This window comes from Trichosurus vulpecula, chromosome 1, assembly GCF_011100635.1.
Source record: "Trichosurus vulpecula isolate mTriVul1 chromosome 1, mTriVul1.pri, whole genome shotgun sequence".
Lineage (NCBI taxonomy): Eukaryota > Metazoa > Chordata > Mammalia > Diprotodontia > Phalangeridae > Trichosurus > Trichosurus vulpecula.
Genome location: NC_050573.1, coordinates 294,873,201 through 294,945,289, shown reverse-complemented (window position 1 = coordinate 294,945,289; position 72,089 = coordinate 294,873,201). Strand labels below are relative to the sequence as shown.

General features: G+C 37.3%; 1 protein-coding gene across 5 annotated transcripts; it reads left to right on the top strand.

Annotated features, from left to right (window-relative positions):
- The first annotated feature begins 27,028 nt into the window (after positions 1-27,028).
- PEX2 (peroxisomal biogenesis factor 2) lies at positions 27,029-60,229 on the top strand. 5 transcript variants are annotated; one of them, XM_036758471.1, is made up of 3 exons: positions 27,029-27,069; positions 56,553-56,677; positions 57,594-60,229. In XM_036758471.1, the coding sequence occupies exon 3, from the start codon at positions 57,614-57,616 to the stop codon at positions 58,529-58,531; it is 918 nt and encodes a 305-aa protein (XP_036614366.1). In that variant the 5' UTR covers positions 27,029-27,069; positions 56,553-56,677; positions 57,594-57,613; the 3' UTR covers positions 58,532-60,229. The 5 variants fall into 5 exon arrangements, with proteins under 5 accessions (XP_036614366.1, XP_036614346.1, XP_036614355.1 ...); XM_036758451.1 differs by lacking the exon at positions 27,029-27,069 and adding an exon at positions 33,896-34,060; XM_036758460.1 differs by lacking the exon at positions 27,029-27,069 and adding an exon at positions 34,077-34,411.
- The last annotated feature ends 11,860 nt before the right edge of the window (positions 60,230-72,089 follow it).

The window sequence follows — 72,089 nt, the reverse complement described above, 5'->3', positions numbered from 1 at the left end:
TTTGATTTGCTGTACTGAATAGTTTGACTCACAATAGCAATAAGCCATCTATTTCTGAATCATTTCGCCAGGTTTGCATGCATACAAACACATGCAATGTTGCTAAAGTCATTATAATGCCTTCTGAAGCATGGGAACTATGGGTTCGTGAAGGTTATGTGAAGGATAAGCTCCCAATTTACTTTTTTAAGATCAACAATGTAGCAATTATTCATTTGCCATATCCCTTTATGACTGGAAATTTTAATAATGCTTATGTCATACTGTTTTAGTGCTCACTAAACACAACTTGTATAAAAATGTTTTGTTTCTTTATTCTCTCCATCCTGTTATCCAAAGAGCTAGTCAAGGAAAACTCCATAAACAGCATACAAGATAGAATTTAGACAGTTGTCAGCAGGACTTGTTATATAAAACCAGGAAGATTTGCAAATGAAAATATTCTCATAATCCATTTTGTTTACACAACAATAGCAGTTAGAAGTCTGTAATGCTTTATTTAAATATGTATAACTGATTTGGCTCTGCCTGGCTGAATTATCCCATCAGTCTTTTATAAACAAGGTAATTAACATGAGGCTCCAAATTGGTGCCAGTTCTAATAATCTGAGGTATTTATTTTAAAAAATTATTCTTGATACACAAAATCCAAATATAATTTCAATTTTTCAAATATTTATTTTTCATTTTAATCACTTTGCTATACCTAGGACAATTATTCCTTTTACCAAAATGATATATTTCCTCATTCTTCATGTAAAATAAAAATTCAGACCAATTAAAAAACATCTATTATAGAATTTAGGTAGAAGGAGTCATCCTTGTACAGAGATTTTATTTGCAGTGTCTCATACCAATAGGTACTCAACCAGTCACATCTTTTAAAGGCATTTGCAACAGGTAAGCTTCTCTACTCCCCTAGTTTGGCCCCATAACCTTTCTTCATTGAATCTCTGCATCCTAGATGCAGTAGCTAACATCACATAGTATTTGAAAGTTTGCAAAGCAAAGTAACATGTAGAAGTTGAGGGGGGGATGCAAGGAAAAGCTAGGCACCATAAAAACAAAACATCGATAAAAATACATTTTTTGCCAAAAGCTAGACATTGAGTCCTCAGAAGGAAACTTCTATTGCGACAATGTTTTTAATTATACTATTTATGGCTTTTCCAGGAACTTAATGTGTCACAAGTGCAAGGAATGCTTTATATAATTGTACTAAAGCAATGAGTTTCTATTTGAAACTTAATGAAAGACAGGTATCTAGTTAAATGCTTCAAATTAAAGGTGGATGATACTGTTGATGAAACCCTACTCTTTATAACTGTGAATTCCATAATGAACTGTGAATTCACACATTCTTGTAGTTTTCTCCCAAAACTGAGTATATATGCACTTAATGAAATTTATTCATTCACAGTACAATGTCGCACCCACCACTAAACCACATAGATCTGACTCGTCGTAACAGGCTATATGTGCAGAAATGTTCAATTTTCCCTTATATCAGAAATATATCATACCAATTGCCATAATTAGCAGGGTTTTTTTCTGAGTAGAGGGCCACTACACCATACCATAGATTTTAGTAGGGTTTTTGCATATGCATAATTTTTTAAGTACTGATCTGCCTTCTCCAAGCTAGCAGAGTCCATAATTTCCTAACTCTTTTCTATAAATTTCTCAAAATATAGATCTCAGACCTTGGACTCCAGTTCCACTTACATGTTGTTTCCCTGTAAATATTTGACTAGTTGATAGCAGGTCTGTTGTAGTTCATAATTGCAGTCAATAGAGCTGTTTATGTTTTATATATTCAGATTGGCACTATGTTTTGTCAAGGTCTAGAATCTATGAACATTCATTTGAATGATAAATTTCCAAAGGAAAATATTCATGTCTCTTCCACAGATTTTTCTATGTAAAAACAGATTCCATTATATAATGCCTAGGAAAATCCCTGGTATCTCTGTCCATCTGAGAACACCAAAAAAGAAATGGACCATGTATTATCATTTTGACAACTGAGTAGAAACTAGGAAGAAAGACCTGAGCTGATTTCTTGGTACTAAAAGCAAGTGTCAGGGCTTCCTCCCTAGAGTTAAGAGAAACCTTGATAGATGTAAAGTCTTTTTTTTTCTTTGGACATAAACTACAGGAAAGCTAAAATGTAATAGATTATATTATAAATGTCAAAATCATCATAACATGAGATTAAAGAATATAGACACAGTGGAATTTCACTTTAACACTATATATTAGTGAGTAGAATGTAGACAAAAGATAGTACATCTTAGAACCCAATTCAAATAAACAACTAAAATGACATGTAATGAAGGTGATTTTTGATTTGTTTTTAAGTGCATAGTTTATTACTACCTCTATTTTAGAGAGGCAGAAGCATTGGTATAGATACCCTAAGTCTAAGTTCCTGTAGTCTAGGATAGATTAACATTTTGGGCAAAGCCCCTCAACTCCTAATACAGCAGATTAACCCCTAGACTTTGTCAGTGGATTCAAAAAACAATGTTCATAGAGTGGAATTAAACATAGACTCTATTCTTAAAATCTCAGATTCTTCAACTTCTGCACAAAATGGTTACATGAAGAGAAAGCAAAACACTCAGCACCACAATGTCTTCTCCAGAAAAACACTGAAGTTCTCACCAGAATAATGATCAAGAAATCCATTGATAAACTATAGTAAGTGATTTCTCTCCCCATCCCCCGGAAATGCCTAAGAGGTCAGTCGGAAACCCATGGACAATAGAAAAGGGAGAGAGACAACACTACCAGAGATGAGACACATGTAGTCTTCAAGGCTCTATGTCTCAAGGTATCAGGAATTGAGGGATCTCTTGAAAAAGCCCCAGGGTGGGGATTACGGAAGCCCCCCAAAGTAGCAGCCAGCAGAAACTGCTCGCCAGTAAAATATCCCAGTGCTCAGACCTCATAAGGGACAACAAGGCCCAGGAGATCTTAAGTACCTTATGCTTTGCCCTGAGATGCCAACGAGGATGCTGAAGGTTGAGTGCTCTGTTTGTAACGGGTTTTGTGGAAATGGAGGGAGAGAAGGCTGATTTTGCTGATTGAAAAAAATAACATTTTATTAAAAAGCAAAACAAAACAAAAAACCCTGAAAGAACCATAAAAGTCCAAGGAATGTCAAAGACAAAATCTAGAGCTTTCCTGTAAAAAAAAAAATACTGTAGTCTAAGCTTCCATAAAGAAGTAGTTCAAGTAACAAAAATTCCTGTCAGGATTACAAAATGCTCAGAAGCTTCTCCTAAAAATGAGAGAAGATGTTGGAATGCAATAGTGCAAAAGGCAAAAGATATAGGCTTACTTGACAACATAATTGGAGTGACCTCATCTCATGCCCCCTAAATGTAACTACCTTTAATGTGTGCTACAATTTGCTCTAATCACAAAGAGAAGTATGAATACCCTTGCTGTCACACTTGGGGCCTCTCACCGAGAAGTGTATCACACTCAACTTCTTTCCGGGATTGACTTGCTTACTCCAACCCGCTCTCTGTAAATTCCTAGAGAAATACCACCCTTACACATTTGCACTCAAACTCTCTCGGGGTTCTACAGATAACCTTCTTGAAGGAAAATGCACTTCCCCTCCTTACCACTCTTGAGCCCATCCAATGTGTTTTCTATTTATGCAATCAGTCATTCAAAAGTAATATATCCACATAGTATATGATATTTATGTAACTAGCCACTCACAATAATATATTTTAGATCTTAAATATAACCATTTATTTAATAAATCAAAATAAAAATGTCACAGATGCTGCTATAATAAAGCAAATACACAAATAATGAAATATATCACTTACCAGAGGCAAATTAGGAGAGCATGAAATAGTTTACCTGTCAGATCTATGGATAAGGGAAGAATTTAGGACCAAAAAGATAAAATAAAATAGGGAGAATTTAAAAAGTATGAAGTAGATAATTTTGATTATATAAAAAGTTTTTGCATAAACAAAACCAATGTAACCAAAATTATAAGGAGAGCAGAAAATTGGGGAGGAAAATTTTAAAGCAAATATCTCTGATAAAGGCCTCATGTCTCAAATATATAGAAAACTGAGTCAAATTTATAAGAACACAAGTCATTCCCCAATTGATGAATGGTCAAAGGATACGAAAAGGCAGTTTTCAGACAAAGTAATCAAAGCTATCTATAGGCATATTAAAATGCTCTAAATCACTACTTATTAGAGAAATACAAAGTAAAACAACTCTGAGGTACCACCTCACATCCATCAGATTGGCTAACATGAAAGGAAAGGAAAATGATAAATGTTGGAGGGGATGTGGGAAAACTGGGACACTAATGCACTATTAGTAGAGTTGTGAACTGATCCAATGATTCTGGAGAGCAATTTGGAACTATGTCTGAAGGGCTACAAAACTGTGCATACCATTTAATAAAGGAATACCCCTATATCCCAAAGAGATTTTTTTAAAGGGAAAAGATCCTATTTGTACAGAAATATTTATAGCAGCTCTTTTGTGGTGGCTGAGTCAGAAATTGAGAGGATGCCCATCAATTGGGGGATGGCTAAACAAGTTGTGATACAGGATTGTAATGGAACTATTGTGCTATTAAGAAAGGGCAAGCAAAACAATTGAAAAACCTGGAAAGACTTAGACGAACTGATACAAAGTGAAGTAAGTAGAACCAAAACATCACACAGTCACAGCAATATTGTTTGATGAAGAATTGTGAATGACTTATCTATTTTCAGCAATGCAATGATCCAAGAAAATCCCAAAGGGCTAATGATGAAAAATGTTATCTGCCTCCAGAGAAAGAACTAATGTCATCTGAATACAGAGTAAAGATACTATTTTTCACTTTCTTTCTTTTTTGAGTCTTCCTTCACAAAATGACTAATATGGAAATGTTTTGCATGATTGCATGTGTGTAATCTATATCAGATTCCTTATTGTCTCAGGAAGGAAGGGAAGAAAAAGAAAGGACAGATAGAATTTGGAACTCAAAAATTTTTTTTAATACCATTAAAAATTGTTCTTATATGTAGTTGGGGGAAAATAAAATATTATTTAAAAAATATAGCACAACATACGTACAAATTCATATTACAATTTCCCACCAATGAACTGAATAGCTATGGTGAAGAGTGGGCACATATTTACAGGACTCACAACTCTAGACTGCAAGCTTCAAGGTTTTTGGTTCATTTAGTTACATTTTGCACCACAAAAAAACAAAAACAAAAACAAAAAAAACCACTTCTCCAATTTCAATTGTAAAATTTCCATTTCTTTCAACTACCATTCACCCTCAAAAGGATGTTTAGAAAGTGTTAGCTCGTGAAGAAAAGTGTGAATAAGAGTCCTTTTTAAGCCAGACTATTGCCAAGTTCATCAAACTGGCCCTTTCTGGGCCAAAAAGACCAGACCGGCCAGTTAGTCTCTCACCCAAATGCTTCACTGTCCAATCAGAGCAATCCAGCGACCTTCATCAGAATACCAAAGCAGCTACAAAGCTCCTCTGCTTTTCCTTTTCAAGTCAGAGGGAGAGCAGCACAAAGAAAAAGCCATTTACGTAAAGCCTCACCTTTCTCCAATTCTAGGGGGTGCTAGAAAGGCAACAGCTGTCACTGTAGCTCTTGGCCAACAACTCTCTCCTATCAATCAGGAGTCACTCAGATGAAGCTGGCAGTGGAGCAGCTCTTCATTACTCCCTATTGTATCTTCAACTCTTTTCATGTGCCTCTTCCTCTCCTGCTACTGGGCTTGTTCTTGCTTCTGTACTTCTTTTTTATTTGTTTATTTTATTTCTAGTTTATGAAATAAAATAAACATTTTCATAACAGAATTTTTAAAAAGATGACTGCACATGAAACTGCAAATCCATTACATACAACTTTTTCTTCCTTTTAAATATGTCATAAAGTTATCATGTAACTTTCTTTTCCCCCCTTCCTCCGCCACCTAGAGATGGCTACTGTTAGACACAAATATGTATGTATGTATGTGTATGTACACACACACACACACACACACTCATTCACACACACATACATCTATATGTAAAATCAAATCATTCTATACATAATTCTATTTATCAGTTCTTTCTCTGGATGTAGATAGTATCTTCCTTCACAGATCCTTTGTAGCCAGTTTAGGTATTTATAAAAGTCAAAATGGCTTAGTCACTTAAAGTTGTTCTTAAAATAATATTGCTGTTACTGTATACAACAATCTCTTGGTTCTGCTCATTTCACTCTTCATTATTTTGTGCAAGTCTATCCATGTTGGGCATTTTCCCCCCTAAAATCAATAATAGAAGCTTCTGCCCTTCTGGTTATTGTCCTTTGTTCTCCAAGAGGACCAAAATGACATCACTATGCTAGAGTAAAGTTTCACTGTGTCCAACTGTGGCTGATCAGACCAATATGAGCTCGGAATGTTCTACCACAGGTCAGGCACAAATAGTCCATATGAATATTTGGGGTGTATTAAATAACTTAAAAGGCTGCTCAGACACCCAGTGCTGCTTCCAGTGAGAAGATGACCCTGTGGCCTAGGCCACCCATGTGCAGGATTGTTACCACAACTCCCAGTATATCTGTATCTTGCTTCAGCACTCACCTGTCACCACAGGACTCTGAGATAGGTAAAATGATAAAGTGGTATGGGTGATGGCTTTTCATTCATGTATAAATTGGATTTAACTGAGGCAGAATTGCATGAAGTTATCAGACTCACTGCCTCCTCTGGAGTCATCGCAGTCCAGTGTCAGGTCAGAATCAAAATGACTGGTTATATGACTCACAATGCAGTGGATGAACTTGGCATCTTCAATATCTAACCAAGCTCTAAGAGCTCCACAGTGCCTGCTTCAGCTGCCTGCATAGTCATTGGAACTAATTGGTCTCATCTGCCCATTACACCAGGGGAAGTCTTCACATGCTTGGGGTAGACACCCCCCTACTTCACCAATGGGTTTGAGACTCCTCAGTTACCCTCAACCTTGTTTAGGCTGTCTGCTGAAATGGTTTACTGGGGTGTCACTTCTGCTCATGCTACAGCTTCTTGGAGCCACAGATGAGAGTTAGGTGGAACAGGTAGACACCAAAGGTAGAAAGCAGCCCTGAAAAGGGTTCAGCAGCCTTTACACCAGAGGTACTAGTCTTCCCTGAATGCACCCTACACCCCTCTACCCTTCTGATGAATGCCTGAAATGAGAGCTACCTGACTCTCAGTGACTCATCTTTCACTTAAAGAGTCATAATTCCCCAAATGTCCCCCATGAAATTGACGGTCCTTATTAAATCATACTTATGTATCCAAATGTTTATATGATTTCTCATTTTCAGTTTTACTCCCTTTGGTCATAAAACATGCATACGAATGTTAGGAGAGATAGTCATCATGCTTTAGTTCTTAAGTCTCCAACAAGACAATGTGTCTCTTTGGTGCCCTTGAAATTATGTTTCTTTAGAATCATATTTTCTAGTTTTTAATAATAAGAGCTCTATCTATTTCTTTATAACAGTAAACTGTTTCTACATAAGCAAGGCATCACTCCACCCAGTTAAGAAAGAGAACTGAGTCCTCAAATCTGCACCACAAATCATGTTATCTCCAAAACTGGCCAAAATCATATTTGAAAGCTGGTTCTTCATTGACATATTTTAACAATATATGTTAAAACCAAGCTCGGGGGCAGCTAGGTGGCGCAGTGAATAGAGCACCAACCCCAGAGTCAGGAAGAGCCGAGTTCAAATACGGCCTTGGACACTTGACACACTTATTAGTTGTGTGACCTTGGGCAAGTTACTTAACCCCAATTGCCCTGCTTCCTCACCTCAAAAAAAAAAAATAAAGTTCTTTTTCCACTCGTATCAGACATCAAAATTTCAATTGGTAACAGCAAGCAATATTCCACATCTTTTGGGAATCCACAAATCTCTTCCTTAATAAAAAAAAAAACAACACTTTTTTTCCTGCCCTTTTGATCATTAACTTCTACATATGAAAAGATCTTTAAAGATATAGCACACTTTACACTTACAATAAAGTATTATTTACTCTGCAAAGCTGAGTACAATTCTGCAGAAGAAGAAAATATTAACCTTAATGGAATGAGGACTCTCAATCATTTCTGATGAAAAGACCAGAGCTGGGTAGGAACTTTGAAATAGAAAGAGTCTCTAAACAAGAGTCTAGAGAAACCTAGAAAGATAAATGTATTTAAGCAAATGGGAAGGAGCTATAGGATTATTTAGGACTAGCAATCTAATAAGGGGAGAAGAAACACGTGTCTCTTCAGTACTTTAATGTCTTTAAAAGGTAGAGTTAAAGAAGAAAAAAAGAGGTCTTTGGGGTGCATTGGCTCTTTTCAAATGGTTTTAAGAGAGAAAAAAGAAAAAAGGGTAATAGGAAAAATAAACTAGTGTAGAAAGGAAGGGAAAGGGGATGAAACTTGCTATTTTTCCATAACTGGGGTGCATGAGAAGAATATTCAAGAATGGAGGACAGGGTGAAGGAAGTGGGCATCAGAAGACTCTCAGTTTTATCTGAAACAAGGAGGGATGAGCATGTACACACACACACACAATCACAAAGAGTTTGGTGTAGAAGTATATTAAACTCAAAAAGGAAACAAGTGGGGATGGGGGGAGGGCATTAAGAAGGAGGATAATACTGTGGAAGGAATAATGAGAAGCAAAACATACCCCCTGATACTGAAGGAAGTATTATATGAGGCAAGAAAGGAGAAAAAACAAACCTGGAACCTAAAGGGGTTGATTCTTTAGGTTTCCTTTTAGAATATTAGGTAACAGCTGAATAAATTGTGGCATATGACTGTCACCTGATATAATTGTGCCATAAAAGATGACAGATAATTTCAGAGAATGCTCAGGAGCATAAACTGACATAGAAGGAAATGAGCAGAACCAAGAGTACAACCTATAAAAGATAGGGAAATAGCACAGAAAAACAACTTTGAAAGACTGAAGAACTTTGATCAATGAAATGATCAGCAAGGTCTCCAGAGGACCTATGATGAAGCATGTTATCCAGCTCTTGAAAGAGAAGAAATGAGCACGAGGTGCAGAGTCATACATTTTTGGACACGATGACCATGTGGTTTTGATTTTGCTCACTATGATTATTTGTTATAAGATTTTTTTTTTTTACTTTTCCCACTCGGTTTTTAATTGAGGGGGAGAGAGATTAATACTAATGCCAAAAGCAGGAGCAAAGGGGGGATTGTAACATGTTTTAAATATGCTGAAGTAAATTCAGAAAAAACAAGATAATTTGGAAGGTATCATGTCAAATTTATTCTACATATATATGTACACACACATATATATATATTTTAAAGCAGGCAGTATAACTTAGAGATTCATACGTTCATATCGAATCCTCTTCTTGAGCTCTGCTGTGTGTATGGAAATTATCTTTTTTTGATGATAAAGTTCAAAATAAAAAAAACTAAACATCAGGTATTTCTCTCAATTTCAGAGCCTAATGTAATTTCAAGAAAAGGGAAATTCCTAATATCCTGTCTCCTTCCAAATGTGTATTAGTTAATAATGTAACTAGTCCATTAGTTTTCAAAAATATTTTAACCTATAATTCCAATAATTACACATATTAACTGTAATTGTATGCTTTTTGAAGTCTGGAATGCCAAGATTTGAATTTGCATGTAGGCAAAAGAAATTCTCATTTAAATGTGTACAAATGGATTTTATGCAATCTTTTTGTGTCCTTTTATTAAATCTTCGTTAGATAATAATGAGCTCAAGAAATTGAAACTTAAAAAATATGCTTGTTTTATGTGTTTAAAAAAAACCGCAGGAAAAATCAGATATCCATTTTTCACCTGTAGAAGCCTACAGTAGTAAAAAGTATCTATAGAATCTTGGAATAAAATTGTTGTTGTTCAGTCGTGACTGACTCAGCATTACCCAGTTTGGGGTTTTCTTGGCAAAGACACTGAAATGGTTTGCCATTTTCTTCTCCAGATCATTTTACAAATGAGGAAACTGAGAAAAACAGGGTTAAGTAACTTGCCTAGGGTCAGACTGCTATCTTGAGGCCAGATTTGAATTCAGGAAAATGAGTCTTTTTGATTCCATGCCCAACACTCTATCCACTGCACCACAAGGTGCCCAGGTATAAGATATCCTGTTAGTACAAACAAATCTACGGAAATGAGAAAATGACAAATTGTCTATTCTTTTAACGTTTAAATCACCAAGGAAGTGCTGTAAGATTTAAAATAGCAATCAATACTTTTTGAGGAAAAAAGGTGAACAGGTCCTTATAATCAATACCAACAGTCACTAGTGGGGTTTCTGAGCACCTTCAAAAACATATAATACTATATTTAATGCTGTGAATGTAAGGAAGGAATTAGATAAAACAGAGAGATGGGAGAGAGAGAGAGAGAGACAGAGACAGAGACAGAGACAGAGAGACAGAGAAAGAGAGAGAGAGAATATCCTAAAGGAAGACAAAATCAAATTACAGTCCAAACACAAATAAAGTACAAACCAATTTTAAAGATGTATCAAGTGCTCATCTACGTTGTGTTACATAAATCGCATAAAACTTGACGTTGCTTTCTTTGCATTTAAAATTATTTTTAAAAACATATATGTGGTATAACTATAAAATAAAGGGAATGATTCCTTTCATAGCCTAACTTGGGAATTAACGTCTTTACTTTATAGGCACACTATATCTGTTACAGGAAAATTATTTCTAGACTTCTATTCCCCAAAGTAATTGTTTAAGTAAAACTACTTTGCTTAACACTCCTAAGTAAATGTTAACTTAGTTCTTGAAGTGTTGTGAAATTCAAATGTTCATTTAAATATTTTCATTATCCCTATGGGGAAAGGATGTGAAAAATACAAATACACAGGATCATGGATTTTGATCAAGAAGGGATCTTAGAGGTCACCTAGTTCAACCCATCATTTTACAGATGAGGAAAACAAGGCCAAGAGAGGTTAATGCCACCTAATGCCTAATGTCACACCTAATGCCACACAGGTAGTAAATGGCAGGGCCAGAATTTTTTTTATTTTTATTTTTTTTTTGCTTTTTGGCAGGGCAATTGGGGTTAAGTGACTTGCCCAAGGTCACACAGCTAGTACATGTGTCAAGTGTCTGAGGCCGGATTTGAACTCAGGTTCTCCTGACTCCAGGGCCGGTGCTCTACTGACTGCGCCACCTAGTTGCCCCAACAGGGCCAGAATTTAAAACCCAGGTCTTCAGACTCTAAATCCAGCACACTCTCTACTATACCACATATACCACACAAATGGTCCAATATCATCAGCTTCCTATTGGATATTTCAAACTGGATATTCCATAGGTATCTCCAACTCAACATACTCCAGGTAGCACTTATTTGCTTTGTCCACAAACCCACCCCTTTCCCAAACTTCCCTGATTCTGCCTCAGAACATCAGCATTATCCTCAATTCCTCACTCTCCCTCACCCCATACAGCTAATCAGTTTCTACCACCACAACATATCTCCTATTCAATCTTTTCTCATTAATCATACCACTACCACATTAGTTCAGGCCCTAACTACCTCTCACTTAGGCTAGTTGTTCATTGTTCTTCATTCTCAGAGAGTACCAAAATGACATCACCATGTCAAGTCACCATGTGTCCAATGGCAGCTCATCAAACCAACACAAGCTTAGAATGCTATACTACAGGTCGGGCACAAATAGTCCATGGCAACCTTTTGGGGTAGAGTCTCTAAATTTGTGCATTTTTTGTTTCTTTTGAGCTACTTCAATTCTGCTTTGCTCATAGAGCACAGCACCTTCTCTGATGAGAGCATGCCATGCTGAACCCTCCCGTGGCAGTGTCTCCCATGTCACACAATCAATTCCAAAGTTCTTAAGAGAGACGTTGAAAGTGTCCTTATATCGCTTCTAATGACTACTGCCATAGCCAGCTAATTGATCTTTCTACCTAGTCTTTCCCCTCTCCAATCCGTTCTCCATATAGCTCCAAAGTAGGTGTTTTTTTAAGCACATCTCTGACCATATCACTTCCCTACCCTTTAAACTCTAGTAATTCCCAATTGCCTCTCACATAAAATATAGATTGCTCTTTGTGACATTATATCCTTCTGCAACCTGACCAAAACCTATCCTTCCTGCCATATTATATATTATTACACTTTCTACACTGTATGATACAGTCAAATCAACATTCTTGCTGTTCGTTACATTTGGCACTCCAGACCTAATCTCTGTGCCACTAAATCCTTAGCTCGGGATGGCACAGGCCAATCCTTATAACTGGAATGCATGAATGCATTCCTTCCTTACCTCTGCCTCTTAGAATCCCTTTTTCCTTTAAGATTTCATCTCCAGAATCACTTTCTACATGAAGCCTTTCATAAACTTACCACGTACCAGTGCCTTTCCTCCTAAAACTACCTTGTATTTTATAGTTCTTCCATATATTTATATATCTGCAAAGATCTATATGAATTTTCTCACACAATCAAATAAAGTGTTTTATCTTGGTATCCCCAGAAGCTAGCATAATGCCAAGCACATAATAATTGCTTAATAAAGGCTTGGTGATGATTGACTGATTGACAAAGGCTCTTTCTAGACTACGCTCTTGGGTTGTGCCCTGGTTGGAAGCTAGATTAGGGCCAATCTACAACTCAATTTCTTCACTTCAATCAAAATACCTCATACTTTTTATGGAAAAGAGCCCTCTTAGAGCTAAAAGATAGTCATCCAATAGTCTTAAACCCAGCCATGTTAGTGGTATATTTGAGGATGTCCTCAGCCTTATGCCCACTCTCCACAATTATACCAGTTGCATTCACCATGTAACTGTCATTGGAGAGTCTGACCCTAGCTCCTTCTCTACATTTATGTTTGTTACAACGAATGTCACTTTAGTGCTTTAGTACTAATATGAACAAATGGTGGTAGGGAGGGACAGAGAGAGAATTATGTGCAATAGGGCATTGAAGAAATAAATTAAATGAATGAATAATAGTAGCTAGCATGGCTATTGCACTTTGAGGTTTGCAAAATACCTTACAAATGTTATCTCAAAGAAGCCAAGATGGTGACATAGAGGTAGCACACAACTGAATTCTCCCAACATTCCCCTCCAAAAAACTTCAAAATAACCCCTCAAATCAAATTCTGCAGTAGCCAAGCCAACAAAAGGTCTAAGTGAGATATTTCTCTAGTCTAAGACAATTTAGAAGGCTGGCAAGAGAGGTATATGACTCAGAGCAGGGGAAGTGAGGGGGTGGGGGTAGGCAGGAGCAGAAAGCTGGCCCAGAGCAAGGCAGGAGCACCAACAGTGGGCCTTGGAGGTGGCTGTGACTGTGGAGGAAGCAGCGGCCTCCAGAACTCTCCCTTTCAGTAAGGATGTCAGACAACTGATCAGAAAGAGAATATAGGGAACCACTTACTGGCACTGGATGCAGTTGGGGCTAATTGCTATCTCTGTTGCGCATAAGCAGTTCTGGGTTGCAGCTACAGGGCAAAAATGACTTTGTGGTTGGTCACAAGGAAGCAAGAGCCCAGGTCACAGTTCCAAGGCAGAAAGAAACATTAACATGATGCAGGAAAGCAGGAAACATAGTCATAATTCAAGGGCCAAGAGGGACACTAGTGCTTGAGGCTACAGGGAAGCAGGGATACTTCCTGGATAGAGACAAGATCACAGACCATGAAAGCCTTGATCACACCTCTTCCTGGATCACACCACCTTGGAAAAAACTAAAAATTTGCAGACCCTCCCCACCAGACTATCTCTGAAAATAGCAGCAAAGAAAGCCTGAAGTTTGGGACAGTGCCTCCCCGCCCCAAAGTGAATGGGGCCCAACTTGAACAAAAAATTCAAAATCAAGAAATAAGCTGGAAAAATGACCAAACAACAACAACAAAAACTTGACTATAAAAACTCCTAGAATGGCAAGGAAGACCAAGACATAAACTTGGAAGACAACAATGTGAAAACAGCTACAAGCAAAGCCTCAAAGAAAAATAGTAATTGTATGCAAATCCAAAAAGAATTCCTGCAATAATTAAGGAAAGAGATAAAAATAGTAGAGGAAAATTGATGAACTACCTGAAAGTCACAATCAACAAAAGAGCCTAGACATCAAATTTTAAGAAATTATAAAAGAAGACCAGAGAGAAAAATAGAAATTGAAAGAATCCATCAATCACCTCCTGAAAAAGATCCCCAAATGAAAACTCCCAGGACTACTATAGACAAATTTCAGAGCTCCCAGGTCAAGGAAAAAGTATAGCAAGCAGCCAGAAAGAAAAAAAAATTCAGATATCATGGAGCCATAGTCAGGATCACAAAAGATTCAGCAGCTTCCATGTTAAAGGATGAGAGGATTTGGAATATGATATTCAAGAAGGCAAAGGAGCTGGTTTCTCAACGATACTGTTAAGTTGATCACCCGAAATCTTATCACCATGATGATTGACTTAGTTTTTGATACTCAAGTTTGACAGTTGCTTCTCCCTCAGATGGGAGAACTGGAGCTATAAACTCCCAAAGCCTTCCTTTATAGAAGACTCAGAACTTTCAAAACTTTCCATTTAACTCTCCATTTTCCATAAGTAGCTCTGCATGGTTTTCATTTCATGGAACATCATGCCCCCATTCCAGGTACCCCTTTGTCTCCCTCTCCCCTTCCCTTTCAGTTTCCTTTTATGAATAGTTTTCTCCCGTTAGATTATCAGCTCCTGAAGGACAGGACCTGCATTTCTTTTTTCTTTTGTTTTTTAATCTGTATCCCCAGTGCTTGGTACAGTGCCTGTCACACAGCAGACAATAAATATTCATTGAATTGAATTTAACTGAAATATAATTTTTTCTCTGAAGTTTCTTAATAAAACTGCTTTTCATTGTTTCTCGAGATAAAATTTTTCACTGTCTTTGGTCATCTTCCTTTAAAATAGAGGTAACTAGTTGGTGCAGTGGATATACAGCACTAGACCAGTAAGATGAGTTCAAATCTGGCATTAGACATTTCCTATCTGTGATCTTGGGTACTGGGAATCTCTATCTGCCTCAGTTTCCTCAAATGCAAAATAGGGATAATAATAGTAACTACCATGCAGATTTATTGTTTGGATCAAGTAAGGTAATATTTTCATAGTGCCTGGAACATAATAGGAAAACTTAATCAATACTTGTTTTCTTCTTCCTAAAATATTATATTCTGTTACCAAACCTCTCCCATTTGCAAGGAGATTTAAGTCTTTGTAGGGTAAGGTAGTTTCTGGCCTCTTTTAGACTCCTCCTCATGTCTACCATTTTGCATTTTATTACATTTCCATAAAAAAAGATTTTTTAAAGTTAATATCTATTTTTACTAATTTTCATTTTTCAGAGTAAGTAAGTTGTTTAATGGGTTGAATTGGAGCTACTATAACCGCATCGTCTTCTTATTTTGATCCTTTCTTCCTCCTTTGTAATCCTAAATCAGTTGATAACCTGACTGTACACAAACAGCTTATTCTAAAATACTGTAAGTCTACTACTGGTCATTTCTTGCCTATTACAATTTAATCCATTTCATTTAAAAAATTATTTGATGTTTACTATGCCAAATACCTTCCAACTCTGTCCTTCCAGAAAGCTGTCATGATTTTCAGGCATCAGGTATCTAAGTGGTCTATATTAAGTCTATAACTACTTTCATTTCCTAAGTCTTGACAACATTCTCCAACAGTTTTCAATGTCCTCCCCTATTCACAGATTTTATTGAGGTCACTGAATATTAAGGTATATATTGACTTAAATTGGAAAACCTTGTCTAATTCCCCAATGTCTCAAACACATTCTCTCCAAAACTCTGCCATCTAAGAATCCTTTGCACTTTCAAGTCTAAGCTCCAGTTCCTTTCTTAATCTCCCTTCTTATTAGTTCTCTCTCCCTCTTATAATTATCTTGTATGTACTTATCTATAGTAACTTGTTTTGTGTTCCTAGAAGAACTTAAGTTCTTTGAGGTCAGGGGTCATTTTAAAAATTTTGTCTTCATATCCCCCAGAACCCAGTTCAGTGGGCACTTAATAAATGCTTGGTGAATTGAACTGAATTTATTCTTAACAATGTGTGTAAGCTACAATCAGTCTTTTTATTACACTCATCTGAGTATCAACTGCTAGGTGAACTTAACCATGTGTTTTTGACAGATATTTTCTCCTTTCTTTGGGTGTACATATGTACATAAAGGAAACATAGATCAATTAATAGTAATTCTCAAATTAAAACCACTGCTATTCAAGCTCACGTTGAATACTCTTTATTTTAGATTTTTATAAACAGCCAATGGAAAAGGAGGTCCAAAGGAGAAAAACAGAGTAAAAATAGTTAACTAAACCTTAAAAACAAAGACTGAAGATAAGGTAATTATGTGGATTTCAAAAAGAAATAGAGTCTCCCGGATAGAATTTGTCTTGGAGTTTGAATAGAATTTGTTCATGTAGTTATATAATATTCTGATGGCCAGCAATTATCCTGCATCAATATGAGTGACAAATCAAACTTAAGCTTACATTGCAGCTGAAAAGATTTAGACAGAACTTCAACATTTCCTGAGTGTGAATCCTACTGGAATAAATTAACCAAAAAACATTGTTGAATTCATATGTCTGAAGCATTTGGCTGAAAATCTCACTAAATACAATAGGATTTAACATCTAAAAGATTCTTAAATGTGCACTTGGGTGGGGGAAAAATTCATATCACCCCTAACAAGTTGCAAGAAGCTCAAAATCTCATCACTGCTTTTTAGAGTTCATACCACCTTTTATTAATCACTAAATATGGTCCTAGTCATAGACTGTATGTCTATTATCTGAAAAACAGCCTAATTAGGTACAGAAGGGCTTATAACCAATAGACTTCACACTAAGTGATGAATTCTCTGGCCAAGGCAACCTATGAAACAAAGAAAAATACACAATTTTGTTCAGTCCTGCACAGTCCTTTTATGCTCCTTTAGTAATGGTACAGAATGGAAGAAAAGGTGATAAAGGGTCTACGAATAATAGATTTAAATAATCAAGTAATAAATTAATTCAAATATTTTATATATAAGAATTTCTCTTCTTAGGAGGCATGACAAAAAACACAGCAAGGAGAGAGGGTAGAAACTGTTAAAGGAATAAGAGTAGCTTTTGTAATAAGGCACAGATTGGGTGTTTGGTGGTCTATTTCAATGCTCCTATAACATAAAGAGAGGTAAAGGGTGATACGGAAGGAAACAATCGACTCTCACATTGCACAGGGCTGGGGTCTTGCACCTCTCACCTAAGTGTGTAAAACAACCCACTTTGCTCTGGGTTTGGTTTGCTGTACCAAACTGTTCTCACACTAGCAGGTCTAAATTCCCAGACATAGAAGACTGCCATAGAATCACATCCCAAATCTCTGAAGATTTAGGTAACCCAGGTGGGGAGAAATAGGTGCAAGCATACCTCTTTTTACTGTACTTCTCTTTATTGCACTTGGCAGATATTGCGTTTTTTACAGATTGAAGGTTTGTGGCAACCCTGTGTCTCTCAGCACTATTTTTCCAATGGCATGTGCTCGTATTGTGTCTCTGGGTCACATTTTGGAAATTTTCTTTCAAACTCATTTATTATTATTATATCTGTTATGGTGATCTATTATTATTGTAATTGTTTTGGGGTACCACAAACTGTGCCCACACAAAACGGTAAGTTTAACTGATAAATGTTTGTGTGTTCTTTTGACTGCTCCACCAACTGGCCATTCCTGTCTCTCTCACCACTTAGGCCTCCCTATTCCCTGAGACACAACCATATTAAAATCGGGCCAATGAACCAGGAGAACATGATCATTGTCTTATTTTAAGACATTGCCACAGCTGCCTCAACCTTCAGCAAGCACCACCCTGATCAGTAAGCAGCCATCAACATCGAGGCAAGACCTTCTACCAGCAAAAAGATTTATGACTCTCTGAAGGCCCAGATGATGGTTAGTATTTTTTACCAATAAAATATTTTTAAATTAAGTTATATATGTTGGATTTTTTTAGACATAATACTATTGTCTTGTTATGTTGGCTTTTGGGGGGAACATTGTAAAATGTTCCCTATTTTGTAAATCTGCAAAACTTTGCATTTGGAGATAATTGTGATTTTCTCTGTACATGCGAGATTGAATATAACATAACATTGACTGTTTTGAGACTACTATATGGCACTGGAGAAGTAAGTGAAAGGACATTAATTATGTCTCCTCAGAGACCATAGAAAACTATTCTGAAGTTGGGACAAGGATGGTGTCTAAAAAAAAAAAAAAATTGCATCCCTGCACATTTTTCAGGTACAGCAAATTTCAAACGGGAAATGTGTAACGTAGGCAGGTCCAGGCATGCCCAATTCACCTTACATGGAGATGCCCTTCAGGGATCTTTGGAGCATGTCCAGGTTGCCCAATATGAAGGCCTCTGGGTTGGTACCTCTTTGATGAGCTGACTGGGACCTTAAAATTAGTAACACAAAGTCCCTCCCTCTCTCTGTTCCTGCTAATCTTTTTCTGTTCCTTTCTTTTTATCCACTTATATGCTGTGTCCAGAGGGTGAAGATCCCAGTTCAACCACAGCATGGGCACCATGAACCAGACCCATGAGAGAACTTGCTTTCCCTACTCTCTCTCTCTTTTACACTGGCTTCAACAAAGGGCCCTTGGGGTTTGAGTCCCAGGTATCCTGGTTTCTCAGGGCTTCCACGCCACACCTGGCTGGCTGCGCCACCCTGCCTGCAATCTTTGGAGTCCCAGGAACATTGTGAACTTAGAACTGGGACTGACCTGAAGGGGAACCTAGCTAAGCTATGAACCTAATCCCCTTCTTCGATTCAATTCAATAAATGTTTACTAAGTGTCCAGTCTACAGACGAGAAAGACAGTTCCTGCCCTGTAGGAGCTTACAACATAGTAGGAAAAGACAACACACAAAAAGTTGGAAAGGGCAGAGCAGGGGATGAACAACAGGGGATACCTGGCACAGGGGCATCGTGTCTTTGTTCTGTGGAGTTCAAACCAAACGGGCTGCAGACAGAAAGTGGAGAGACCTTGTCCTCACCAGAGACTGAAGTAGTGTAGTTGGAGGGCAGAAGGTGAGGATTATGATTCCCACCTGTTAGTGAAGTTTAAACCTTTTGAAGAAAAATTTCTATGTAAAAGTTAATCTGATCGTAGGTGGCTAATGGAACCAAGGTGCAGGTGACCTCCCTCTACAATTGCGGGAATGCATGGGGTGCAGGTGGGGGGGTGGTTTACAGCCTATAGCAGAGAGCCTAGATCTCCCAATTCCCTTAAAAGTATCAGAGAATTCCCTGGGGTTCTTTGCAGATCAGTAATGGCCAGATAGGCTAGAGAAACCTAACTTCCAGTCACTGGTGGACAGCCTTATATCAATTTTATCCTCTTTAGTAAAAAAACAATTACATGAAGTTTAATTGACTTACCATTATGCTTTGCAGCTATGTAGTTCTCATCATAGTAGTCTCCCTGTAACTCTTGAAACTCTTCAAACTCACATTTCACTAGTTTTCAACAAGTAAAGTATTTTTCTCTGAGTTGGACTGCTAAGTTATTGCAGTGTATGCAGTGCTGGGCCTGGAGACCTGCATTCAAATTCAGCTTCAGACACTTATTAGTGAGAGAAATGATGATTAATAACCAATGATTTGGGGAGATCCAGTTTTCCCCTTTTTCTAAAATCCTCATTTCAAGACTCAATCTCTGAAAGACAGGATGTAGTAGATAGGATTAACATTCCCCTCATTCTAGGTTTATTACTCCACTCAGTCTTATAAGGAATTTAATCTAAGGTGAAACTCTGGTCCATTGTGTTCTACTCAGGTTTGGGTGGAGGATATAGAACCTTTATCTGGGTGATTTGGAAGTAAATGACATAATCAAAGTCAAGTCCCCTAGCTACTCATTAGAATAGGTCCACCTCTCATTATATTATTGATTCTCTCTCATTACTTATTAACCAGTCCAGAGTCTATGGCCACCCTTGGGAACACCCACCCTTCCAAGGGCATATAAGCATTGAGTGGCTTCCATGAGGGATCTTTGGCATTCAAGAGTGTCACTGATCCTTTCATTAATGCTAGTATTATTAATAAAATGATTAATTACCCCAAAACTAGGTCTCTTTAACTTTTTAAACAGCACAGTAGCTGAGTGACCTTGGGTGAGTCATTTAACTTCTGTCTGACTCAGCTATCTCAATTGTAAAATGAGAATAATACTAGAACCTACCTCCCAGGGTTACTGCAAGGACCAAATGAAATAATATTTGTAAAGCACTTATCATGGTGCTTGGGATATAAGTAGGTGGTCCAAGTTCTCAAATCTATACCACGCATCATTTTTTTCCCTCCAAAACTATCCAAATTCCACCTGAATAATACTGGTTCTTCAGACACATAGTTTGGCAGTTATATTAGGGAAAGTTCTTTTTCTATTCATATTTGGTACCAACTTTTTTATCCATAACAATGACAATAACCAATAACCTTTGGCAATTAATATAAATTTCTTCTTTTCCACAAAAATCACTTTTTCTGAGCTTTTCATCATTAACTTCCATATGAAAAAGGCCTTAAAGGAACAGTATATCTAACAATTCATTTTGGGACATAAAATAACAGTATGATTTATACTTATTTCTGCCACAGCAGCAGCTGTTACTATCTTCCTGCCTATACATTAACCCACCAACCAACTTGATTATGACCAAGTATGACCAAAGCCTGGCTGTCAGGTGAAGATTTTTATTTAAAAAAAAAAAAGAAAAAGCTTTCCACATTGTTATATTTGCTAATCTGGTTGGCTAGATAATACGCATGGTTCCTTAGTTTATGTTTCCTTTCCTCCAGCTTCCATAACCCTCCACCCCTCTGACCTTCTTCACTATTCCCTTAGTGAAATCATATCTCCTAGGCTTTCTTTTTCAGCCTAGAATCAAGGTTGGGATCAGTGACTGGAAACATAACAAAAGAGTGGACAGAAAAGAGTAAAGGAGTTGGGGAACATGGCTTCAGCTTGTCATCCCTAGGCCAGATTTTGGATGCTAAGACATAAATTTCTGTTCCCCAACTGTTCGTAACAGCCTGACCATATGCCAAGTTTAAAGAAGAAGATAAGCCATGAAAGTATCTTGAATAAGAATAACCACAATGCTGAAGAATCTTTATATCTTTCTGTTTCAGAACAGTACTTATACCTCTTTTGCTGTAAACATATACCCACTGAATGGAACCTTTGCTGATCTGGATTTTTAAGGGTGTTGAACATTGAAATTCTTGGCATATAATTATTCTTCAACTTTGTAAGTCACAATATATTAGTGATGGAGCTTATTTGCCTTTGACAACAAAGGACAGTTAAGCTATATCTATTATTTTCTTCCTTTTCTGATTGAGGAGACAAGTTGTGATAGGGCTTTGGTTTAGTTCAAGCCATAGAAAAGGTTTATTTTTCTGAATCTCAATTGTCTAAGCGCTACAAAGATTTATATCCACAGGACTTGCTTTTAAATTTTGGGAAGAAACAAAACTTGGTAAATTGTAGGTCAAAAGCAACTGCTTAGTGGAAATTATGAGCAGTTTTAAAATAGGATATTGTAGCAACTCGTGTTCTGCTGCCAACAGTTCTGCTTAATTCTTCACTTAAGGTTTCATGGATAAAAATATAACAATCCTCTCAGAAGTATCCAACAGGGTATAAAATCAAACTGAGACATTTTGCCAGCCTTATAAACATTTGTGCTGCTAGATTTTGGGCTAGTTGAAAGAAACAAGACAGCCTGTTAGGTATCTGAATATAGGGTATATTGGAATTACACCATATGCTGTTCCAAAGAAACATCTGACGTAGTTAAGAACATGCTTTTGATTTATTAGTTGACTTCTGTGCAGATGTGTGATTTCTTGATTCTTTCATTTGTGTCATACTTTTGATGCAATCAACCCTCATGTTCTCTCCCCTTCTTCAGTTCCTAGAAGAAAATACAATCAATCACCAGGGAAATCTATTGGGGTAACAGCACTTTTTATAGCATAATTTTTTTCTCCTTTATTCTGTCGTTTTTTAAAAAAAAATTTTTAAAGGGTAAAGAAATGAGGTGGTTCAATGGCAATCTACTTCTTTACACATCCTCTAATTTTCAGTAAATTATTTGGCCAATCTTAGTTTTGAAAGTTTATGAAAAACAAAACTGACACCTCCTTAATGGTAATTATGAAATTACCCAATCATAGGATCATAGGATTTATAGTGGAAGACATGTTAGAGATAATATAATGCAACCCCTTCATTTTATGGATGAAGAAACTGAACTCAGAGTGTTGTAAGTAAAATGTCAAAGATCACATAAATGAGTAGCAGATGCCAAAGTTGAACCCAGGATCCGTTGTTTTTTCTACTTTCTGACATGAATAACTAGAGAAGTAACGTGATTGAAGACAATTCTGCTAGGTCCAGGTAGCCAATAAAAGACCTTGAATGGTATTTAGTCCAGCTACTCATTTCATAGATGAGGAAAATGAGGCCCCCAACAACTTTAATGGCTTGGCCAAGGTCACACAACAAGTTAATTGAAGAACCAAAGCTAGAATTGAGGTTCTGGATGAAAAGAGCTCCTTACATGCAGTGTATTTCTTTTATCATCAGTGATATGAAGACATCTTGCCCTATTTTTTTCCACAAACGAAGGACTGTGGGTATGGAACACTGCATATAATATCAATCTATTTTTGATAAATTAGTTATTTTCACTGACATTTTTTATCTCTTCTTTATTCTCTGTTATAAATGTGGGTATCTGCAGTGAGAACAGGAAAGGCATATATTGGGAAATCTAGGTTATGTAGAAACAAATAGTATCAACAAAAGTTTACTTTTTTAAAAGTATAGTACATTTTTTCCTAAAATTGTTCCTAAAAAATTCTAATTTCCCATTTCTGGTTGAATTTCAGCTTATAGAATTTGAGTGAATTAGAAGGTAGTCATTTTAGATGTAGCACCTGTGTTGTTGGTGTTGCTAAAAAGATGTCATACTCTTGAAATAGCTAGGGCAAACCCCAAAGATTCTTCTCATAATTTGTCAATTTTAGTGACATGGAAACTTACTAAAGGAGAGAATTCTGGAAAAAAGAAAGAGCATCTATCTAATGGGCCACTCCAGGGAGCAGGTCCACTAGGCAAAAGTGTGGCACAGAAGCATGACACTCCTTGTTGTGGGCAATGATGACCAGAAGCTGAGTAAAGAACCTTCATCCATCTGATAAACAGGTGTGGCATGCAGATGAGACTGAGAAGCAGAAGCAGGCAGAGGGAACTTTGTTCCCCCTTGCTCAGCACCTTAAAAAAGACTTCACTAAAAGCTAAAGGGAAGAAAATGATTCTGTTCCCCCTAAAGGCTACGTAAGCAGCTCTTTTTCAAAAAAAATATTTTTTCCTCAATTGTTTGTCATAATTGTAGTAGATAACATTTATATATCTTTTTAAGGTTTGCAAAATATTTTAGATATGATAACCCATTTGATCCTTACAACAACCCTGTGACGTAGGTGCTATTATTTTCCCCATCTTACAGATGAAGAAACTAACTGAGAGAAGTTCAGTGACAGGCCCAAGTTCACTCAGCTAGCAAGTGTCTATACCAACTCTCTGACGTTTATTTTTATTACTTATCTGTTTCCTCTTCCCCTTAATAAAAATAAAAATCAAGACATTACTAAATCTTTGTCTCGTATGACCCATAATGCTCAAGGGTAGAAATGAGAGAAGTTCCATTTGTCTTTAAAGAGACAGAGACATAGTTGTTCTTCAGAGAGAGTTGCTGGGGAACAATGAAGGAGACCCTTTCATTTCCCACCGGAGTTAGAGATAATGAACAGACCAAAAAAAAAAAAGACCTCTAGCGTAATGCAAGCTACTGATGAGAGAATAAGTCTCATGCAGCAAAATGTCAGGACACTGGTACTACCATTGCTGAAGCAGTGACTTCAAATTTAGAGGATTGTTGAGCATCTAAACCCAAACGTCACCAGACTTTGCCAGTGTGCACATGCACGTGTGTGTACACACACACCTTTCCAGTCTTCTTATACCTTATACCCTACCATATAATTCAGTAACACAGGCCTCTTTGCTGTTCCTTGAACAAGATACTGCATCTCCTCACTCTGTCCATTTTCTCCGCTGTCCCCCACCCACATAAGGAATGCTCTGCCTCCTCACATCTGCTTTCAGGTCCCCACTAAAATCCCACATTCTAGAGGAAGCCTTTCCTGTGATGATTATTTTCTATTTATTTTGTATATAGTTTGTATATAGTCATCCATTAGAATTTAACTCCTCTAGAGCAGATACTTTCTTTTACCATTCTTTGTATCCCTAGTGCCTAGCATTATATGATGGGCACATAGTAGGCACTTACTAAATGTTTATTGACTGACCACTAATATTGCTTAGAACCTTACTGCTAGTCCAAGATCCTTATGTTCATCCCCCACTGATTCCCTACAGTAATTGTTTCAAACCTCTTCTACTATCCTTGTCATCAGTCTCACTTTAATCCCTACTCTCAGAACATCTTATTTCCTACTTTACTAAGAAAGTCAAGGTTATTCAATGTTATAGTCCTCCAATTCCCTTCTCACTTCATACCTAAAAACTTCTATATTTTCATCTATTATTTCTTTCTTTCTCAGAGTTATGTTTGCTAGTTAGTAGCAGAGATTGCACTTGAACCCAGGAATCCAATCAATCCATCTCTTAGACCAGGGCTGTCCAAAATGCAGCCCTGTGGCCCACCTACAAGCAGAGAAATGTCCATAAATGCTTTAGTAAATGAAGCAGAGCTAACCACAGAGCTCTCACTAAAATGGCAAATCAAAATATATTGTCTATTGTTTCAGTAAAAACCTAAGGTTGGACAGCCCTGTCTTAGACCACTATATCATGTTATCTTTCTTAATATAATGTTGAAGGTCATTCTTAGTCTCTACAATCCTTAGGAGGCTATAATACTTTCAGGGTCATAGCCAGGCATTAATTAGATCATTAAAAGCTAAGGGACTTAACTCAGAAACCAAAGATAACAAAGTCTTTAGGAAATCTCTAGGCTAGCCAGGGATGATACTTGAGCAAGAATTACTTCTACAACATTCTCAACAAAAGGTCATCCATACACAATGAAAATAGTAAAAATATATCTGTAAAGGAAAGTGTGTAAATAATTCTAAACTCTTACCCCTAAATACTAACCTTAACTTTCTTAGTGAATTAGGAAGTAAAGTGATAGTCTGAGACTAAGGGGACTAGAATAAGATAAATAACAAGGACAGTACAAAGGTTTGAAACAAGTTATTGTGGGGAGCCAGTAGGAGAGGAATAAAACGGTTCTAGAGTAGCAGTGAGGGTCCAGTTGATATTAGTGGTCAATCAATAAGCCAATATTTATATTTGTGTGTATTTAAGTATACATATAAATACAAAACCTGATTTCCAAGTCATGCCTAGCCTGGATAATTTCCTAAAGACTTAGTTATCTCAGATACATATACATGTGTGAATATGCATGTATGCATATGTGTATATATTTGTGTGTATATATGTATATACACACACCCCTTAAATAATTACTCTCTATCTTCTGAAGGTAGAATAATCCTGATGTAAATAATCTCTGATGTAAGTGGCAAAGTGATTAACTACTATTCATACCTATTCAATTGCACTTAAAAAGCTTTTAGAAGCTCTTTTAGAGTACTACCTATTGTTGATAGCCACAGCAACTCTCCAGAGAGGAAACTACACTTCCTGGCTAAAGAGGATCCTGGAGTTAATGTTATCTGAATAATATTGCCACATATGTCTTCTCTTGCTCTCCATGAGACTATAATTTAACAGTAAAATGCTGAATTTTAGAATTCGGAGGGACTCTAAAGATTGTCCAGTCCAACCCATGCCATACTTGAACAAAATTTCTTTCTACAGCATTCTTAACAAAAGGACAACCATATACAATGAAAATAGCAAAAATATACATGGAGAGTTTGTAAATAAATAGCTCTAAATACTCTCAAATTCATTTACTTAAAAGGGATGGGGACAGCATCTTTCCCTTTGCTCTTTCTACAAATTATGAAACTATCTAGATTCAAGAATAGGAGCTAATGTACAAGTAAGTCAGCAAGAAATGGAGGGGCATCAACCAAATGTAACTTGAGGTCTTTAGGCCTCTAGCCAGCTGAATAGTTGAGGCCATATTTATTCCAAAGTAGTTTGAAGACTTAGAGATAATGAAGTGTCAAATCATTCTATTATAAGGATTGGATGAAGGAGCAAATGATGTTTTGCCTGGAGAGGAGAAGACTTAGGATGGATACAATAACTCTCTTCAAATAATTGAAAAGTTGTCATGTGTAGGAGGGATCAGACTTACAGGACCCGTGTGCAGGGGTTCTAAAGTGACAAATTTTGGTTTTACAAAGAAAAAACTTCCTAATAATTAGAGCAGCCCAAAAGTGAAGTGTGCAAGTGTGCAAGTTCTCTATCATTCATTGGTAGTCTTTATACACAAATTGAATAAGGAATTTGAAAAGAGTTAAATAGAGAGAATTCTTGTACTGGGGTGGAGGGGGGGGATTTTCTTTCCCATACTCTCTCTCTCTCTCTCTCTCTCTCTCTCTCTCTGGCTCAGTTGATTTAGTCATGGGATGTAGTACAAGGAAAGAGTGTTGATGTGGTAATAAGGTGTTAAATTCCAGTGACCCCTTTCCAAAGTACAAACAGTTCTCTCTGAGTGAGAAAGGGCAACAAGATTGGGTGGGCTGAAAGTTACACCCCACTGGGGCTATAAATAGCCAAGTCCTGCAGATAGCCAGCAATTTAGGAATTTTATAGTTCAACAGTGTAAGTGAGTGCAGGTCAGAAGCTGACTTTGGAGGAGACACCTATAATGGTAAGGGAAAAATCTCTCTTTTCTCCTTTTTCCCCCCTCTACACCCTATCAGTCGTGGCATCTAGTAGCTCACATAAAATAGGACACCCTGTCCAACAGGTGGAAAGTCAATTTGAGAAACACAATTGAAGGAGCAGAGAAAGACACTCTAGAAAGTCATGGTTGTTGTGTTTGTCCTTTGTTCTTGAAGAGGACCATAACATCAGGGAAATGATGACATGACTTGCAGTTGACCTGGATTTGGGTGAAGGAGGGCTGTACAAGGTCATCAGTCTCACTTTCTCCTCCAGAGCCATCTGGGTCCAGTGGCCTGATATTTACCAGGATGACTGGAGATGGCCCAGGAGGCATTAGGAGACCCTGGCCCTTCCAGGCTAAGGTCTTTTCAGGTTCACATAAAATAGGACACCCTACCCAACAGGTAGAAAGTCAGTTTGAGAAAAGCAATTGAAGGAGCAGAGACAGACACTCTATAAAGACATGGATACTCTAAGGAAAAAGCAGCTTTGAGGAGTGTGACCTCTGGCAGTAGGGAAGAAGGCTGGCTATAGAATCAAGAGTGCTAGCCCTGCTGATCGAGGATACTAGAAGACTGAGTAGCCTTGGCTACCCATGTTCCCTAACATGTGCCTCCCTACTATTGTACTCTGTACCCACTTTTCTGTGAATGCTACTCGCACAAGTTAGGCAAACAATATAGAGGGATGATCAATTTCCTCTGGGTACAATTTGAACGAGGTATCTTCAGGGTTCTTTCCAATCACGAAATTCTATGACAAACTATTGCAGATTGCTTGGGATTAAACAGCAGATATCAAGTGAATGATTTCAGCTTCTCCACTATTTAAGGCTTGATTTTTATCATCATAGAAACTAGAAGCTAGAAGATACCTTAGTATTATCTAGTCTAAACCCATCATTTTGGGGAAACTTTTTGTTTGATCAGGATATATCAACTTCCTTATAATAGTTATGTGCAAGTGATATAACTTTGAGTGGCATCAAATTCAAAATTTACAAAGTTTAAGAGTTCAGTCACCATACCTAGGGAAAGAAGTTCTGACTCTATAGTTTTTGGGGAAAAAAAAGTATCTTTCTTGAAGAACAAAGCCATAAGGACTGGAGTTGGGCATAGAGGGATAGTACAAAAGGTCTCGAACTTGTTACCCTAAAATATTACAGTAAATTGCTCAGTCAGTAGAGAAAGGAGTGATAGGCCAAGTCTTAGGAGGACTGTGTTGGATCCTATGGGAAAAAGAAGATAACTGGAATGTTAAAGGGAGCTAATGGCTATTTGAAATAATGACCCTTTGGAGTCGGCCCCAGGATCAGACTTTGTCGATGTGAGATCGGAGCCTTTAGGGAGTCCTAGGTCCTAGATTACACTACATTGATGCAAAGCTCTCAAACACAAATTTTAAGAATAAAAAAATATATATCACTTGGCTTCGCAGCTTGGAAAAAAGTAATAAAGCACAATTAGACAGCCAACAAGCATTTGCTGAGCACTTACTATATATTGCTAAGCACTGTGCCAAGTGCTGAGGATACAGTGAAAGACAAAAACAAGATCACTGGCCCTTAAGGAGCTCACGTACTGATGAGGGAGCCAACATGCAAATAACTGTACATGCAAGATATATCAGTCAGGTAGGTTGTATCAACAGGAAGATACTAGTATTGGGGGAAGGGAGGATAGGGAAAAACCTCCTGCAGAAGGCTGGATTTGAGATAAGTCTTGGAGAAAGTCAAGGAAGCCAGGAGGTGGAGGTAAGAAAGGGAGGAGTCTAGATATAAGGGACACTTAGTCAAAAGGGAGTTAGTGAGTCTGGAGATGGAGTCTCATGAGTAAAGAACAGCAAGTGTGCCAGTGTTTCTGAATCATAGAGTATATTAGAGGGGAATGAGTAAGAAGCCTGAAAAAGCAGGACCTGCCAAACAGAGCATCTTATATTTAATCCTAGAGAAAACAAGAAACCAATGGAGTTTATCAAAGTGTTGGCATGGTTAGACTTACACATTAGGAAAATAATTTTGGTAGCTGAGTGGAGAATAGAGTACAGTAGAGAAAGGCTTTAGGCAGAGAGATCAACCAAAAGGTGAGTGGAGTAGCCCAGGCATAAGGTAATGAATTCTATTGCAGGGTAGTGGCTGTAAGTAAAAAAGGAGACATAACAGAGATGTTGAGAAGATAGAAACAAAAAGACCTGACAAAAAAAATATGTGGGGTAAACCAAGAGAGAAGAAGAGGAACGGGGTTATAAATTTTCTTTCTATCTTTATTTAATAAGTTTATTTCTAAGGTTGTTGGTCTTTACTGCTTGCTTTTGGCTAAGCTATTAATTGTAGAAACATTTCCTTGGATTCAATTATTCCCTGAAAAGGATACTAAATCTGAATTGAAAGTGTAAATATATATCTAGTATGAATAACTAAGACAGGTAAATAATTTGGACAAATTATCTAAAGTTGAAACGCAGCATATTAAATAGTTTTGTAGTTGAGTCCTATTTTTTTGAATGGCCAGTGCACTTGAAAGACATTTCTTCAAGAAAAATTAAATATTGCTATGTATGATTTTCTTCCATCTTGTTTTTTTTGGTCTTAAAAATAATTTAGATCCAAAGATGTAATTTTGGCATGTCCTACTTTTTCAGGTTTCTTACTGATTCCCCTCTAATATACTCTATAATTCCGAAACACTGGCACACTTCAGTTCAATATGGTTTTGTTTCTGGTGAAAAAAAATACTTAATGTGCTTTGAATAATTGCCTTTAATGATTTTTTAAAACGTAATTTGGGATACTAATGAGTGTGTACTTTACATGAAATATTAAAAGTCACCTCCATAAGTGTGTTTAGGTATCATATTTGTTGCAATATGTTTAGTACAAATTCAATATTTTTCTACATGCTGACATCTTATGTGAGTTTGTATTTTCATACAATCTGACTCCTTTTCTTTCAAATTCGTATCTAAAATAGTGTCACTGTGTCCTTTGAACTGGGAGAAATTTGATTTGAATCATTAGTCAAAAATCTAAATAATCAATTTTTGTACAAAAATGCTTTTTTTTTTACGTAAGTCTGATATATATTTTTCATACCTCAGATAAGTGTAACTTTCCTTTTTAAAAGGTATATACTAAACATTTTAAAGTGATTCATTTCATTATTTTTCAGATTTTATAAGTATATCAGAAAAATTTAGGATGTTTTGGTCATTTTAAAATAAATTGTCATTTAAGTCATGGTGAAGTAGACCATCTTCCAAATCAATCAATAATCACGATAGCAACTATTTCAGCATATTTTTATTACAGTGTATTATTAATACAACCACTATTATAGCACATAAAATTGTTACTCTAATTCAAAACAAATTTATGAATTTCAGAAATCTGCTTTCAAGAGCAAGCATACCTAATTTTTAAAACATGTCTAATTATTTATATGGAAATACAGAGTTCCTAATTTTAAAAAAAAGCATTTCCATAAGGCTAATATGAAAAACAAAGCACATATATAAATAATGTACTCTTTACTTTTTTTCTGTTTATTTAGCCACCTGAAAAATCCAGGTTCTCTATGTGACTCCTATTGGTTCATGAATCCTGAACATTTTATAACTATTAGTCTAGAATGAAGGGATCATGAAACCATAGTTATAGAGCTGGAGGAGACATTAGAGGTCATTCTAAGCTTAGTGAGGTAGTTACTGTAGCTATTATCATTCACATTTTAAAGATGTGAAAGACACTGAGGCTCAGAAAGTCTACCTTGACATAGCTAGTTAAGTGTCAGAAATTTGGGACAGAATTTGAACCTGACTCCAAGTCTAGCATTCTATCCATTATCCCACATTGTATTTACATCACTTCATTTAAAAGGTTAGATGAATCCTAGAGTCTCGACTACTATGCAAATAAGTGAAAACATTTAAAAACAAATTAAAAGATCTAAAGCTTTCTATTTGATTTTTTAAACTGGTGATTTGTATATACCCTGCCCTAAGCATAGTTGACTCTATTCTTTAAATTGTTTTAGCACTCTATTAGTTAGCAGTTAAGAGATTGCATAAAGCTTTCCAAAAAAAAATCATTTTTTCTTGAAAAGGAAAACCGCCTTACATTATTGTTAATTGCCCTATGATTATAAAACTTAAATAAATTTTGCTTTTACTAACACTTTCTCAAGGATATATGTGTACACACACACACACACACACACACACACACACACACACAGATTCCACAATAGTTTTCAATTTTTTAAGAAAGTAGTGTATATAGGCCAGAATCCTAGGAAAATGTATTTGAAGAAACATCATGAGTTACTAATGAGACTACTCCTTTAATACTTATGCAAAAACATAAAAGAGCACAAAGAAGTCTTTTTTTTAAAAAACGGGTTCATAACCTCAACTACCATCCTCTAAAGATAAAGCACTTACTTAAAGAGCTTGATTCATTGTTATGCCCAGGTTGTCATTATCTGGTTATTCCCTGTCTATGAATTGATACTCTTTTACAAAATAAATTCATCTGAAATTCCATTACACAGCCAATGACTTCTGCATATTCAGCAACGACATAAGTGAACATGTAGCTACAGGGAAATATTAGCTAACTGGAAACCTTACCGAATGAATCATTCTGGATAGCTGAGTTTTCCAGTTAGATGACAACCAACTTTTTAAGTGATACAATTTATTTTACAATCAATTCAACAAATATTTATTAAGCACCTATTATGAGCAAAGCACCATCTAGATGCCAGGGACACAAATACAAACAAGATTTGCTCCCAATGAGTCTCCTAAAGCACAGGTTTAGTATCATTTTCTCTCTCAAAAACCTTCAGTCACTCTCTGTTGTCTCTAGGATAAAACAGAAACTCAACCTGGTTTGGGGGACCGTCAAAATCTGTCCTCAGCCTCTGTTTCCAGACTTAGTTCATATTCAAGCAATCTATATTGCAGCCAAATCAGACTAAAAACATTTCCCTAAACTCAGCATTCTATCTCCTGATGATACTTTCATACACCCCTTATCCCCAATGTCTGGAGTACATTCTCACCTTACTCTGCCTATCAGTATTCTTCTTTTTTTTTTTTTAATTTTTTGGTTACATTTTAAGTTCCGAACTGTCTCCCTCCCTCTTTCTGTTTCTCAAAGGATTAGCTCAAATGTCTTCAAAGTTTTCTCGATCACCCCAGTTACATTTACTTATCTGTGCACAGCCCCCCCACCCCCACCTCCAACAGAATATATAAACTCTTAAAGTATGCACTATTTCATTGTTCTTTGAATCCCCAGTCTGGCTAGCAGTGTTTTAAAAAAGCACAAAATAGGTGCTTTAAAAATGTTTGTCAATTGAACTGAATCTTTGACGTTATGTTTGAAATTCCTATTCATATAGAGCTTGATAGCGAAAAAAAAAATTCTTCTGAAACGTCCAATTATTCGTATTCTGAATGATGTTGAGGTCTGCAGGTTGATCAATGAGGTAGCAATGATTGACAAGCAGGACAGTGGCATTAATGCCAATTATATATTAAAGGTAGCACACCAAGGTGACTGTTACAATTGTCTAATGAAAAGAAGAACTTCCTAATGGCTGATGTACCTGTAGTACAATGGCACCCCTAGGGGCAAGCTCTTGTGATCTAAAAGTAGAAGGCAGTATTGTATTATAGGAAGAGCTGCTTAATTTGGAGTCAAGAGAACCTGGGTCGAAAGCCTGATTCTGCTACTAAAAAACCTGCGTGACCTTGGGCAAGTCATTTAACCTCTCTGGGACGAGGGAGGCTGGACTAGAGCTTCTCTAAAAGTCTCTTCCCATTAAAAATCCTATGACTTTATGTGTCCCTGCCCATGAACACAATGGAGAGCTTTTCTTCCAGCTGACAAGCCCTTAGTGAAGCTCTTTGGGGCTACCGTGCAGCGCTGATCAAAAGCAACCACACCGATGCGTCAGCACTAGATACCCGCAAGCTAAGATCTTGAGGCTCTTTGCTCCTCCAAAACTCCAATTGCTAAAAGGTCTTTTTCGCTCTAACGCTGTAGCCACAGTCCGCAGTAAACTGAGTCCGTAACCCCGTCCGTCATCTCTCAAGCCGCTTCCAATTCTAAACCCTGCCTGCTATTCCGTGAGGAGCTGACAATTCCCCGTCGGCGTTTGCTCCTTCGGCACCACAGCTCCTTCCTCTCCCCACACCTCGCCCCCCACCCCCACCATCATTCCTTCTCTTTCCTCCAATTCTCGCTAGTTTATTCTATTTTTATTAGTGCCTTCTTCTTTAAAACCCTTGAAGACTGAGGGTACACTGACAAGTCTGGGTCTCCCTCAAGCAGTACGGCCCTTTAGTTACATCGTTGGCCAATCAGCGCGCTTCTTTACTTCCACGTGGCTGACTGACCAATCACCGTGCCTTTTGAACTTGCAAATCGTGTTTTCGGTTTTCCTTGGTGCGTTTCATCGTTCGTTTTGGGCCCAGGTCTCGGCCTAAATCTGGGTTGGGGGAGGGGAGGAGGGTTTGTGCGGGGGAGGGGGGAGGAGGGTGTGGGAAGGTGGCTGTGGGTGTGAGTTGGTGTGTATGTGTGCGTTTGTGTGCTCCACTTGCTTCAGCTACTTCCGGGTCCGGAATCGCTCCGGAAGCCCCAGGTTCCGGAAGTATGCCCCTCGGGGAGCCGAGGTCGGCCTAAAGGGGCGGGGGGCGGGGGGGGGGGGGGTGGGTGGGGGGTGGCAAGGGGGGAGGGGGAAGCATCCACAGCATGTTTCCGAGAAACTCAGCCTGGACCGTGGTTTCTCTCACATCTTTCCGGCCAGCGTCTGCTCTTTGGTATCCGCGCGTGTGCGTGCAGTGATTGACAGCCGGCAGGCCAATCGCCTCGTCCTCCCTCGCTCGGGGCGTTGCCCATTTGGGGCCCCGGTCCTCGAGCTCGGGCCTGCGTGGTTACGCCCGCGGACCGGCTTCCTCTGTTCCAGGTAGGAGCAAACAAAAGTGCCCCAACTGCGTAGGGGCGGGGAAGAGGAAACTGGGCGGAAGCTGCCGCGCTTCTCCCTGACCCCCTGAAGTGCCTGAGGCCAAGTCCGAGAGCTCGGAGAATCGCGTCGGGTGCTCGCGGAGCTTCTGCCCAAGTCCTCGAGGAATTTCGACCTGCTGGGCCTGGGGGGAGGGGGAGGTCATTGGCTCTTACGGGCCCAGGCCTTCCCAGATCCCAGAAGGCCCCGTCAAAATGCCAGCATCACAATCGGATAGACGAATCCCCGGGCTTTTCCGATTCTGTTCCTCAGCAGCAAGTGCCTCACACTTTGCAACAAGCATGTTCACTTCAGGTGCTTCTCTGTTTACGTAAAAATAATTAGCGATGGAAACCGGCCTACAGAGGGGTCAGTTATTTGCAAATTGGCTTCTGATAAAGGGGGAGGAGGAATTTTGATTCCTTTTAATACAATTCAGGATGCTAAGAGTTCCAGTGTCACTGTTTATGAAGTACTGCCTCATTCTTAAAATAATTTTTTAAACAGTCCATGCAGTGGCATAAAGTGCCCTTTCAATTAACAAGCTTTTATTAAGTTCCTACTATGTTCCAGCCGTAGGGTCACAAAAACCTAAACCAGCTAGATGGTGTAGAGTGCTGGACCTGGAATTCAAATGTGGCCTCAGATACTTATTAGTTGAGGGACCTTGAACAAGTCATTTAACCTCTGCCTCAATTTACTTAACCGTAAAGTGAAAATCTTAATAGCATCTATCAGGGTTGTTGTGAGGATCAAATATGAATATTTGTAGTTTACTTGCTAGTTTACTTTTGAAGGGGAGGGGTTGGGGACCGTGTGTACACAAATAAGTACATACATAAAAAATTGGTCAAAAGTCAGTTGGGGGGGGGGACTAGTATCCAAGGAGAACCGGAAGTATCTCAGTTTAAAAAAAAGGCTCTAGAGCTGAGCTTTGATGAGAGCGACAGATTCTAAGAGGTGGAAGTGAAAAGAGTGCATTTCAAGCACCAGAGGCAGGAGGAAAAGTCTTGGAGTTGGTGCATGGAATAACTTGTAGGAGGGACTACAAGTAGGCATGAATGAATGAATGAAAGAAAAAGTATTTATTACTATGTGTCATACGCTGTCAGTTTCTTGGAACACGTACAAAAAAGTTTTGCAGGATCTTAGGGTGTGTAAAAAAGTAATATATAATAAGCCATGAAAGGTATGCTGGAGCCAGATTATTAAGAGCCTTAAATGGCAAATAGAGAAGTTTGCATTTTATCCAAGAGGAAATAGCAGGGTAATGACATGATCCAAGCTGGTACAGTAATAGCATTTTGGATTTGAAGCCTAATTCTGCTTCTTAATACCTTGGTGAGTTTATTAACTTTTTTGGGCCTCAGTTTCCTTGTCTGCAAAATAGGCGTATTGGACTAAATGACCTACCTCACAAGGACCCTTTTCAATTCTAAACATTTGATCCTAAATTTAAAATTTTGGCTCACTTGCAAAAGTTTTAAAAAATCCTCCCTTACCGTTTTAATTGCAAAATAAATATTTCTATCAGAGAGTTGGCCCAAATTCACTTTAACTTTGTTACCTTTTAAATTTTACCAAATTCATTTTGACTTTTAACTTTTTAATTAAGAAAATATTTGTAATAATTATAATAAAACTGATATTTATAAATTACAGAACACTTCTAATAATCTTTAGGTGGGTAGAAGTAAGAGTCTTTGAGCCAACCTAATGCCCATTTTAAAGCTTTAATGAAAGAGAGATAAATGTCTATCCATTTCGTCTTCATATTACCCCCATGATCTAGAAGTGCAGGTATTATCCCCATTTTACAAATAAGGAAGCAGACTCAGAGTAATAGGTGATACTAAGATGATAACCCAAGGCTTCTGATTTTTTAGTCCAGTGGTAACTTCATTACGTCAGTTTTGCCTTTCTGCAAAACAGATAAGTTATTCACATCATCTTGAAAGCTATTCATAGGTTATGCCATGCTTTGACTGTTTACTGCCATTTGGAACCAGGCTCCTGGGATGTGTAAAGTTCCCTTCCTCTCTCCCCTCACATCTTACTGTATCCATGTTTTCACATCCCTGTGTGGTCTGGAATGATGAGGAACTAAGCAAATAGGTTTCCTGTCACTTCCCTAAGTGAGACAGAATAAAGAATATTGTCACAAGATGAAAGTATATTGGGGACACAGGTGAATAGCAAAAATGGTTCCTTAGGGAAACATAAAATCACTTGTCTGCCAAACCTCTCAGCTTTGTTTTCATGGATCTCTGTCTTCTAGAAATTTACTGTTTCCAGAGTTTTCACTAGTGGTTTTACATTCTTCTGAAGTTGGTTTTGGCACTGCTTGTATCTCAGTTCTTTATGTTAGGACTTTGAGTCAGTTAAGAATCTCGATTCTGTTTGCCCCCACTGTTTGAAGTCTTAATATTGAAAATGCTACATACATGATATCTTATGAAAAGTCAAAGAGATTTTCATAAAATGAGTATTTAGTTTGGCAGAAAAATCATGTATGTTGTGTGTCTCTTATCCCAACCGAGTTGAAGTTTCTAATCTTGACTTCTGAAAACCTTAGAAAAATAAAACCACAATATACACTACAATTTTCTAATCATAGAAGACTAAAGGAAGATGTGAACTAGATGGACAGAAGATCATTGGCTTTTTTGTTTGTTTGAGGTTTTTAATTTGTTTTTCCTTTGTCTTTACAAACTCTCTCTGACTTTATCTTGATTACCATTTACTTTTAGTGGAGGAGATTAAAGCTGGGAAATTTTGAGCAGAATATGGAGTTTTGAAAGAAATGTGCCAATTTAGTGGATAATTTCCCATGAAAGCCCTTCTTCCTCCAGAGCTGAGCAGTATTAAGGTAGCATAGTACAGGAGGTGTACATGGCTAGGAGTCAGGAAACAGTTTTATTCTTGGATCTGAGACTGTCTAGTTAAGTGAACTTGAACTGATCAATCAACTTCTCTGGACCTAAATTTCCTAATCTGTTAAATGAGGAGGTTGGACCAGATTCTCTGAGATTCCTTCAAGCTATAAATACCGTATATAACCAGAGAGAGAGAGTGAACTTGATGCTTTTCAAAGCACTTTTACCTACTTTGTCATCTATTTGTCACAAATTTTCTGTTATAAAAGATATTTCTGTTTCATATATCCTTTATAATTCTTTTGCACCTCACTCCCTTCCACATCTTCAATCCAGTGACATTGGCCTCTTGTTTGTCCCTCACATAATCCATCTCCCAACAGTGTGTTTTCCCTGACTCTCCTTCATGCCTGGAGTTCTCTCCCTCTTCATCTTTGACTCTTGACTCCCCTGGCATCCTTCAGGTCTCAACTAAAACTAGACCTCTTCTGAGAAACCTTTGCTAATCCCTCTTTAATGTAATCCTTCCCTAAAAGATTATCTCCAATTTATCTTGTATGTGTCTTGATTTATGTAGTTGTTTGCATGTTGTCTCCCTATCAGACTGAGAGCTTCTTAAGAGCAGGGACTGTTTTTTGCTTTTCTTTGCCTCGCACAAAGCAGATACTTGATAAATGCTTGTTGACTCACTACCAAACTATAAAAGAAAAAAAATTCCTTATTTAATCATTTATTCATTTCCTCTAAACATCAGTTTTCTTTTTTTTTTCCTCTGATTTTTTCTTTCCTCTGTTTCAGGGCATCCCCTCTACAAGCACTATCACATGATTCTCCAAGTTCCCAATTACTAGTGCCCTCTTCCCACCTAGCTACTTTGCATTTAATTAGATTGCTTTTATTTTGTGTTCATTCTTTATATACTTATATATCTATAGATATATAAGTATATAGATATATAGATATATAAGTTGTCTTCCCTAATAAAATGTAAAATCCTTAAGTATGAACTGTTTAACTTTTGTCTTTGTATCCCCCACACCTAGTATGGCATATAGTAGGTGCTTAATAAATGCTTGTTGATTGTTTAGTTGATTCTTGCCAGTACCTCTTCTGGCTTTAACATACTTATATGATTTAATGTTTCTCTTGTCCTGGAAAGCCTCTTTGTCTAGGACCTTTATTCTTTGTTACTTAACTTTCCCAGTACCCTTTTGCTAAAGCCTGTAAACATTTTCTTTTAAGCCATAGTTTACCTGTCATTTCCCAGAATCACAAAATTCTGCAGGGAGTTGAGGAATAGAGACTTTGATAATCCCCTAATCTAACCCATGCCAAAAAAGAATCCCTACTATGACATTCCCCAAAAGTAGGCATTTAACCTTGCTTGAAGACCTCCAGTGAGGAGGAACCTACTACCTCCTGAAACATTCCATTCCACTTTTGGATAGCTTGGTTAGGAAGTTTTTCCTATCATCAAGCCTAAATTGGCTTCTTTGCAATTTCTACCTGTTTCTGGTTATTGCTATCTGGGACCAAAGAAAATAAGTCAAATCCCTCTTCCACATTGCAGACCTTCAAATACTTGAAGATTTTTCTGGTTTTATTTTATAATAACATAATAACCAACACTGATTGCTTTCCAATTTGCAGGTCACTTGACATTTGTTATCCCATTTTTACCTCACAATAGCCCTGTGAGGTAAGTACTGTAAATATGTTATCCTTATTTTACAGCTGTGGGCCCATTAAGTGACTTGGCCAACCTTACCCAGTTGGGTAATAGAACTTTGGTCTTTTGACTCCAAATTCAGAGTTCTTTTAACAGTCTTATTCTGCCTGCTCTACATCTCTTTACAGTTTGTATCTGTGATTTTTGCCAATGCCAATATTCCTATAGATGTCTGTGACTCAATTCAAATGAGATAATATTTGTAAAGCACTTAGCACCATACCTGGCACATGTTTTTCGGTCATCTCTGACTCTCCATGACTCTATTTGGAGTTTTCTTGGCAAAGATACTAGAGTGGTTTGCCATTTCCTTCTTCAGCTGATTTTACTGATGAGGAACTGATGCAAAGAGGGTTAAGTGACTTGCCCAGAGTCACATAGCTAGTAAGTGTCTGAGGCAGGATTTGAACTCAAGAAGATAAGGCTTTCTTACTCCAGGCCCAGCACTCTATCCACTGTGCTACCTAACTGCCCTGCCTGGTGCATAGTAGGTGCTGTATTAATGCTAGCTATAATAATATTGGGCAGCTCGGTGGCACTGTGGATAGAGCATTGGGCCTTGATTCAGGAAGACCTAAGTTCAGATATGGCCCCTAACATTAGCTGTATGACCCTGGGAAAGTCATTTAACCCTATTTGCCTCAGTTTCCTCAAGTGTAAAATGAGCTGGAATAGAACATGGCAAACCACTCCAGTATCTTTCAAGAAAACCCTAAATGGGGTCACAAGCAGACACCACTGAAATGACAATAATGTAATAATATTACCAATTCCTAATCTGATGGATGAATCTATCAGTGCTCAAGTTTAGATCACAAGAGTCCAAGGAATGACTGCATGAAAGGTGATTCTAGAATGAAGCAGGGTTTATCTCAAGCATGTGATCACTCCTGAGCTAGTGAATTCAGTCCCATCAGTCATGTAATTTTTTGCTGGTCCCATTTTCCACTGATTTCTTCTGTGAATGAATTCATAAAGTTTTATGGGGAATGAGCCAGGAACTAAGAGAAGTCAATTCTGTTTACTGTAAATGAGAAATTAAGAATGAGAGATAATGACTTCCATATCTATAGAAAAGTGGAAGAAAGGACCCCAAAATGTGTGGTATTTGCCTGCTACACTATGAAGCTCATTAGACTACTGTCATCCACTGTAATGATCTTCAAGAGTTTCTGGGGCTAAAAATAGAATTTGTTACCTAGTAATCAACCTGATAATCTCCTCAACATTAGATAGACTAGTTTTTTAAAAAATAATTTTATTTCTATTGATACCTTTTATTTTTATATCATATTCTTTCCACAATATAACTTTTCAACTCATCCTGTAATGAAACTTAAGAAGAAATAGAAATTTAAAAAAAATTCAGCAAATAATTCAGCTAATAATTTGACCATATATGACAGTGCAATGTTTCTTATACACATAGAGAGGAAGGTGCATTTTTTTTTCCTCTACTCTTTTCAGGGGCCAAGTTTGATCATCATAATTATATCCAGCCAGCACAGTTCCTGTTACAGAGTAGGCACTTGATAAATGCCTGTTGACTTATACAGCGTTCACTTTTGTTTCATCTTTTCCATTTACCTCCTAGTCATCATGTATAGTGATTTTTTTAGCTCTGCTTACTTCATTCTCTATCAGTTCTTATCAGTTTTCTCTTGTTTCACTGATTTGTTAATGTTTAGTATTTAATTACATTCATTTACCACAAGTTATTTAATCATTCCCTGGTTAATGGACATCTGCTATGATTCCAGGTATTTGGTACCATAAAAAGTGCTGTTGTGAATGTTATGATATGGGCCTTTCTGTCATTGACCTCCTTCAGAGGTCACGCAGGGGTCACTGCACAACATGCAGTACAAATTCGAATAATGCACCAACTTCAGGGAATTCATTTATTTCCACTATTTGGAACTGAGATATAATTACAAATTGTTTTTCCACCTCAAGTCTTTGTTTCCAGTTTGCAAGGTATATGAAGTAAAAATTCAGAATTGTTTTGATTATATATTTCTAACCATTATTTACACATTCGATTATGTTGTTTTTATAGATTTCATTGATATCTTTTATTTCTGCATCATCCCTCTCCCTCTTCTCAACCAGAAAGCCTTTCCTTATAACAAAAATTTGGTGATTCAGTAGAATTTTCTAAATAAACCGTCATGTCATCAGAAAGTAGGGATAATTTTATCCCCTTTGCCTATCTTTACATCTTGAACTTCTTTTTCTGGCCTTAACATTATTGCTTACATTTTTAGAGCTTTTATTAAATACTAGCAGGGAAAAGGAGCATCTTTGCTTTACTCCTTTATTTAGTGGCAAAGTTTCTATTGATTCTCCATTGCATATGGTAACTTGCTTTTGGTTTTAGATACATGCTTTTTATCGTATTAAAAATACCTCTTTATAACTATCCTTTGTATAATATTAAGACAAATGAGTGTTATATTTTGGCAAGTGCTTTTTCAGCATCTTATTGAGATAATTGTGACTTTGGATGTTTTTGCTTTTAATATTAATAATTATGTTGATTGTTTTCCTAATGTTGAACCATCCTTGCCTTCCTTATATAAATCTGCCTTTATCATCCTGTATTTCTTTGTTGAATTGCTGTAGTCTGTTTGGCAAAATTTTATTTACAATTTTTGAATCAACATTTATTAATGATATTGGTCTGTAGTTCTTTTTGTTTTATCCCTCCCTGGTTTAGCTATTAGGACTGTATTTATCTCAAAAAAGAATCTAATAAAATGATTTTTTTTTTTTCAGTTTTTGAGAATAATATGGTTGTACTAATTGTTGGTCTGTTCATTAAAAGTGATAAAATTCTCCTGTGACCCATCAGGAACAGAAGCTTTTGCTTTTGTTTTTGTTTTCTTTTTCTCTGATAGTTCCATTACATCTAATTGTATTTCTTATTCTGATATTAGATTGCTTAACATGTCTGGTCTTTTGTTATTTTTGTTATTTTATGTTTTTGAAGATAGTCCTCTGTTTTGTTTGTAATTTTGTTACTATATAACTGCATTGTAGGTTCTGATTATTTTTATTTCTTCTGCATTTGTTATGATTTGACCTCATTCATTTGCTGTTTTGTTGTTTTGACGTTTTATGAGTCGCTAAAAGTTTATCAATTTTGATAGTATTTTAAAAAACGGTTTTGAATTTTTTTTTAATTTCTGTAGTCTCGGATGCAGTTTTTCTATTTTTCTTAGGATTTTCAATTTCTCCTCTTTCTTGCTTGTTTTGGTTTATTTATTGACTTTCTTACTTTTCAGTTATTTAATACTCCTACTAACATATTTTTAGGAACATAATGTTTTCCCTGAGAACTATTTTAGCTGCATTCCAGAAATTGTGGTATGTTGTTTCATCATTATCATTGTTGTTCACATAATTATTATTTCTGTGATTTTTTTTTCTTCGAACCATTCATTATTTAGGATTTGATTCTGTATCTTTTATTTGTATTCTCTGAATTGATTACTGTTTTTGTTGTATTATGGTCCGTAAAGGATGTGTTTACTTTTTCTATCTTTTCACATTTGTTTGGAATATCTCTATGCCCAAGTATATGGTCAGTTTTTGTAGAAGTTCCATGTGGTGCTAAGAAATACATTTGTTATCCCATTTAGAAGACACTAAGTCTTTTAGCTCTTGTTTCTCCAAGTCTGTTTATTTCTTTATCTTCCCTTTCATTTATCTTAGTAGGTTTGTCCAAATCTGAGAGAGACACATTAAAGTCTGCTATTATTTTTGTATTACTATACCTTTGTGTAATTTGGTTTGCTTTTCCTTTATGAAGTTAAATATTATGACATTTGAAACACATAAGTCGAATGTTAATGTTGGTTTGTTTATGGTTCCTTTCAGCATAATTTACTTTCCTTGTTTATCTCTTCATATTGTAAATTTTTGTTTTTGTTTTGTCTGATATGATTGCATCTCCCACTTTTTATGCATAGTAAATTTGTTCTAGCCTCTTGTTTTTATTCTATGTATGTCTTTTCTTATATTATCTTTCTTGAAACCATAAGATAATGCTTTTTTCCCCCACTGTCATTTGAGTTTTATTATATTGTTTAATCCATTTACATTGAGGGGCAGGGGGAAGCAATTGGGATTAAGTGACTTGCCTAGGGTCACACAAGCAAATAAGTGTCTGAGGCTGGCTTTGAACTCAGGTCCTCCTGACTCCAAGGCCTGTGCCAGGGATGGGGAACCTGTGGCCTCAAGACCACATTTGGCCCTCTAGGTCCTCAAGTGCAGCCTTTTGAGTGAATCCAAACTTCACAGAACAAATCCCCTTAATAAAAGGATTTGTTTTGTAAAACTTGGAAACAGTCAAAAGTCTGAAGCCAAGTACCTAAAAGGCCACATGTGGCCTAAAGGCCGCCAGTTCCCCACCACTACCTGTGCTCTATCCATTTGTACCACCCAGCTCCCCCAGTCCATTCACATTTAAAGTTATGAGAGTTGTGTTTATATTTTCCCCTATTTGTGTCTCTTGTGTTTTTTAATTGATGTTTTAGGAGGAGGGGGAGGGGTTGGCTCTACCATTAGTTTTGCCTTATCTACATTGCTGTAACCCTATTCCCACAAGCACTCCTCACCCACCTTTTCCACCCCTTTCTCTTTGTCAGCCCTTCCCCTAGTTTTGTAGTTTTTCCTATTTTTCTTTCTTTTACTTATCTAATCCTTCCCCTCTTCTTTCCTTTTCTTTTCTCCTTCTCAGTTAAGTGGTATATTCAAAATCCCCCTTTATCTACTTCCTTTCAATTTATTTTGTTTTTTAGGTTTTTTTTTCCTTTTTCTGTACTTTTTTTCTATAAGAAAGATTCCTTGTTCTTTTCATTCATTCTCTTCCCTTTCTATCTATTCTGAACTTTTATTCTTTGATTTTTGATCTATACACTTAGTTCTTCTTTAATCTCTTTGTGTTCCTTGTGGAATTAAAGCTTCTGAAGAGCTAAGTATGATCTCCCTGTCCTAAACAAGTTCTGTTATTGCATTTGTACATCTTTCCCCATCATCTTTTTCTTTTGTACCTTACTCTTAGAAATATTATTTCATAAAGGAAGGAATGAGATACAAAAATCATAGAACTATAGAACTAGGAGGGACCTTAATGATAATCTAGTGCAACTTTCTCCTTATACAGACAGAAACACTTAGGCCTATACAGATCAAACAACTGGCACAGATTAGTGGCAGAGCCAAGACTAGAACCTGGTTTTCCTTACTCAGACCCATGTTCTTTGTGCTGTGCCATTGCTGAGTGCTTTCTCTCTCTCTCTCTCTCTCTCTCTCTCTCTCTCTCTCTCTCTCTCTCTCTCTCTCACACACACACTCACACTCACACCCCACCTCCATCTCTTCCCCCCCCCCGCCCCCCCAGTGAAGAGGAACCCCACATCTGAAGTCAACTGACTTAACTTTTTCTCTTATTGGCATTGTAATATATGCTGGAGTCCTAAGCTGGACGTAGCCTTCTTTTTTTTAGTCTTTACACTCCTTCCTCTCATGTTTGCTAATGGTTTCTGGTGAATACCATGTTCATTTATTAGGTAGGGTGTGTGTGTGTGTGTGTGTGTGTTATATAATACACACACATCTATGTACATACATATATATTTTTAAAAAACTTACCTATTGAGGGCCACCATAGGGTATGATGTGATGGTCTTGTTAGCATAGAATATGTTCATGTTTCATAAACATTCTACTTTTGTGAGGCCTTGAAGAGAAAGTCATGGTTTAAATAATCAAAAGTTCATTAGTCTTATTAATTACAACCAAAAATCCCACTCATTTTCCATCCCTTAATGGCAAACCTTTAAATTTTGTGTATCATCCTGTATTTTATTCTTACCAGCATTTGCAGCCTGATACTGGCTTAAGTCTTGTATGATGTTGAGTGATGCCAGTGGTCTCCAATTTCTAGTACTTTACCTTTAATTCTCATTATTAATAGTTCTTGTCTCATTTTTGGTCATTTTGCCTTTCTCCTATATGCCATTGAAAACTGCTGCCAAAGAGCTGCTTAAACAGCCCTCAAAAGTCTTGCAGTACTCAGCTGTGGGGTAATTAGGCCCTAGAGCACTTTCCTTCCAACAGTTTAATCTTACTGTTTACTTCTCAGGCTATGACGTCTGCCTCTAAATTACTTATTTCTTCATCCTTTGATTAGAATCCTGGCACAGGCCCATGCCCTTGCCCCTGGATCTGTAACTATTTTGGCTCTTGAAAGAGTTCTATTATTTAAATAAATTTTAAAAAAATACCTTCTTCCATTATCCACAGCTTCTTGTTTGTTCTGTGTCGACTTAATGCATCTATTTTTATCTTTTGAGCATACCTACACTTTCTGTTTCCCTTGTACTTCTAAATGTCTTTTAGGTTTGGCTTTATTTCTTACCTGATCTTCCTTTTTCCTTCATCACCTAATCCTGTCAATGCATTGTCTCATTTATTCTTTGATTTTTACTGTGCTCTAGTTTCTTTCCCTCCCTGTATCCATGCTTTCCATTAGATATTCCTGAAGGTAAAAATAACTGTTTCACTATTTAATGCGTTTGGCTTTTCTCCTCCTTTTGAGATCTCAATGTGAAGATTTCAAGTCTGTGAGGATGATAGGGTAAGTGTTTTACAGATGAAATGACTGAGGCGTATACTACTAACATTGAATGCGTAAGTGACGGAGCTGGTTCTCTAGAACACAGGTTTAACCTAAAAACTCGTTCTATGATTATTCAAGCATCAGTTCTACAATATTTCTTTTATCTCAAGATTCTGCATCACAGTTACAGAAAGAGAATGAAAAGTGTGATGTTCAATTAAAATTTGTCTAGGGATTGAGTGAAAATAACAGGTATGTCCACTTTTGAGGGGCAGCTAGGTGGCACAGTTCAGACGCATACCAGTTGTGGGCCCTGAGCAAGTCACTTAACTCTGTTTGCCTCAGTTTCTCATCTGTAAAGTGATCTGGAGAAGGAAATGGCAAACCACTGTAGTATCTCTGCCAGGAAAACCCCAAATGAGGTCATGAAGAGTCAGACACAATCAAAACGACTCAACAATTACTACTTTTAAAGTAAAATAAGTATTGTGATAGTTTTCAGAAAGATTAATAAAACATAAAAGATGTTGATATTGCCCTTAATTTTTAACCAAATAATCTACTGTTCTTAGAATCATGTAACTTGTAAAATATAGCACTATTGACGAACACTTAAGGAGACAAGCTGGCAGAATTGTAAAAAAAAAAAAAAGATGTTAGGCATTTTAAATTTGTTAAAGCTATAGCTGCACAATTTTAAAATGAACATTAGGATTTAGAATAATGAAACGCCGTATCTTAATAAAGTAACCCCTTCTTATTTAGACTAAAGGAGGTAGGCAAGGGGAAGAAATGAAGGGGATTAAGAGCCGTTACATGCATACAATCATTTAGTAAGTCAGTGACAAAGGTAGGATTTGAACTCAGTTTCTCACTTCCAGTCCTGTTTACTGTCCAGAAAGTCACAATATTCCTAATGAGACTTAGTGATAACTTGTTCTCTTAGCCCATATTTGTAATGTGTTCTGGGAATAGCTGTCCTGCTAAATCCCTCTTTGATGCATGTCCCATTTATTAGTATTGATTTCAATACAATAGACAGTAAATCTGTCTGACTACACAAAGGAAATAAAATATTTGGGTATGGGCAAGAAGCTTAGCAGTCTCCAATCACAGAATTAAATTTGCATAAATGTCCCCAACCCTTTCCCTTAGGGTTGGTTATATGTATATTTCACCTTAAGCTTTTTTAAAAACTGAAGTGGCTAATGGAACATTGAGGCTCATCCTCTGACTACCAGAAGAGTTGGAAGAGCACAACATTGTAGAAATTAGTTTATTATTGTAGAATTGGAGTAGTATAGCTTCTCTTTGGGTGTAAGTATGTGTTGGGGCAGGAGCAAGGAAGATTGTGGGACAGATAAGACCTTAGATGTTATTTGAGAATCATGTATTTCTGCTGACAAGGTTTACAGACCTGTAAATTTGAATGTAGAATTTTTGTAGGCAGTACGCATTGACAAATATGCCTAATGGTAATACATCTAATGCTGAGAGTCTCAGAACAAGTCAATAATAATGGCTTATATTGATAGCAGCAATGTAGGAGATGTTACTTGGTATTATAGCTAAAATCCATGTTATCCCCTTAATCATAATTACATTAATATTGACAGGCCCTTGACAATACCCACATTATTATTGATAAATTTCTGTCAATAACATGTTTCTAAATAAAATATATTCATTCATAATTTGTACAATACTCAATAAAAGCTCTAAAATACATCCAGAGAAATTCCTGTTTCCTCAGTGATATACATTAATTTGTTTTGGTTATGGAATATGCTATATAAGAGGCACTTTTGATTTTTGGAAACACAATAAGACAAAGCATGTATTATTTTTAAAAAGAGATTATATATATTACTGTTCTTGGTAAACTGATTTTCAATTGTTTTTCAATGAAAGAAAAGCAACGTGACATGCCTGGTGATAAAATGTCAGCAGGAGACCTCTTTAATAGTTTTTAGTGCAGGATCATTTTGTCTTAAACATATTTATGTGACAAGTTAATCACTCTAACCTTAGTGGACGTTATACCTTTCATCTGGTCTTCTTTTTGCCTTAAGCATTCCCATCACATGTCTCAGACTTGTGCTATCTCTTTGCTAAAGAGATAATAGTTGATGGTTGGACTTTTTTTCCCCAGTTTTTGTTGACTAGAAATATTTGACCAAGGTTTAATTTTTAGGATCTTAAAAGGTCAGGAAAAGGGGAAGAAAATGTTAAAAGGATGAGGTAGCATGTCTGGAGTAAAGAAAAATGTGGGATTTCCCCCCTCCCAAAAAAAAAAAATTCTGGTCAAATCAAGGTAGTTTAGTAAGATTATACAGTGAGCTTAAAATTATAACAATCCATTCAGTTCAGTTCGACAAGCATTTATTAAGTACTTGCTTTGTGCCAGGCACTGTGTTAACTTCTGAGGATATAAAAACAAAAATCAAATAATCTTTGTCTTCAAAGAACTCATATTCTGTTGTGCGTGGGCACAGAAAATGAATTCGGGTGTCCTGAAAGTTTTAGTGCAGTTTTAATTTGGGATACCTTGTTGAATACAAAGGAATTTCCAGGGAGAAGATATTAATAACTGATGAGATCAAGTTAGGCTTCCTGTAGAATATCACACCTAGAGTTGTAGTTTGAAGCTCAGTTCTCAGAGGTGGAGATTGAAGGTAGAGTGCATTCCAGGCAAAAGGCACAGAGGGGAGTGATGGAATGACTTGGGAAGGAAACAATGAAGTAGGTAAGTTTGCCTAGAACTTGGAGTGTGTAATGTTATGTTGGAAGATGTAAGGGTCAAACAGGAGGTTTGGGCTTTGTCCTAGAGACAGCAGAGAGTGACTGCAGTTTGTTTAGCAGGGTAGTAACATGATCAGACCTACATCTTGAGAATTTGTCATCTTTGTAGAAGACAGAGAGGTTAGAAATAGGGAAATGGGACTGTTACTGTTTTGTCTGGGTAAAAAGTAATGAGTGACTATGAGGAGGATGAAGAGAAGGGACAAATGTAAAATACGTTCGTTTGGAATACGTTAATAGAATTGACAAGACAATTGTTTGGATGTGAGAAATAATGGAGAAGGAAGAACAAAGGATGACTCTAAGGTTGCAAACCTGAATGACTAGAAGAATGTTGGTACCTTCATTAGAAATAGAGATTACTGAAGAAGGTATGATTTGGGGCAAGAATGAATTATATTTTGAACATACTGAGTTTGAGACTCCTCCTATGAGACATTCAGGTGAGAGTGTTCCATAAATAAGTGGTAATAAGGGACAGCCTGAGACTGGACACACACACACACACACACACACACACACACACCCGGTAGAGAAGAATGGCCTAGGGCACAACCATGTATGAGAATGATGTGAATGATAATCCTTCAAAGGAAACCGAAAAGCAGCCAGACAAGTAGAGAACCAGGAGAGAGGGGTGTCATGAGAACACAGTGTAGGGATAGTGTCTAGGGGTGGTTTACAGGGTCAAATACTACAGAAAGGTCAAGAAGAATATGGACTGAGAAAAGATAAGCTTAAAGAGAGCATTTTCAGTTGAGTGATAAGGTCAGAAGCCAAGTTGCAAAGCTTTGAAAAGTGAATATGAGGTGAGAAAAATCCAACTCCAAGAAAGTGCACTTTTTGAGCACAAGAGGGAGAGTTAAATATTAAAACAAATATTTGTGAAATGGATTGACAAAAATGGGTGGAATATGGGAGTGGTCAAAATATGGTTAACATTTCATGAAATCACAGAATTTTGTAGGTAGAAGGGACCTCAGTGGCCATCTAGACTGATACATATTTGAAAAAGATTCCTCTTTACAATATATCTAATTAAGAGTCAACCAGCCTTTTCTTGGAGACCTCCAAAGAGGAAACCATTACATACAGAGGCAGCCCACTCCATTTTTAGTTAACTCTTATTGTTGTATGTTGACTCTGTATATAACACTGTATTAGACAGTGGTGTAGATAAAAGTTTAAATTAAGAGAATCTCTGCCCCCTGCACTATGAATCAGTTCATATGTATCTTCCCAGGTTTCTCCTAAGATGTCCCTCTGATCATTTCTTTTTTTTTCCCTTTTTTTTTTGATTCAACTCAGTTGCACAAACATTTATTGAGAACCTTTGCTGTGTTAGGGGCCAGTGATGCAAAGAAAACAATAAATTGCCCATTTTCAAGAAACATGTTACTATTTAGTCATTTCTGACTCTTCATGACCCTGTGGACTGTACTGTCCATGGGGTATTTTTGGCAAAGATAAAGGAGTGGTTTGCCATTTCCTTCCACAGTTGATTAAGACAGAGGGTAAGTGACCTGCCCAGGTTCACAAAGCTACTTTGTGTCTAAGGCCAAATTTGAACTCAAGTTTTTCTGACTCCAGGTCCAACCTATCCACTGAGCCACCAAACTGTCATAAAGCACATTTATCCTAATGCATTATCTTCCTGCATCCAATAACTGGATTTCTTTATCTTTATTTAAAGAAAAACAGCTGACATCCAATTTTAGTTATTTTTTAAAACACCATTTTGAATACACAAATTTAGATAGTTACAATCCATCATTAAAAGATTTTATTCATAATCCATACCCATCTGGGATCTTATCTGTTCAGATTTCTACATATGGAGAAAAGGCAAATTGCTTGGAGCAGTTGAACTATTTATCTTATCCTAAATCAAATGGTTGGTTATTATGGAAGTTTCCCAGATTTTTTTTTTCTTGCAATTCAACAGGCTTTTATTAAATACCTATTGAGCAGGCACTGCAGATTCAAATGGAAGATATATTTGAGCACATGGAAGCCCAGTTACATAAAGACAAAGCAAAACTGTGCCTACCCTCAAGAAATTTATAGTCTACATTCTTGGGGGAAGGGCTGGTGAAGAGACACAGAAGATATCAAATACAGATAAGCAGATTCAAAATACATATCTAACCCTTGGCCCAAAAGGGCAGTTTCATGGGACACTATCTTCGCTGGTGAAGATTGATTGCTCAATGCCTGCACTTGTGTAAGAGACAGGCCAGGTTGGTGAAGGCTGAAGAGAGGGGAGATCCAGTCTTTAGGGGCTTCCAGGTTCAAGAAGGAAGACAAGCCATTCCCACTTCTCTTCAGGTTCCTTTTTATGCTTCTCTTGATTCTTGTGTTTGAAAGTCAGATTTTCTGTTCAGCTCTGGTCTTTTCACTGAGAAAGCTTGAAAGTCCTCTGTTTTATTGAAAATCCATATTTTGCCTTGGAGCATGATACTTAGTTTTTCTGGGTAGGTGATTCTTGGTTTTAATCCTAGCTCCATTGACCTCTGGATTATATCTCAAGCCCTTCAGTCCCTTAATGTAGAAGCTGCTAGATCTTGTGTTATCCTGATTGTGTTTCCACAGTACTCAAATTGTTTCTTTCTGGCTGCTTGCCGTATTTTCTCCTTGACCTGGGAGCTCTGGAATTTGGCAACAATATTCCTAGGAGTTTTCTTTTTGGGATCTTTTTCAGAAGGTCATCGGTGGATTCTTTCAGTTTCTCTTTTACCCTCTGGCTCTAGAATATCAGGGCAGTTCTCCTTGATAATTTCTTGAAAGATGATATCTAGGTTCTTTTTTTGATCATGGCTTTCAGGTAGTCCAATAATTTTTAAATTATCTCTCCTGGATCTATTTTCCAGGTCAGTGGTTTTTCTAATGAGATATTTCACATCATCTTCCATTTTTTCATTCCTTTGGTTTTGTTTTATAATATCTTGATTTCTCATAAAGTCACTAGCTTCCACTTGCTCCAGTCTAATTTTTAAGGTAGTATCATCTTCAGTGGTCTTTTGGACCTCCTTTTCCATTTGGCTAATTCTGCCTTTCAAGGCATTCTTCTCCTCATTGGCTTTTTGGAGCTCTTTGGCCATTTGAGTTAGTCTATTTTTTAAGGTGTTGTTTTCTTCAGTATTTTTTTCAGTATTTTTTTGGGTCTCCTTTAGCAAGTCATTGACTTGTTTTTCATGGTTTTCTCGCATCCTTCTCATTTCTCTTCCCAATTTTTCCTCTACTTCTCTAACTTGCTTTTCCAAATCCTTTTTGAGCTCTTCCATGGCCTGAGACCAGTTCATGTTTTTCTTGGAGGCTTTTGATGTAAGCTCTTTGACTTTGTTGACTTCTGGCTATATGTTTTGGTCTTCTTTGTCACCAACGAAAGATTCCAAAGTCTGAGTCTGAATCTGAGTCCATTTTCGCTTCCTGGCCGTGTTCCCAGCCAACTACTTAACCCTTGAGTTTTTTGTGGGGGTATGACTGCTTGTAGAGTAGAGAGTGCTTTGTCCCAAGCTTGAGGGGCTGACCTGATGTTTTCAGAGCTTTTTCTACACAGCAAGAACTGCCACACCAGTGCTCCTCCTCCCCCAATAACCGCCAACCCAGACCAACTCAGATCTCAGCAGGCTCTGCACTCTCAGTGGGATCCACCACTTAATTCTTCCCAGCAGGTGGGCCTGGGGCCTGAAGCAACTGCAGTTGTAGTTCTGTAGCTGCACCACCTCCGCTGCCCCCAGGGCAGAGGCCAAACCGTGAACTCCTTTCACTCCATCCCCACAGTTTTTTCCCACTAACCTTCTCTGTTGTCTTTGGTGTTTGTGGGTTGAGAAGTCCGGTAACTGCCACAGCTCACTGCTTCAGGGCACTACGGCCTGTTCTGCCTGGCTCCTGGTCTGGTTGGTTGGGCGCAGCCCACACTGGGCTCTGCTCTGCTCCCAGCTCCGTGCGTGATAGACCTTACCCAGTGACTATCCAGGCTGTCCTGGGCTGGAGCCCTGCTTCCCTCTGCTATTTCGTGGGTTCTGCAGTTCTAGAATTTGTTCAGAGACATTTTTTATAGGCGTTTGGAAGGTCCTGGGGGAGAGCTTTAGGCACGTACCTGCTTTCCAGCTGCCATCTTGGCTTCACCCCTCTGGTCATTTCTTAATGTGTAATAATATTCCATTATATTCATATACTGCTGTTTATTCAGACATTATCCTTTGTTTCATTTCTTCCGGCTGCACTTGATGTCATTGTGGCTAAGCTTTTCTTTTCTCTAAGACTGTACTTGTAGACATAATCTCTTCTGGGTTAACCTCTTAGGCCTCTTGTAACTCATGGTATTTCTTCATTTTATTTGCCACTTCTCTTTCCTCATATCTCCATACTCAGTTTCTGCATTGAGACTTTGTGTTACGTCTCATCTTTACTTTTTCATGAACTCTTGAATGTGGTATACGGTTCCTGTTGGGTTTTCTTTCCACTGTAGTCTTGATACCACTAGAGTTCTGCATAGGGGTTCCAGTACCAGGCCTCAGCCTCTGCTGCACTCTCAGCTGTTGCTTTCTCTCCAATACTAATTCAGATATTCACAAAGTCCTCAACTGGGAGCTGGTTTGGCCCTGACAGGCCATTTTCAAATGATGGAGGTGACCCTGGTCTTAGGCTTCTTCCCAAAGCTGTCATCCCTTTACTTCTCCGCCTCTTCCTTCTTTACCTTACCCCCTCGTGTATGCCTTGTTGAGCTCACTTTGTCTCCTGTGGCTTTGAGTGCTCCATGGCTCTCCTTACCAGTTGTGGCTCCTTTAGCAGTGACCTATGGAGACTGGCTCTGTGGCCCTCCATGCTGCTTCAACATCTCAGGGCTAATATCCCCTCTGTTGTGCTTTCGCCTCACCTGATACATGGTGGCTATGAGAACCCATGTTTTTAAAAGGCTCTCTGAGGACAGTTTGAGTACAGGCTCACTGCAGCCCATCCTATCTTGGAGTGACTGTAGGCTTCTCCCACTCCATATACCCCTTCCTGTTCAGAGGGTCTACACTAAACCTTTTGGGATAGTTCAGACTGCCTTCTACCTCTCTTTTCATTCTCTAAGAATTCGTAGGCTTTTGGCTGGTACAATCCTGACCTCTATGGAGGAGTTCACTGTTGTTTCTTTTTGGTGTTCTTGATGATCATTCTTTATGGTGTCCCTTCAGACATATTTCCTGAAGTGTATTTGAGAGAGCTGGACTGCTCTATAAAATATTGCTACCTTTTTTCTTTTAAGTTTTCTTTGTTATTATAAACTTAAACAGCATCCAACATGGACATATGCAGAAAAACAAAAAAGGAGATTGTATTTGCAACTGAAAATATCTGTCATGTACAGTTTGCTATTTTTCCCACTACGTACATCTTGAGGCCATTGTGATTTTTTTTTGTATCATTCAGATTTGACATGGTAATTCCAGTGCTATCCTATCTTCTTCTGAACTTCTTTTACTGTTCATTTTTTAATAATTCATTGACATTCTTTTACTTTTAAATAAAAGTATCAAAATGTTACGACCTCAACCAGAAATCTGCCTGTGGACTTCTTACACAGAATTCTTATACCTTTTCTTTCACTCCTAAGTTCAAATGACAGCAGTACATGTAGTGTAGGACGAGGGACAGGGGAAGCAATTGGAAAGATTGTGTGTGTGTGTGTGTGTGTGTGTGTGTGTGTGTGTGTGTATCAACTTAGATTTATTAAGCACCTACTGTGATCCAGGCACTCTGTTAGGCACTGGAGATTATTTTATTAATACTTTAAATGAAATAATCCTTACCAGGAGTTTACATTCTAGTGGGGGAGCTTTATCACTGAAGATGAAAGTTGATCCAAACTTACTTTAATTAAGTAGCTTCATCGTAATGATTCAAGCAGTATCAGACTATCTGTCTCTGTCTCCCTCTGTATCTTTCTCAATTCATATTGCACTTAACAAGAAATCTTGAGGCGCCTAAACCCAGCACTTTCTGTATCTTCAGGATTAGCCCATATTCAGAGACTGCTGTCTCCCAGACCAGCTGTGGAACAGAATAAATCCCACAAAGTTCCCCTCCACTTGAAACCCATGTCCATGATGATAATCCAAAGATTAAGAGCCTTCTGCATCAGGTATTACTTTAAACTGATGATACAGAGTGATCCCCTAAGACTGAAGGCGGCATGTTACAATGAAAAGAGTACTGACTCTGGAATTAGATCACGTTGGTGGAGTTCGTTAGTCTCCCTGGGTCTCAGATTCCTCATCCATAAAATGAGGGTGTTGGATTAGATGACCTTTAAAGTCCTTTCAAATTCTAGATCCTTTTGCTTGCCAGTCTTTTTTTTTTTTCTCTTCTTCCTCTCTGGGTTTCCTGGCCTAGTTGACTTCAGTATCTCATCATCAACTGTCTCTAGTATGTCTTAAACCTGTGCCTCATAGACATCTCAAACTCAGCATGTTCAAAACAGAACTCATTATCTTTTCTCTCCAAACCCTACCCTCTTCCCAACTTCCCTGTTATTGTCAAAGGTACCACCATCCAGTCATGCAGACTTGTAACCCTGATGATACCTTAGACTACTTGCTCATACTCACTCCACATATCCAGTCTGTTTCCAAGTCTTATCATTTCTACCTTTAAAACATGTCTTGGATAATTGCCAGTTTCTCTTCACTCACACAGCCCTCCTGTTTACCAGCCCTCATCACTTTAATACCTAAACTACAGCAGTAGCTTTCTGTTTGGTCTTACTACATCAAGGCTTTCCCCAGTCCATCCTTCAACTTAGTTGCCAAGGTGATCTTCCTAAAGCACAGGTCTGACTACATCATACCTCCTCCCCACTCAGAAAATTCTGGTGGCTCCTTAACACCTCCAGGAACAAATCTGAAACTCTGTTTGGCATTTAAAACCGTTAATAAGGTGTCCCCTTATCTTTCCAGTCTTTCCCTTTTATATACTCTGTGATTGGATGTCTCCAGTCTCCTTGCATTCCTCTCAAAAGACATTCCATCTCCCAACTTCATGCCTTTTCACTGACTGTCTTCCATGCCTGGAATACAATCCCTCCTCACCTCTGACTTCTGGCTTCCTTGAGGAGACAGCTCAGATCCCACTTTCTGAAGGCCTTTCCAAGTGGTCCCCTCCGTCTGTTGCGTAGCCACTACTAGTGCCTTGCCATTTAGATTACCTTCTATTTATGCTGCTCTCCCACTAGAATAATGAACTCGTTGAGAGCAGGGGCTATAGTTTTGCCTTTCTTTGTGTCCCCAGTGCTTAACACAGTACCTGGCACGTAGTAAATACTTGCCAGCTGATTGCCATTGACATATCATGTATGTAGCAAGATTACAGGTTGTTTGCTGTGTCTCTGCTCCTTAGGAATTCCAGATATTAAAATATAGGTATACTTTGATTTTTCCTTTAATCATTCAGCTGATGCTCAACACTTCTTTTTACTCATGCTATTTTAACATAGTCTATTTGGGATTGAAAATAGTTTATGATAATCTGGAATTCAGACTCAGGCTATGAAGAAATACAGAATATCCCAAAAATTTTAGTGCAGTTTTAGTTTTAGTAACTTAAAGCTGCAATAAGATTTTTGGGATACCCTTTATAGTGATATAAGGTAGTTAATATGGTGCCATATATTTATTTAATTCTCCCACCTCACTCATTCCCCATAATCTTTTCAGTAATACATAGCCATCCACACTAGAAAGCTTGGAATATTTTACCATTCACCTGGCTACTCTTCCACTCCCCACCAGAAACCATGCCTCCTTCCCTGAGTAAGTTAATCTTTTCTGAGCAATGATTGGCCAGTGAATGAGTGCAAACTTGCCTCAATTAATGTGCCTGACCCAGGCTAGACCATTTCTCGTATCCACTTACCACAGACATCTTGGTACATCTTGCCACATTACACATTCTGCACTTTCCCACCCACTCTTTCTGCCTCTTGTCTGGAGCAAATCAGTCCTGCCATTGCTTCTGAAAAGTTCATTGACAGCAGACTGCACTCTGACTCTGTTCACCATTCCTTTGATTCCCCAACCTTTCCCTGGCACTCTGCTATATGTGTTGTTCTCCCGGTTGCCCTCCTTGAGGGCACTTACTGTCTCATTTCTGGATTGGTATCTATATTGCCTAGCACCGTGCCTGGCACATGATGGGCACTTCATAAAATCTTATTTATTCATTTGAAGGATTATGCTTCTGTAGTCTTGGATGCTGTGCTTTAATTAATGCAGTTGAAGTTTGTATTACCTTTTGACTTTCATATATTGATGCCTGATCTTGAGTCACCAAAGCTTTCAGGTCTTTTTCAGGTAAATTAATGTCTCCCCTTCCATCCTGTTCTTATTTTTCAAACCCAGGTATAAAATTTTATCCCTATTTTCATCTTATTAGATTCATCCTGGTATTCTAACCTGTGGTATTCCGGTGATGCAGCCAAAATGTGGATGCTTATCTATTGAATACCAATACAGTGCCTTATTACAGCAAACCAAACCAGTCACTGTCCTTCAGATTATGTGAGTATGTATGCCTATTTCTCTGCTTCTAATTCAGGACCCTAACTATATAAATGGACTATAAATTGGGGAAAAGGGTAGACTAGATAAAGAAAAGACTCTCTACCTCATCGTTTTGGTGATTTATAATATTTCTGACACTTTTTGTTCTCTTTGTTTTTTACCCTATACTAGTGACCCTACAATTCACCACATTTCTGAATAATTTTGTGCTTTAATTCTCAATATTCCCTTCAAAATTTTCCCATATATAATTTATACCTATTAATATTTTAGTGATAATATTACTGTATGTATTTGGATTGTTTTTTTTAAAGATATTAGGATATTGAACTTTAAAGATATTAGGATATTGAACTCTCTTATCCCTGCCACTTGCCTTTATCAATGAAAAGGATAGGGATTAAAAATTAAATTACACATATAAAAGTATACATGTGGAAAATATCGGGGCTAGAAATTAATCTCTAGTCTTGATTCACCATCCAGTGAAATGTTACAGGTTGCGGTTATTAGTCCAATGATAAACTTCCCCACTAGTCATATTAAATTAAAGGTGATTTGGAAAATAAGCTTCATTTTACTTTTTTAATAGTAATGCTTAAAGTATCTGGCCAAAAGTTCATGGGACACTTGTGCCTTAGAAATGGTTTATTGAAAAAGGATACAACCAACTCTGTGTGTGGGTTTGTGAGTGTGTGTGTGTGTACAGATACGTACATAGATACAGGAGATAAGAGAAAGAATACAGTTATAATAAAGAAATTACAGTAACTACATTGTTATAGTATGTTTGAACTATTTAAAAGCTATAGTTTTTTGTCCTGAATGACCTCAACATGAATATCATACTTCTACAAATTTATTAAACATTAATAAATTGGGGTATGTTTACTTATTTGTTTGTTTTCACCAGAGTCCTGCAGTGAAGAAGATATGTCTTCCAATGGAAAGAATACTGAGCACACAAACCCTGTACTGAGAATAAGTCAGCTGGATGCCCTGGAACTAAACAAAGCCCTGGAACAATTAGTTTGGTCCCAGTTTACTCATTGTTTTCATGGATTTAAGCCAGGGCTCTTAGCCCGGTTTGAACCTGAGGTAAAAGCACTTTTGTGGCTTTTCTTATGGAGATTCACCATTTACTCCAAGAATGCCACTGTGGGACAGTCAATTATGAATATCCAGTACAAGAATGATTTTTCTCAAACTCAGAAATATCAGCCACTAAGTAAAAATCAAAAGTTATGGTATGCTATTTGCACAGTTGGAGGAAGGTGGTTAGAAGAAAGATGTTATGATTTATTCCGTAACCATCATTTAGCATCATTTTATAAAATCAAACAGTGTACTAATTTTATTGTTGGACTTTTGAAATTAGGTAGTTTGGTTAATTTCCTGATTTTCCTTCAAAAAGGAAAGTTTGCTACGTTGACAGAGCGTCTCTTAGGTATTCGATCTGTATTTTGCAAACCCCAAAACATTCGAGAAGTTGGCTTTGAGTACATGAACAGGGAACTTTTGTGGCATGGTTTTGCAGAATTTCTGATCTTTCTGTTGCCACTTATTAATATGCAAAAGTTGAAAGCCAAATTGTCATCTTGGTGTATCCCCATTACAGGTGTTCCTAACAATGATGATACATTAGCCACCCATGGCAAAGAATGTTCCCTTTGTGGAGAGTGGCCCACTATGCCTCATACCATAGGTTGTGTACATGTGTTTTGTTATTATTGTGTTAAAAGCAGCCACTTGTTTGACATGTACTTCACTTGTCCTAAATGTGGAGCAGAGGTGCAGAGTCTGCAGCCACTGAAGTCAGGGATTGAAATGTCAGAGGTGAATGCTTCTTAGAAACAGAATCCACCTTCTTTAAGCAAAATAGGTAATACTTAGGAACTATTTCAAATCTCTCTAAAGACATGATTAAGACACTAATTCCTGGAAGCTGTATTATATTAAATCTATTATGTAAATTCTACTATATCTCAAAAATAAAAGTATCATCAGTGTGAACTTAACCAATTTTTAGATTTTTTAAAAAACAATTCCATTTGAGCTAAGGATTTGTTTTTGGCTTATGCTCAAAGTTTTAATGGCTACCTGCTTACTTTCCTGAATAACAATTAGTAAGAATGTTGTTTCCTGCAAAGAAGTTGAGCTATAAAATACTATTTTAATTATTTTACCCTATTAGCATGTAGATGACTGATATTTTTGGGTCACAAAGTCATATTTAGAGATGGATAGAACTTTAAGCAACCCCAGGAAAATTAAGTGACTTGCCTAAAGTCACATAGCCAGTACATATCAGAAGAGGTATTTGAACCAGGTCCTGTGACTCCAAAACTAGTTCTCTTTTTGCTACATCACACTGCCTCAGATCTTCTCATCTGATCTCCTCATTTGTAGAGATAAGGAAACTAAAGGCCCAGAGAGCTTCACTGGCTTATCCTAGGTGACTAAAGTAAGTAAGTAGTTTGTAGTGAGTGATACCTAGGATTTGAACCCAGCTGCTCTAATTCCAAATTCCATGCCCTTTCTATTTTACCATTGGTTGTCATAGATTACTCATGCTAAATATTTTTGGGCTGTTTATATTATTTTAAAGTCATGGTATATTAGAGGCAATTTCCATAATACATTTGAAAAATCACTTAACTTGGAGAAAGAAGAGATTGTGTTCATATTGTATCTAGTTGTGTAACCACAAATTATTTAACCTTTTGAGCCTCAGTTTCCTCATCTATAAAATGGAGTAATGCCTCTAGTACTTACCTTATAGGATTATTACGAAGCTGTGTGTGTGTGTGTATGTGTGTTTGTGTGTATATATATGTATATATTTATATATGTATAAATATATACATATACACACACATATGTATAGTGCTTTTGCAAACTTTAAAGTTCTATATAAAGTTAGATGCCTTTACTATTATTCCTCATAACCAGACTTAAGCGACATCTGAAATCGCTTCTGTCATGTTTCATACCTTTTTTTTTTCTCTCACACTTGCCTGATGATGTAAAAATAGTTTAGAAATGAAGATTAACTACATCTTTAGATTTGTGATCTCCGGAATTTTTTTTATCATGTACCTCTATCGGTAAATTAGTTTTCAATGTATGCCTTTAATATGCGTATATTTGCTTAGAAAATCATATGTAAACTTACACAAAAATAGATCTTTTAAAAGTTGTACAAAAACAAAAAAATGAAAAAATTTGATTTGTGAACAGTAAAAGCAATCTCCTTTTCCCAAATTATTAATGATTGTTACTGATATTTTAGTAGACAGTATGATGGAATAGCCTTCATTTTTAAAATTTTTGGCTTATTTTGTGATAGTGATTCAGAAGTCTTAGTTCCAATTTTAGTTTATTTCACTACTTGGTTTTAATGGCTGTCATAGCTGAAAAAAATACCTCACAAGATATATATCTATATGGAAGAAGTAGACTATTGACTTAGAAAATCATAATACTCATTTGTTGATCCCATCCACTAGTTATGTAATAGTTCTTATTAAAATTCAGCTAATAATCTTCCCTAATGTCACTCAGTTGTTCTTACAAACTAATCAGGTACTAATATTTTTTTGTATTTAACAAATAAATTTAAAATTTGTTTCCAATTTTTAAAAGATATGACTTTTTTTATAGTTGACATACTTGTATGATTGTCTGCAAACTGAAGGGAAAGTATGTAAGAATCTCCAGTATCAGATGCTACAGAGACAACTAGAAAGATGAGGGTTGAGGAAAGGCTGCCAAATTTGGCAATTAGGAGATTATTAGTTACTTTGAAGATAGCACTTTAAATTGAGGAACCAAGGATAATGAGGAAATTAAGAACCCTAGAGACTGGAAAGATGTCTTCTGTGGAAATAGGGAAGTTTAGAAGAGGGGTTGGTTTAGCAGTAAAGATAATGTAATGAAATCTATGAATATTGCAACACATCCATTCCTTCTTTTCCCATTGAAAAGCTAAAAGTAAGGGCTGATGGTCTTGCCAGTGACTGCCTCAGAGTATGGACTCCCCACTCAGGGTCACCTGAAGAAGCTAACCTGAGGTCACTGGGAAGGGGAAAGGGTTTTTTTGTCTTCACATTGCTTCTGGTGCCTAGGTCAAGATTAAGTTATAATCAAAAGTCAAGATTAGGTTATAACTGATGACTGACAGCATGGCAGTGAAGTCACTTGGAAAATGGCATGGATGTATGATTATCAAACATGCAAGTGACACAAAGCTGGAAAGAGAGAGGGAGCTCCAACACTAGATAAAAGATCTTAACCTGAGACATTTGATTGAATCTAATGAGATGAAATTTAATTTAGATAACACAGTTTTACATAGATTCAGTGTAAATTTAGATAATGTGCAGTTTTACATGGGTTGAATTTACAAGTATAAGACGGGAGATATGGCTAGACAAACAGTTCATCTGAAAAAGATCTATGGGTTTGAGTGAGCTACAAGTCAAATAAGAATTGTTGTTTGTCCTTGTTTTTGAAGAGAAGCTATGACTTCAGGAGGGTGATGTCTTGACTTGCAAGTGAATGGTATTTAAGTGAGGCAGGACTCTGCAAAGTCATCAGCCTCACTGTCTCCTCCAGTCGTCACAGTCCAGTAGCAAGACATAGGTCAAGACTACTGGCACTGGCCCCACATGCAGTGGGAGATCTTCGCCTTTTTAAGCTAAAGTTTTGCCCAGGTCTTAGTTTGTCTTAAGCAAAGCCCATTCAGTAATTAAAGACTAGGTAAGAATTGAGGCAAAAGACAGCCTAGTTTGCCTTTTCAGAAGAGTAAGTTTAGGAGGTGAAGACCTTGAGAGTTTCTGGCCAGAACAGAAACAGTTGCTATTTACACTCCCTCTGAGCCATCAAAACCCAAACAATGAGCAGGTGAGGCTTGGGGGGGGACCTATTATTGGCCAATCAATGAAAATCAGAGTGATTTGGGTTTAAAGCCATAGTCAAGTAGTTACAGCATAATACAGCAACCAAGAAAGCCAGTATGATTACGGGCCGCTTTAAGAGAAGAAGCTTCCAGGAGTAAGGAGGTAATAGTACTTGTCTACTTACCTCTAGTTAGAACAAACCTACTGTGTTGTGTACCGTTCTTGGCCCCATATTTTAGGAATTGAGAGATTATTCAAAGAAAGACAGCCAGGATGGTAAAATGCTTTTAGTTCATGCCATACGAGGACTGGTTAAAGGAAATGGGAATGTTTCACTTGGAAGAGGCTAAAATTTGGAAGAAATAGGATAGCTCTTTTCAGGTTTTTAAAAGGTTGCCATGTGGAAGAGAGATTAGATTTATTTTTCTTCACCTGAGAGAGCAAAGTTGAGAGCAACAGATGGAAAATGCAAAGGGGCAAATTTAGGCATGATGAAAGAAGCTTTCTAACATTTGCTGTTCAGTCACCTCTTCTTGACTCCATTTGGGGTTTTCTTGGCAAAAATACAGCTCATTCTACAGATGAGGAAAATGAGGCAAACAGAGCTAAGTGATTTGCCCATGGTCATACAGCTAGTACTTAAGATTAAATTTGAACTCAGGAAAATGAGTGTCCCTAAATCCAGGTCTGGAACTCTATCCACTGTGCCACCTAGCTGCCCCTTCCAACAATTAGAGTGATCTAAAACTGTAAAGAGCTGGCTCAGAAAGTTGGTGGGTTCCATCATGCCTTTTAAGCAAAGTCTAGATAACCAATCTTCAAGCATGCTTGAGAGGAAATTCTTTTTCCAGTGTAGATTGGATTAGGTTGCCACTGAGGTCCCTTGCAAACTCTGAAATTCTGTGAGTATAAATTTTTTTTTAAGCAAGTGGTTTAAATTTTAGAAATGTCTTAAGTATGTATATGCCCATGCACATGTTTTACATATTCATATGTCTGCACGTGCATATTGGGATCACCACTTGGTAATTAGTTTCTCTGGCCATAGCAGCTACATGTTAGAGGAATTATAATCTTGTTGGTGGACTGTCCTCAAAGCCAACAAAATTTGAGATACCTCTAGCATGAAAATACTCCTATATTTGTCTAGGTATGTGTCTGTAGCTCTGTATCTAGCTGTTTATACAGAGGCATATATGAGAAGCAATGTGAGAGAATGCTAGATATCTAGCTTCTGACACATTCTGGTTCCATGACTATGGGCAAATCCCTTCACCTCCTCTGTGCCTCCAGGCAGCTTTCTAGGACTCTTAAGATGGAGACCAGTTGTCATTCAGCAATAGCTTGGGGAATTTCTTCATCAGCGTTCCCTATAACAGTGAAATAATAGGCCCAGATAAACATGTGTTTGTATATACATACACGTGCACATATCTGTATATTTGTTCCTTTGTACTATCCATCACTGATCAGGTTGATAGTCTATCTTCTGTTTTCTGGTGCTTTGCTTTCTTAATTTAAAAAAAAAGTACTTTATAAAAACAACTCATTAAATAATAGGTATATGAAAGATGCCTGGTGTATTTTGGTTACTTAAATTATAATTGCATTTTAAAAAATTAGCTCTTTAATATTCTTTGACAATTGAAAATATATTAAATGGGTTGTGCTTTACCTCAATATAACAAATGGAGAAAAATTCAGATAGCTTGAGAATTACCCAGAAGGATACCTCTTCTGATGCTTTAAATCAATTATTTTATGGGTGAAATGTCAATGCCGGTGAAAATTGTCTTATTTTCTAAAAACCATAATATATTAAAGAATTGAAAACATAAGCATTGACTCTTCTTACTGTAAGTCTCAACATGAGTATATGAATGTTTTCTTCAGAAACCTTGCCTTTTAGTAATTTCCTTTTATTTTAATTGGAAAATAAAACTATAAGATAGTGAAGCAATTTTTGGCAAATATTTCCATATTAGGGTGTTACTAGCCCATTTAGTATGTTATACTTGCTATTAATGTACTGGCCTCCACACACTTTGCTGTGGGAATTATCTGAAACTCCATCCATTCCCCTGCCTAGTTCTTTGCCATTAGAGCCTTCTCCCTATGCTTCCTAGTCTCTAGGACTTTTAGCCCCTGCCTTCTTTAGGGGAATGAGAGGCTAAAGATTACTCTTATTTCAGCTAGGTTATGGATTAAGTAGGCTTTCCCAAACTTGTCTGGGAACTTAACAACCATAAATAATATCACTTCTAAGAGAAATAGGGATGGTAGGTTTAGAGCCCAGAATCCCATTTTATAGGTGGGCTTTCAGATCCACCTTCAGACACTTACTCTTTGTGTGACCTTGGGCAAATCACTTTAATCTGTTTGCCTCAGTTTCCTCAATTGTAAAATGAGGGTAATAATAGCTCGGATTGTGAGGATTAATGAGATAATACAGAGTACATAGCATGGTCTCTTACTATGTGCTATATAAATGTTAGCTTTTATTATTATTAAAGCACTTGGTACAGTGATGCAAAACTATAGGTGCTACAAAAATGCTCTCTATCATGATGAGTAGGAGAAAACTTGAGGCCTAAAGAGCTTAAGTGACTTGCCCAAAGCCACATAGGTACTAAATGGCTTGAGAGGCAACATATAATAGTAAATAAAGAGCCTACTTTAGAGCAAGGAAGACATCAGTTCAAGAACTGCTGGCACAGTTGTGTGACTTCTTAGTGCCCTAGGCAACTCCAGCAACATAAACCCCAGATATGCATCCATGGAGCAGTTTCCGTACTGGGATTTTCCTGTATTGATGAAATCACAGATCTAGAGACTCCTGACCCCCTTCCCACCACTCGAAAAAGAAGTTAATGATTTTAATGATCTCCTTGTAGAATATCAGTTAAACCAACAATAGCAGACATCTTTTTCTCATTCAATGTTATATGCTGTCTTTTGGCCAAATTATTTTTTAATTGTAAAATATGCTTTCATATGTGACTGCTAGTCACAGAATGCTACAATCTTAGAACTAAAATTAAAAATAATCTAGAAGGAAATGTAAAGATGCATGAGAGATATAAATGCATGTTAACAATGACTTTCATTCAAAGTGGTATATAAGACACTAACAAAGATGTGTAATTGCTGATTATGTAGAGAGAATGAGAAATAAGCAGTTTCCTATTGATTCCTCTGCTGTATGAAAAGAACAAGAGGAAGGCCTCCAACATGTTGGTTAAATCTGCTAGGAAGGATTTTGTAGGAAAGCATGTATCAGAATCACCTAGAATAAGAAGGCATCATGGGTCAATGAAGAAGATATGCACACTCATGAAATTATGAAGCCCCTGAAGAAAGTACCAACACCTCACTTATCTAGCAGTCACCTTACAGCTGTAAACTTTAATGTGCTTTGTAAGTGTGAAATATCATTATCATCTAGAATGGTGCTAAGAATCAGAAATTAACTCTCCCCCCTAAAAAAAAGAAAAAACCCTTGGGTGAGGTTCATGCATCAAAACTAATGATTCTTAAGCCCTTACTTAAAGGCTGTTCAACGTAATTCCCAAAATGCAGTGTTCCTTGGTGTCCCAGGCCAGAGCAGATTTGAAGCAGCAAAATAGAATGAGATGGGGTGGGGGGCGGGTGGAGGTGGGGGAAAGGGAGACTAGTAGAGATAGGCAATCCTGGTAAGCTTTAAGAAGGATAGCTGAAAAAAAGAAGGAAAAAAAAAACTACGAGAACTCAAAAAGCACAGCACTCTAGAATCAGCATTGGGTAAAGTATTATTGTTCTAGCATAGTACTTTAATTGTTCATAATGATGACCCTGAAACAAGAAGTTATCTTTAGCACACTGTGTTCAAGGAGGAAGCAAGCTGATATGTTTTAAGGAGTTTTTTATTAAAAGAATTGACATTAGAAATATTCACTTAAGAATTAGATATTTGGAGAGCATACGGAAATGCCTATTCCTTGGCAATGCTCAATGAATGAAGTATTATTATGATGAGAAAAGTAGATTTGAGCTTAGTTGTACCTTGACAGCAGATAGAATCATTGAAATCATAACTCAGTTAAACCAGTCAGCCATGGTTTTCACATTGATACACTGGTCACAATGTCAATTGCCCATGGTTTTCATTATTTTAAACTAATATGTAAGATAAACCCATATTTAGCCTTCTATTGCAAGTGAGGAAGTTATTTCATTTTTATTTAAGTTTCACTTAAAAGGATTGTAAGAAGTGAAACTAGAGGATGACTTCCTCTTTCCTCGAAAGGCAACCTGTGTTTCCTCTGGAATACTTTTTACTTTCAATAAGAAAGCTTACAATTTCATGAAGCCATTAAGGAAAAAAAGATTTTATTAAGCACCTCTTTGCACTATGGCCTTCATCCATCCTGCCTTGAGCTGTTATTCTGGCAGATGTAACAAGTCAAGCAAGGTTAAGCCAAGTCAATCTTGAGAACAAGGGATCCAAAAGTAGGTAATTCAATACACAGTTGACTTTCCATGGAATCACTACTGAAGTGAGTACACCCCTCACATTAACAGTAGAACAACTTGTTCTCATTAAAGAACCAATGTAAAAGATCCTCTGTAGAAAAGGGATTAACTCATGCCTTACCTAAATTGTAGTGCCAGTAAATGCATAATATTTTCCTTTAGTTAGATTATATTGGATTTTTAAAATGAGGTATTAAGTTGATACATTTCATACAAAGGGAAAAAAAACAGTTTTATAGCTAGTGTCCCAGCAGGCAATTGAATACCCTGGGATGTAGTTTTCCTGGGTCTGGTGACTTGAACTTTAATTAGGGCAGCAAGGTGCTCTCAACATCTTGATTATTTTGAGTTCCAATTCCCTGAAAACTCTTTTTGTCGTTTTTCTCTCTTGCACTGGTCTGAGATCATTGTCCTTGGTAGAGAAAACAGAAATAATACAAGTTGAATGGTTCTGCCTTCTTTGTCATGACGTCATTAACTCATCTCACCCAAGCACCAGCAATCCTATCCCTTGACTTTGCTTTCTTACAATAGCAAGGCTACTATAACTAAAGTTGCAGCCTGCAAGTAGAGTGCGCTTAACAGTCTGTGAATAGTAACTCAGCTCATATCAATCTGGGGGTCTCAGTAGTTTCTGAGACAAGGAAAAGGGTTTTTTGCTGCACATTACTCAGACAGATTCTGCTGCTTTTTACAAGGCCTGTAGACTCCTACCCCATCCAGCTCCTCTGTGACATCCTTTTCCCCAAGTTTTACCACAGCTATGTCTTTGGATGACACCTATACTATTTTTTACTTTTATTTGTCCCACCCTCAAAAGATCCTTTTCCACTTATGTCCTCAGAAAATTATTGTTAGCATCAAAATTTTCTGGGAACCCTTACACTCATTTCATCAAAATCCAGATTCTACTATTATATGCAAAGTTAGGGAAACATAAGTTTAAGCATTTTTTTTAGGATTCTAGGTAATTTGTTTGCATTTCCAATCTGTTTAACAAACACATTTTTTATAGCTAGCACAGACATAAACAGTTCCTGCGCAAATTATCCCATATTCTAAATTAGTGGAGTTGCAATTTTTACCATTCTGTTTAAACATAGTTTAAACTGATGCAGAGTGAAGTGAACAAAACCAGGAGAACTGTTTATACAATGACACCACTATGGCAAAGACAAACAGTTTTGAAAGACTTAGTGACTCTTATCAACATAACACAATTCTAAAGAACTAATGATGAGACATGCTACCCCCCTCCCTATATAGAAGTAAAGGACTCAGTGCAGAATGAGACAAATTCTTCTTTTGGACATGGCCGGTATGGAAATTTGTTCTGACTGACTGACTACACATGATTATAAAGGGGATTGTTTTTCTTTAGGTCTCAATTTTGGAGGAGAAGAACGGAGGAAAAGAAGGCAGATTTTTGCTGATTGTGTGTATGCGTATGTGCATATATATATATATATGTGTGTGTGTGTGTACATTATATATATGTACATATACATATATATCTCATAGTTTTTTAAAAAGAACTTTTTAAAGTATCCTCAAATTAGAAGATTCTCTTTTCCCATCCAATTCAAATTACAGTTATTCATGTTTAAAAATACTGGAAAATGAAAACAGCTTTAGACAAAGGTAAAAGGCTTGTTGGTTCTTGGAGGAAAAGGACTACAAAGCTTTTCATAAATCAATTCTTGATGGCCCTATCACTATATTCCTTAATTACAACCAATATTGTCTTACGTAGATGTCTTTAAGAGCAGAACAGTAATGAGCTCTATAAGTTTACCTTCTACATTAGATTCTTGGCTTTAAATGCATTTAGACAGTAACTAGGGAGTGAGGGTCGCGCGCGCACACACACACACACACACACTCACTCTCTCTCTCTCTCTCTCTCTCTCTCTCTCTCTCTCTCTCTCTCTCTCTCCTTCCTATTCAGCAATTCACATTCTCCCTCCCACAATAATAAGAACAATAATAATGCCCTAACAAATCTGTAGCTTAGGAAAAAAAGAATCATTTGGAGAGAAATGGTCTCTATTATTTTTATCTTAAGTCTTTTTAAAGAAGGAAAAAGAAGAATGAAGATGACCCTTTTTTCTTCAAAAAAGGCAAGGATCATTTGGGATTTCAAAAACCAAATCCATCCCCAAGAATATAGCAGAGCCAGTCTTCCTGCATGCTCTTACTTGCCTGGGACTGTATAGGGAGGGTGGTGTCCCAGGTTTGCTTTTGTAAGGTCTCTCAGGAGTGTCATTTTTAATTTAAAATGTTATGTAGCACTCTTGCTTTAAGGAAAAGCACAGTTGGGATTCAGGAGGACAATAAGAGAATTTTTTTTAAGGTACATGCAATTTCAGAACTGTCAATTTTAGCTATGTCTCTTTAAATACTTTTTCTCCTAGAATCTAACTGGGTGGATGAGATTTTTTTTTAAATTCCATTATAGAAGTAATAGCCCTGTTTTGGTGTTTTGTAAGCAGATAATATTCTGCTAGTGACTGTCTTTGCAGTAATGCATTGCTCTGAATTCTGAATTCTATTATTTTACATCTACAGCAGCTTAAAGTGTATTTTTTATAAACAGCAAACTTCACCTCATAAAAATTCATTACATAAGGGCATAAACAAGTACTTTTCCTTCCAGTCATTGGCAGTAAGTGATTCATCAGTTTTCCACAGAAAACCAATTTCATTGCAGATGTTCTGTAATTTCCAATCTCCCTGAATTGTAGAACCATATCACACAATCCCAATGCAAGGAATGTAAGGATTTTGTTAAAGGTCTGTGCTTAGTCTCTTTAATAGGATTGAATATCATTTGCTGTCTCATCAGTTTTGTTTTAAAAAAATTTTAGTAATCAGTCTCCTATTCTTTCCTACATAGGTTGATTCTGCTATATGGGTGGTTAACTGGTGGGAAATACAAGACCTCCATGATCCCTTGACTTCCCAGAGCAATAACATTCATGTGTTCTGCCGCAGTTGCGGGGAGTAGCATTGAAATAAACAAAATTTAGAATATTAGAATAAGAATTTTCTTAAAAGTCAAATATATTTCCTTCTCAGAGAGTAATTTTCACTCTTGACATACCCCCAATCATGAGGGCAGGTGGGTAAGAAGAATTGAAGAAAATCTCAAACTTTGCCATATATATACTGAAAAAGGCATTGTTTCACAAAATAGATTTTCAGAGGTTCAGAGATAGACTTTGGTGGCCATCTAATCCAGCCCACACCCCTAAAAAGAATCCCCACTACAATGTACTTTACAGTGGTCACTCACTGCTTAAAGACCTGATGGAATCCTACTACATTCAGAAGCTGCCTACTCTTGTACAATTCAAATTTTTAACAAGTTTTGTTGATATGAAACCTAATCCAGCTTTTTGGCAGTGTCCTCCCATGGTTCCTGGTTCTGCCCTCTGGGGACGAAGAGAACGAGTCTAATCCTTTTCCATAGGATATCGATTCAAATACTTAATGGTTTTCCATTGAGCTGGACCTAGGAATATATGTACAAGTTCAATAGGCTAAGATTAGAAAGAGGATGCAGCATGGTGTAGAAGACTGAATATGAAACTGAGGAACTAAATTATGAGTCTGTCTTGATAATCCAAGCTAGAGACAGTGCCCTGAACTAGGGAGCTTGTGATCTTCAATCAGAGATTAGGGAAGACTATTGGCAATGTTGTAGACATGGTGCTGTTTGGGCACAAGTTGGTCTTTATAATTGCTTAGTTCCTTTCTGACTCTGATTTTGTGATCTTGGCTCTGATATTTAATATCTCTATGACCGTGGGAAAATCACTTAGCCTTCATTTGGTATGTAAGGCCTTTCATGACATGACCCCTTCCTACCTTTCCAGTCTCATACTTACTCCCCTCCAAGTACCCAAAAGTTCAGTGACATGGGTTTATTTGCTGTTCTTCACACATGACACTCATCTCTCAGCTCTGTGCCATGTCCCTGGCTGTCCCCCATTCCATTCCCTACTCATCTCTGCCTTTCAATATCTCTGGTTTCCTTCAAGACTCAGCTCAAATGCCATCTTCTAAGGGAGTCCTTCGCATACCACCCCAGCCACTTTGAGCCTTCCCCTTGATGGTTACTTTCCTTGTACTCTATATGATGTTTATATGTACCTATTTGTTCACCTTCTTGATGGTGGATAATGTTTTTGCCTTTTTATCCCCAATGCATAGCATAGACCTGCTTTATATCCCTTACTTCACATTGGCACATAGTTGTCAATAAACATTTATTAAGCACCTACTCGGTGATAGGTACTGTACTAACTGCTGGGAACACAAAGAAAAGCAAGTTAATTCAGAATTTCAAAGGGAAAGACAACACATAAAAAGAAGCTGAAATGGGGTAGTAGGGGGAGGTTTGAGGAAATCCTACAGCCAGGGTGGGAAATGTTCTGAGGAGGTGTGAGTTACAGAGTTGCTTTCTTCTTGCAGAATGATGAGTTTCTGGAGGTGAGGAAATCTAGGAAGTTTGCCTGGTGGCAGTTCATCAAGTCAATTCACTGATTGCCCTCTTTAAATGGTAGACTAGGATTAGGGAGGAGTTCTCCAATGTCCAACCTCCTAGACCGTAGGGGACAGGAGGTAGAATGAAATAAGGCTAGATAGATGATCAGTTGGTGCCAGATTTTGAATGACTCGCAATGCCAAGTTAAGTGATTTATACTTCAATCCGTTTCCAAACCAGCTCTGGCCCTTCCCATCCATTTTCTGCTAGACTCTTCCCCTGCAACCCTGAGTTTCTGGTAGGTGAACCTTGTCTTGACCAGAACCAGGGCTCCAAGTAATTTCTTGGCCATTGTCAACCTATGCTTCCATAAGCATACCCCATCTCACCAGGTTCCCCTTTATATGCTTTCTTACCCCATTGGGATTCAGGTTCCTTGAGGGCAGGGACTACCTTTCTTGCGTGTATTTAAATCCCCAGTATTTAGCACAGTGCCTGGAACATAGTAAGCACTTAATAAATGTTATTCATCCATTTACTCACTAGGTAATGGGGAGTCATTGAAGGTATATAAACAGAGGTATGTGGTAGTCTAGTTAATCTGACAGTCTAAATTGTGAGGAAAAACTGAAAATAAGAACACATGTAGGAGTCTCTTAAAATAGTCCACATGAAGTACGATAATAATGACACTTAAGACTTCATTAGAATCATGTCGTGGTCTCCCCTAACCCACTACCAGTATCTCGATTTCAGATTTGAATAACTTTCCAAAGCTGAGGAATGTAATATAAAGTCAAATTGGGATGTGGCAATGTAAAAAAAATGGAGAAAGTAGGGATGTTACAAACTCAATAAAAATCTAAGTGCCAAGACAATGCTAATCCTTAGAATTTATTGGGGAGGGGGAAGGAGTTAGATATCAAATGGCAGGGTAAAAATCCAGTCTTATGAACATCTTTCAGACTTAACATGAACTGATGCAAAGTGAAGCGAGCAGATCCAGGGAACATTGTACACAGTAACAGCAATGTTGTGCAATGAACAACCGTGAATGACTTAGCTATTCTCAGCAATATGATGATCCAAGACAATTCCAAAGGACCTAAGATGAAAAATTATATCCACATCCAGAGAAAGAAGCGATGGAGTCTAAATGCAGATCAAAGCATACTATTTTCACTTTCTTTATGTTTTTCATGTTTTTTTCTTTTGATCTGTTTCTTCTTTTACAACATGACTAATATGGAAGTGTTTTACATGATTGCACATATATAACCTACTTCAAATTGCTTACTATCTTAGGGAGGGGGGAGGGGAAAGAAGGAGGGAAAAAAATCGGAACTCAGAAATTTTTAAAAAATGAATGTTTAAAATTATCTTTACATGTGATTGGGGAAAAAATACTATATTAAAAATAAAATGAAGATCAGGAGAGTCCCTGGTCAGAAGACATCCCACCCCCCCCCCAAGGGAATATATTTCAGTGAACTGGAAAAAAGAAATA

What these genes read in the sequence shown, in the direction of transcription:
- PEX2 (XM_036758471.1), top strand. Translation starts at nt 57,614, where the DNA reads ATGTCTTCCAATGGAAAGAATACTGAGCACACAAACCCTGTACTGAGA.